Below are 72089 nucleotides of genomic sequence, written 5' to 3'. Positions count from 1 at the left end.
TTCGTCGACGAGGAGTGGATTTTGTCGACGAAATGTGTGAAGGACTCGTCGACGAAGGACAGGCTCGTCAACAAAATCCCCTGCTTATAAATATGAAAATCCGAATTTTTTTAACTTATTAAGGTAGCCATCTCTTTTCTCTCTCTCTCTCCCCTTCGGTTTTCTCTTTTTCTTTCTTCGATTTTGGGTCAAATCTTCGCCGGATCGACAATCCGAAGTCACCACGACGCTCCTAGCGGAGTTCTCTTCAAATTTGCTAAAACGGATCGTAGAAGAAAGTTAGTTGGAAATCATCCCAAAGTTGAGGTAAGGCTTTTTAGGCCATATTTGGTCTTGCGCTAGTTATAAGAAATATTGTGCGCATGAAAATACTGAAGTTTAATACTGGGGGTTTTCAGTTTCAGGGTATTAGTCAGGGAATCCCTCAGATGTTAGACTTGAATATTCTTGGGTAAAAACTCTCTACTCAATATTTGGGTTTTTGACAATTGGGGAAAGTATTATATGCTTAGAAATATTGAACTTTAATACTGAGAATTTTCATTTTCAGGGTGTTGAGTTGGGAGCCCTGCGGGTACAGGGAAGATTTTCTTAAGGGCTTTGCAAGAATCAAGTAGGGGGATAAACTAAACTAGTTTTGTTTTTAGAAAATGTATGTGTGTATATATATATATATATATATATATATATATATATATATATTTAGCATCTGATTTGTGGAAAATGTATATATATTTATATATATGTTTTACATTTTCAAAATACTGTGAAAATGATCGTATGATTGAATATGTGAAAATCCGTTTGTGTGGCATGAGTATAAAACTGTTGTGAAATACTGTTTTCTGGAAATGTGGATAAGGTGGATTTTTATGATGGAAAACCGGCGTACGGGCTGTGCTATGTGGATGAGATTTGCCAGCGTACGGGCTGTGCTATGTGATTTTCCAGCGTACAGGCCGAACTATGGTAAAATGTGTAATATCGGCGTACGGGCCGATGATTTTCATGATACACGTATATATGCAAAATGATATGGTTGATATGAAAATAAATGATATGAGATATCCATGTATCACGATTTTAGTATACGTTATATGATATTAGAACCTGGTTGACTTGTTCTAGGTTAGCACTTGCACGGTACCGTTGCTATGTGTTCATGGTCCTCGTGATCATGATATCTGTGTTAACGCCGCTGTATGGAGTGGTGTGAGATTGGATGGTCTATGTGGTTTATAAGAAGTGTGTTGATCGTCCCTGGTGTACGGACCAGGTCTGGCAGACCCATCGGACCTACAGACTTCTATTTGATTTGACAGTGGTCGGCCAACCATTGTCAGGTCCCGCCTTCAGGCCACACAACCCAGTCATGTGGGGGTAATACATGGCAACAGCCAGCTAACCTACCAGGATTGTTTTATGTTATTATTATTATGATATGAGATGAGAAATGTTTATGAAAATGCAGTATGTTCTGTCATATTTTGATATACATATGTTTTTCCCAAATTTGGTAAACAGTACTGGATATGATATGTATGATATATGTAGAACACGGTATACTCATGTTGCCACACACTAGTATTAGTTTATTTTCCTTACTGAGAGGTGTCTCACCCCTAAACTTTATAAATTTTTCAGGAGTCCCTGATAGGAGAGCGGGAAAAGCCCCGCTAACATAGTGTGGTTTATCTGCCCTTTTTGAAGGGTAAGTTTTGGCAAGGATAGCATGGTTTTGTGGGAATTGTCCCTAGATTTCATTTTTGGGATGTATATATGGAAGTACAGTGATTGTAGTAACTCTGATACATTGTGATGTATGATATGATGGTATGAATATGATTGTACATTTTCTGCTGCGTAGGCTTCTGTTGTATGTTCTGATGTATCCCTGGTACCCATGGGTCCAAGTGGATTGTGACCTGCTGAGTTGGAATATGAGATGTGTAGTATTGATTTTATGAAGATATTATTAATAAAAAAAATGTGGAAAAATAAGCAGGTCGCCACAGAACTATTGTTAATCGATGTTTTAATTATTGAAACTCTCATTCACATTCTTCACTCCACACAAATTTTCTTTCCTTTCCTTGTCAACTCAACTAGTGGCACAGATATTCTTGAAAAATTCTGCACAAACCTGTGATAACACCCGGCCAAACTCAGGAAGTTATGAATTTAAGCCACATTTTTAGGGTTTCCCAACTCAATACAACATCATCATTAGAAGAAATTAATAGATAATCATTCTTTGATTATGACATGACCCAAAAATTTTGCACTAGTTGTCCAGAACTCACATCTCTTGTTTAGCATATAACTAATGCTCCCATAATGTTTGTAAAGTTAATCACCAATGTTATTGTAGATACCACCTGTAACGCCTCAGAAAATAATATGCATGGAAGTGCAAGAAAATGAATTAAATTAAATTAAATTAATTAATTAAATTAAATAACTAATTTAATTAAAGTAATATGGTGGTTATATATATGTATAAATATATATAAGGATAAATGATATATATATATATAAGTATATAATATAATAGTATTTTAATGTTAAAAGTTTATATAATAGTATAATAGAAATCTTCTCGAAGAAGCTTTAAACAATCCAAATTGAATTGGATTTCTCTCCAGCTCTCTGTGCCTCTATTTTTCTCTCACTCTTTATCTCTCTCCTCCGTCACCTCTTCCTCTCTCCTCGATTTCATTGGCCAAATGGGTGTCGATTGAAAAACGAAAAATATTGTTGGGTTTCATTCTCCGTCGCCGACATTCCTAACAAAGTGGATTTTTCGTAAGAGGGCTGTAGGTACCACTTCTGAGGTAAGGTAAACCCACTCTCTCTCCTTAATTTCTTTCAAAGCTTCAGCCTAACTGACGATCTGAAACCACCACGCGGTTCTATGAGTGTTTCTCTACAAGCCTAGCAGAGCGAATTTTTGAATTGGGTTTTCCAAACACCAATCCAAGGCTAGGGTAAGATTTAGGGAATCAAGCAACTCATTATTTTTGGGAGTTTAATTGTTTATTTGAAGTTTATGAACCTAAGAAATGTTAAAATAGTATTTTATTTAAGGTTGATTTGATTGAACTAGGGTTATTGAATCAGGATTTGGGTGAGCATTGCAGGCATCGTTTCGGGGTCCATGCAGATGTAATTCTAGAAACCAGGTAAGGGGAATAGATTAAGCCAGTAGTTTTTATGAATTTACGGATTTAAATGGAAATTATAAGTGTATATGTTGCTCTAACCAAGGCTTATGACTCTTGATTCTAATGATAACAAAGTAAGGTTATCTAATGTTCTTCAAAGTTGTGATATTTCAGATATTGAAACAAAAGCACACGTCATGAACACAAGTGATCAATTTTGAAAGCTCAAGAGACCAACATGGAAAGATTCGAAGATCACAAGAACATTGAAAGCTCATATCAACTCAAGTGATCAATATTGAAAATTCAGGAACTCAAAGCAACAATTTGATGAAGTTTTTCAAAAAGAGTTCAAGAAATGAAAAGAGTCTAATAGGACATGTTTGTAAGTACTTCAAGTATTTTCAAATTATAAAATTTCATTTTGAAGCTTATTAATAATGAAGAGACATAAAGACCTTAATTTTAAAACTTGGAACATATTTTTCAAAGAAAACAAATTAACATTCCAAGAATAGATAAGAAAAGAGAGAGAGAGAGAGAGAGAGAGAGAGAGAGAGAGAGAGAGAGAGAGAGAGAGAGAGAGAGAGAGAGAGAGAGTAACAATATTTTAAAAGTCAGATTTTTTACCTGAAAGGCACCTGACTGCACATGGTCAGTAGACCGTCGCTTTAAAGGCTTTTAAAATACACAGATAGAAGGTCATCAGGTTACTGCCTGGACCTTGACAGGTGCCTGACGAGGTTTTTTAAGAAGCATGTTCAGGTTTTATCAGGCTGCTATCACCCTTCTGCCCGTTTATTAAAACTGAGAAATTCAGTGACAGACACCCGACCACAAGGTGATAGGCGACTGTCACCCTACTGCCTGTATAATTTATTAGTGTAATACATTTACAGGTGTCTAACTAGAAGCTCTCAGGCTACTGCCACGTGGCAAATTTTAAAATTCATAATGGACATATTTTTGAAAAATCAATTACTTGGGGCTCAAACTTGTTCAAACCTTGGACACTACTCCAAGTAAACCTGGGGATCAAGTTAAATACTTTTCTAACTCTATAAATACACCCAAGATCAATTAATTCAATTACCAAGAATCAATTACAACATTCATACTCTCTCAAATTGTTCTCAAACTCTCAAGGGCTCTCTCTGTGATGACCCAAAAATATATATATATGATTAAAGTACAATAATAATAAAATAATAAAAATAGTCATTAAGTTAATATCAATACAGAAGTGTTTTTCTGTAGGATCCTTGATTCCATATTTGATGCCTAAGAAAGACCTTGTCTTAGCGAGTGCTCAGAGACCATTGCGGCTCAGTCGCTCCCTGGAGGTCGGCCTGGTCAAAATGGAATTTCATAGGATAAACAGGATAGACACTATTTGTACACGTAAATAAGTATATATACATAAAATAGTGTTTTGACAGACATAATTTGTCAAAATACATAATAAGATAATAATAATATAGGTATCATATGTGGGGCCCACAATACTATGTGGGGTCCACATGAGTCCCGGAGCCACAAGACACTGTTTATATACGTAAATAAGTACATAAAATAATGTTTTAACTGATATAATTTGTAGAGATATATGATAAAATAATAATAATATAGGTATCCTATGCGGGGCCCACAAGACTGTGTGGGGCCCACATGAGTCCCGAAACCGTATGAAGGTTTTCACAAGTCTCAAAACTATGCAGGATGCATAAAATCGTATAAGAGTTATTGGAATTACGTACGATCCATTTGGGTCTCGAAATTGTGTGGGGCCCACAAGACTACATGGGGCCCACAAGACCATGTGGGGCCCACATGAGTTTTTAAAATTTAAATTTAATTCTTGTTCAAAAATAAAATAAAATAAAATAAAATAAATACTAAATATAGTTTAAAATTAATAACAATGATAATAATAATGATTAAGAAAAATAATAAAATAATAAAATAATTAGTTAGGTAATGGATTAATTAATAAGGTAAGTAATTAATTAAAAATTTATTTAGTGAGAATGGTGGCAAGCACTCCCAAATGGCCTCCACTCAAGTTTAAAATTAATAACAATGATAATAATAATGATAATAATGATTAAGAAAAATAATAAAATAATAAAATAATTAGTTAGGTAATGGATTAATTAATTAGGAAAGTAATTAATTAAAAATTTATTTAGTGGGAATGGTGGCAAGCACTCCCAAATAGCCTCCACTCAACCCATACCTTGCCCATTCTTTAATTTTTAAAATTATAATTTCACCTATCTCCCCACACTTTTATAAATTCTATTTCTTCCCCAAAATTTTCCTATAAATAGGGAGCTCTCAACCTTCATTTTTCACAACAATTTTCCAAGGAAGAGAAGGATTAGTGAGTGAAAGAATTTGTGGTGGAGAGAGAATTTTTGAATAAATTCTTAATCACCCACTTTTTCCGATCTCATTTCTTAAAGATAATTATTGTGTTCGTAGCACACGGTAAAAGAAGAAGGTAAGTAAATTTGATTATGTTAGTATTTTTATTCAAAATTTATACCCGAGTTTATTTGTAAGTAAATTTGATTATGTTAGTATTTTTATTCAAAATTTATACCCGAGTTTATTTGTAAGTAAATTTTGATTATGTTAGTTTCTTTTTATTTTAAATTCATACCCGAGTTTATTTTGTACGTAAATTTTAATTATGTCAATTAGTTCCACAAAATTTTCATGAGTTTATTTTCACGCATATTTAATTATACCAGTTCTATCTTTAATATACTTGCATCTATTTTTGGGTTAAGAAATGTTCCAATCCCCTCGGGTAAATTTTCAGCATTTCTTTCTATTCAAAAATAAAATTATATATATTTTTAACACAAAAATTGTGTGGCATGAGTTTATTTCTACGTTACATTTTTTTTATGTAAGTATGAGTAAAGATGAGATTTTCACGATATTATTTTTAAATTGCATAAATTATAATAAGATGATTTTAAAACCCCTTATGGCAACGAAAGTTCAAAGTTACAGATGCTCGGTACCGCAGCTTAAAGTTTATACGGATCAGAGTGCACCCACACTGTTTACAGAGTGGTTATTTATGTTAGTGGATTTCTCCTGAGTGCACACCTGGTTTAAGTCCAGGACTTAATAAGGAAAATCTCACTTAAAGTTTACGTACGTTGATTTAGTTTGGTCGGCCAGCCAACTAAGTCCAGTCTTCGGACCGCACAACCCAGTCATGGGGGTAAACATGACTTATGGCAAAAAGGCCTAAGGGTGGTTTTTATAATATATGTTTATACATATTTAATTACGTATACAAGTTACTGATGATTTGAAGGAAAAGTATAAGTTTACGTGAAAAGGATCATTCTGGTGCTTAAATGACGATCTAATGAAAACGTATAAGGAAAAGTATATGTATGTTTATCATTAAATGTTTTTACAGTTTTAAAGTTAAAAGTTTAATTTAGCAGTTATAATATATGATTATAAAAATTTACTGTTGAAATTGATGACAAAAGTTTTGTGCAGAAATTTTTAAATTTATATTTATTCTAAAAGCAGTCTTGAAGTTATATTATTAAATATTGTTTTACGAAATTCTTTAAAAGCTCATTTTAGCCACACACTAATAATAATCTTATTTACTTACTGAGCGTCGTCTCACCCCAATCATATTTTATTTCAGATAACTCTGAAGGACATGTCGGAAATCAGGCTTAGCAAGCATGCGGGTGGGGATTAGAAAAATAAAGATTTATTAGAAATATAGTATGATTTCAGATATTTACGTTTGTGTAATTTTCTTCTTTTGAAATAAGTGATTGTAACATGAATAATTAGCGCTCTGGTTTGAATAAAAATTGAGTTTATTTTGCTTCCGCTGTAAATCAGAAGTAAAAAGTTAATATCCTAGGCCCCTCGGGGTCGGGGTGTTACACTCTCACTCTAAACTTGCACGAAAAATACTGAGGCTTTGCTGACTCTCAAATCTTTAGTATTGTGATACAATTCTAAATTCTTTCATCCATTGAAAGGATCATATGGTGATATACAGCGGAATATATATATATATTCCATTAACATTAGTATTATTATTATTATTATTATTAGATCAAATAAATGTTGGGCATGTTTAGCCGATTGATGATTTGACATTGGTTAGTTATTTGAAGGAAATTAGTAAATTTTTATATTGCTTTCATTAAAAATATATATATATATATATATTTTTTTTTATATAGAAAATTTTAAGTTGTATTAACTTTTATAAAGTTATACAAAATTAAAAATTTCATCAAAATTTGTACTCCTAAATTAAACTTGGATACTTGATGGAAATTGAATATATAATGGGAAAAAAAAAAAAATAGATATACATATTTAACTTGCACATGCTAAGGGATTATATATATATTGAATTTAAATATAATAAGTAATATTTAAATGATATTTAATTCCTTATATACTAATACAAAATAAAAATTAAAGATTTTGTCAAAATATATATTCCTAAATTAAGCTTGAATGTTTTGTTGATAACTGAATATGTAATGTAAAAATACATATTCATATCCAACTTATACATGCAAAGAAATTTTGGGTAAATTCAGATTTCATAATAAACCGTTTGTTCATATCTATTTGTATGTGTAGCACTTCTAAATTCAGTAGGGTCTAATAGGTTATTTCTTATAAATTTAGTGAAAATAACAACAGTAAAAATAATTAAATCTCAGATATTATTATTATATTTATATAAAAAAAAATTTTAAATTATTAATTGCATTTGATAATTAATTATGAATTATCAATATGGGTACGTCTTTCTACAAACATAAATAATATATTTAAATTAATTAACGTGTCTTCAATAATACTACTATTTTTCTCAGAGAATTTATAATTATTACTTATCCTTGGGAGCCTTCACGTAAATCTCATTTCCTCCAATGCTACTATCTTTAGGATCAATTCTTAAATAATAATCAAATGTTATTTTAAAATCATAAATCTATTATTAACGTATAATAATATAACAAACTACAATAAATATTCTAAACTACCCAATCCTACCCAAATCATATTTTATACCTATGCTCTGATAAAATTTATATATTAGATTATACAGAACCTATATCCTATGCTCTGGTAAAATTATTTCTTTAAAGTCTACAGAACCTATAACCTATTTCTCTGATACCAAATGTAACACCCCGACCCCGAGGGGCCTGGGATATTAACTTTTTACTTCTGATTTACAGCGGAAGCAAAATAAACTCAATTTTTATTCAAACCAGAGCGCTAATTATTCATGTTACAATCACTTATTTCAAAAGAAGAAAATTACACAAACGTAAATATCTGAAATCATACTATATTTCTAATAAATCTTTATTTTTCTAATCCCCACCCGCATGCTTGCTAAGCCTGATTTCCGACATGTCCTTCAGAGTTATCTGAAATAAAATATGATTGGGGTGAGACGACGCTCAGTAAGTAAATAAGATTATTATTAGTGTGTGGCTAAAATGAGCTTTTAAAGAATTTCGTAAAACAATATTTAATAATATAACTTCAAGACTGCTTTTAGAATAAATATAAATTTAAAAATTTCTGCACAAAACTTTTGTCATCAATTTCAACAGTAAATTTTTATAATCATATATTATAACTGCTAAATTAAACTTTTAACTTTAAAACTGTAAAAACATTTAATGATAAACATACATATACTTTTCCTTATACGTTTTCATTAGATCGTCATTTAAGCACCAGAATGATCCTTTTCACGTAAACTTATACTTTTCCTTCAAATCATCAGTAACTTGTATACGTAATTAAATATGTATAAACATATATTATAAAAACCACCCTTAGGCCTTTTTGCCATAAGTCATGTTTACCCCCATGACTGGGTTGTGCGGTCCGAAGACTGGACTTAGTTGGCTGGCCGACCAAACTAAATCAACGTACGTAAACTTTAAGTGAGATTTTCCTTATTAAGTCCTGGACTTAAACCAGGTATGCACTCAGGAGAAATCCACTAACATAAATAACCACTCTGTAAACAGTGTGGGTGCACTCTGATCCGTATAAACTTTAAGCTGCGGTACCGAGCATCTGTAACTTTGAACTTTCGTTGCCATAAGGGGTTTTAAAATCATCTTATTATAATTTATGCAATTTAAAAATAATATCGTGAAAATCTCATCTTTACTCATACTTACATAAAAAAAATGTAACGTAGAAATAAACTCATGCCACACAATTTTTGTGTTAAAAATATATATAATTTTATTTTTGAATAGAAAGAAATGCTGAAAATTTACCCGAGGGGATTGGAACATTTCTTAACCCAAAAATAGATGCAAGTATATTAAAGATAGAACTGGTATAATTAAATATGCGTGAAAATAAACTCATGAAAATTTTGTGGAACTAATTGACATAATTAAAATTTACGTACAAAATAAACTCGGGTATGAATTTAAAATAAAAAGAAACTAACATAATCAAATTTACTTACAAATAAACTCGGGTATAAATTTTGAATAAAAATACTAACATAATCAAATTTACTTACCTTCTTCTTTTACCGTGTGCTACGAACACAATAATTATCTTTAAGAAATGAGATCGGAAAAAGTGGGTGATTAAGAATTTATTCAAAAATTCTCTCTCCACCACAAATTCTTTCACTCACTAATCCTTCTCTTCCTTGGAAAATTGTTGTGAAAAATGAAGGTTGAGAGCTCCCTATTTATAGGAAAATTTTGGGGAAGAAATAGAATTTATAAAAGTGTGGGGAGATAGGTGAAATTATAATTTTAAAAATTAAAGAATGGGCAAGGTATGGGTTGAGTGGAGGCTATTTGGGAGTGCTTGCCACCATTCCCACTAAATAAATTTTTAATTAATTACTTTCCTAATTAATTAATCCATTACCTAACTAATTATTTTATTATTTTATTATTTTTCTTAATCATTATTATCATTATTATTATCATTGTTATTAATTTTAAACTTGAGTGGAGGCCATTTGGGAGTGCTTGCCACCATTCTCACTAAATAAATTTTTAATTAATTACTTACCTTATTAATTAATCCATTACCTAACTAATTATTTTATTATTTTATTATTTTTCTTAATCATTATTATTATCATTGTTATTAATTTTAAACTATATTTAGTATTTATTTTATTTTATTTTATTTTATTTTTGAACAAGAATTAAATTTAAATTTTAAAAACTCATGTGGGCCCCACATGGTCTTATGGGCCCCATGTAGTCTTGTGGGCCCCACACAATTTCGAGACCCAAATGGATCGTACGTAATTCCAATAACTCTTATACGATTTTATGCATCCTGCATAGTTTTGAGACTTGTGAAAACCTTCATACGGTTTCGGGACTCATGTGGGCCCCACACAGTCTTGTGGGCCCCGCATAGGATACCTATATTATTATTATTTTATCATATATCTCTACAAATTATATCAGTTAAAACATTATTTTATGTACTTATTTACGTATATAAACAGTGTCTTGTGGCTCCGGGACTCATGTGGACCCCACATAGTATTGTGGGCCCCACATATGATACCTATATTATTATTATCTTATTATGTATTTCGACAAATTATGTCTGTCAAAACACTATTTTATGTATATATACTTATTTACGTGTACAAATAGTGTCTATCCTGTTTATCCTATGAAATTCCATTTTGACCAGGCCGACCTCCAGGGAGCGACTGAGCCGCAATGGTCTCTGAGCACTCGCTAAGACAAGGTCTTTCTTAGGCATCAAATATGGAATCAAGGATCCTACAGAAAAACACTTCTGTATTGATATTAACTTAATGACTATTTTTATTATTTTATTATTATTGTACTTTAATCATATATATATATTTTTGGGTCATCACAGATTTACTATGAACGGGATTGTGTGTGAATTTGTAACCTATGTGGTTAAGAAGTTTGTGTAGTAGCCTGTGTGGATGTGAGTCCTGTGTGGACAGTATTCTCGTGTGGATGTGAGTCCTATGTGGACAGTATTCTCGTGTGGATGTGAGTCCTATGTGGACATTGATTTCTCTGTGAATATGGGACCCTATGTCGATGTGAATGAAGAATTTATATATCTTGCGTGGATTGGTTGTGATATGAGTATACATGTGGATCTCTGTGAAATGACTAGCATTGGATGTGTGTAGATTTAATTACATAAGTATTTATAGTAAAGTAAAATTCTCAACCGAGGGCTTGCTGAGAAAGGTGAGTGCCTTAGTAATTTTCTATTGGTACCAGAGCAAAGAGAATCAACTTGTGTGGGTGAGTAAGCTTCCTTATTCTCAGAGACTTTGCCTTGGTACATAACCTGATGGCTTACTGAGTAAGGTGAGTGCTCTAGCATTAGAGTTAGAGCAAAGGAAATCTACTTGTATGGGTGGGTAGTCTTCCCTGTTCTGGGGAATTATCAGTAAAAATAATTATAAATGTGTATATGTTATCAGATGTCAGTGATGTAATAGATGATGTGGATTCTTTGCTGCTATTGATATTGAATAACAGATGATTATATTTTTGTATGTACTGAACTTTTTGCCACACACTGTTATAACTTTTTATTCCTTACTAAGAGGTGTCTCGGCCCGACAATGTATTACTCTTTTTAGGTCCTTTAGGTGATCGAGCTTAGAAAGCTCTGGGATAGGTTTAGTTTTGTGAGTGGTTAGAAGAATGGATATATGTACAATTTTATGTTTAATTTCTTTCCTGGATATGTAATATTGAGAATTTGGTTATATCTCTTTATGGGTTGAATATATGTATATAATACTCTGATATTTTATTTGAGGTAGTTTAATTAGTTATGCTACGTGAATGGTATTAGAGACATGTGATTGGTCTCATAACACCCTGGGCCCCACTTGACGGGTTCAGGGGCGTTACAACATCACACTCCGGGCCCTACTTGGCAGGTTCAGGGCGTAACACCACCTGTAATGACATGAATATTTCATATAGTGGAAGACCTTAATAATAATTACCAGAGTACTAAATTATCTCAATATAACAATATCATTTCCAATATCACAATTAATACCCCTAAAATTCTAAATACATCAAAAACATAATTAAATAAAGATCTATTCTAAATAAAACTTTCTATCCCACTCACCCTTCACTACGCTACTCTGATCACCGTTGTACTCCATATGGCATTTGAAAAATATTGGATAATCATGGGGTGAGACACCTCTCAGTAAGAAGGAATAAGTTATTATTAATGTGTGGTAATATAAGTTTTAGTGTTCTAAATATACATTCATTATTCAATTAAATTTAACTGACAAAACATGTAACTTGAACTCAAACCTATATATATATATATATATATATATATATATATGAAAATAGATATTTCCTTTTTAAAACACGTCGTATCGAACACATAATTCTTTGCAATAATTAAATCATCATACATATACATATACATAAGGAATTTTCCTCTAAAGGGATGCTCATACATCATCATGTAATAACCCCACATGATCGAGTTGTGTGGCCCGAAAGCGGCACTTAGCCATGACTGGCCTACCACCAAGTTAATTCAAACTGTACACTTCTATAGTATGATTGGCCTCCCACAGCCTGGTCTAGACCTAAGGGCGGTCAACATCTCTCCGCATGCCCAATCGACTTCTAATACCAACACCCTCCCAGAGTAGTGTGGTTGCATTGCCTGTCATTGTCATAGCTACGCTATCGTGCTCCAAACATCAATGAAACGGTCCATCAAGGCTCTACTACCATATAGTATAATTCATATAATATAGTCGTATAAATCTAACATGTTCTCAATTTATTCTGTATAAAATCATATCATAGCATATCTCAGCACACAACCATATGTACATCATATCTCAGCACACAACTATATATATATATATATATATATATCATATCTCGGCACACAACCATATGTACATCATACCTCGACACATAGCCATATATATATATGTATCATATCTCGGCACATAGCCATATATCATAATTCCATAATTTTTATACAACTTTTCTAAAAATCAGTATACACGCATGCCACACAATTTGAGTATTAAATCATAGTTTAATAACTGCCTGGAAGAATATACATACATTTCACAAAAACTAAAATGAATCATCTTCCTTTAGGGTTTAATCAACTCATAATAACCAAATATTATAATTTAATCGGTTAAATTTTAGAAAATATTTGACATAATTTATTCCCCTTACCTGTTTACTGAAAATGTGCCTGCAAGGATCCTAAACTGACGTCTGCAGCGTTCGGAGCACAAAATCCCATAATCATATATTTAGTTTAATCAATTAAATCCTGAAATAATTACTATCCTAACATCCCTAAGCTTACACGTTCTCGTTAATTGGTTAAATTCTAAAACGACAAACATAATTCATTTTTCTTACCTTAACTTTAGAGTGGTGTCCAAGATCCCCAAACCACGAATCAACTCCGATTAAAATGATGCGGATTGAAGTTAGGACCCCGTGATGGTGTCCGATCATCGATTTGGCTAAAAATTTGAGAGAAATTGAAGAGAGAGAGAGAGAGAGAGAGAGAGAGAGAGAGAGAGAGAGAGAGAGAGAGACGAAGGGTGCAGGGAGAGAGAGGCGAGAGAACTAGTGGGGCCGCTTCTTGAAGAAGCTTCAGGATGTGTATATATATATATATATATATATATATAATATTATATCTTATATAATTATATTATATTATATTAATATATTATCATATTATATGATTTAATTAATAATTAATAAATTAATTAATTAATTAATTAATTTTAATTTTAATTAAATTTTTTTAACATTTCCATGCATATAATTTTTGGGGTCATTACAGGCGGTGCGACCCCAACTGGGAAAAAAACCACCAACACCTTGCCAACTGTGGCCTTGGATTTGGTAAGAACGCTATCGGTGGTCGCAATGGTAGGATCTATGTGGTGACTGTTGTCGTGACGTCTCAAAGCCGCCAAACACTAGCACAGGTGCGACTGCGAACTGGGAAAAAATGAGGTGAATTTTGAAAAAGTATTTTCGTGGAAATCATGGTGTATGAAGTTACCACTAACCTTTTGAAGTGTGGTTAAGACACTTTATTACTACCCAACTAAGGGTAGAATCGGTCTGCTTTGCTAGAGTCAGGCTCAGGAGTTGGTTACGCAAGGGGAAGGTATTAGCACCCCCTACGCGCCTGTTCTTACGAAAGGTACCTAATTAATAAAAAATTATTCCAAAATAAATTTAATAAGCCTTTGAAAATTACTCCCTTTCAAGATTAAAAGAAAATGCACAAAAAATAAAATAATATATAAGTATTCCCTCATAACTGGGGCATACCGTACTCCGAAGAGCTCATGCTTCCCTTTTAAATCATAGGGATGAAAAATCAAGAAAATAGTTTACAAAAAATACACTCATGGGGTTTTGAAATTTTTATAGAATTTTCTAAGTGAAAAGTAATATTTCGGGAGGTTTTTGGAATTTGTTCGAGATGAAAATGATATTTTGGGCCTAAAAAATATTTTTGTGATTTTTATTAAGTGTGAAAACATTTTTTTGTGATTTTTTTCAATATTTTTCGTGAACTTCAAAATAACACAACTAAAATTAAGACAAAAACCATGGAAGTCAAAGTTTGAAAATATTTTTAAGATTTTTAAAAAAAATTTGTGATTTTTTCAGACATTTGTTTGTGGATTTTTGTGAACTTCTCAAACATTGAAATGATACTAAACAAATAAAATGAAGAAAACCGGTGCCAATTGGTTCGGGAGGGGTGAACCGGTCAAACATTAACCGGTCCGGGGGAAAACCAGTTTAAGGTCTTGGTCGAGACCATGTCAACACGCGGTGCCTATGGGGCGCACGAGTTAGCATGTGTTTTAGTGTGTGCATGAGATGTATGTAAATGTGTGTTTAGGTGCGTGTTGCATGCACGCTTAGAGTTTGTACGTGCATGGGTGTGTACATGTGTGCATAGGTGCGTACATGCATGAGTGGATACGTGCATGTGAGCGGGTTCGTGCATGAGTGGGTGTGTGTTGTGCATGGGTGTATGTGTGTGCGCATGGGTATGTTGTGGTGTGTAGGTGGGTGTGTGGGTTAGTGTGTGTGTGTGGAGTACCCATTGATCACTACAAAAAGTGATCAATAAATAGTGTGTAATAGTGTAATACTGTGTGCAGATGGGTGTGCAGGTTGTGCAGTGATGTGTTGTGGTGTGTATTTTAGTGTGTGTGCAAGTGTGTGTGGTAGTAGGTGTGGGAGTGGTGCACGAAACAATGTGTGTGTGTATTTTAGTGTGTGTGGCAGTAGGTGTTAGGATGTGTGGGAGTGGTGCGGGAAATAGTGTGTGTGTATGTGTGTATTTTAGTGCGTAAAATAGGGTGCGTGAGAGGGTGTTTGAGTGCATGGAGGGATAGTTGTGCACTTCCTTCATCATCTTTTCCAATTTGTCGATTTTTTTTTAACTTTTCCTCCAACTCATGGGACTCATAGATGCCCATGCCATTTACATCTTCTACCTTTTTTGTTAGATCTGAAACCTTAACAACAATTTTTGGTGGGGCTACAATCTTCCCATAAGATACAATTTCTATTTGATTAGCCTCAGGAGTATGTTCTCCATGATCCCTTTTTTGATGCAGGATCATAGTAAACATGACTTTTACTCTTTTCTCAAAAGCTAGAAATTTCCTCAGTGGTACACTGAGGTTGTCTATCGGTGTGGCATGAATTGAGGTGGCTGGTTACCCATAACTGGTTTTGACTTTGAGTTATGAGATGTGGCCATGTTCAAGGTTGGAAAAGCCTCCCAAGAGTTCCCATAAACGATGCCAATTGTTGCTGCCAAAAATTGAACAATTTTTGTGAATTGTCCTTCAACCGCGATCACCTGAAAAGAACCAAACGTAAATAGCTTGAAGGACCCAGGGTGTACTCCGGGGGAACACTCCGATGCTTAATTTAGGCATTGTGGGAGGCTTCAAATTGCAACAATGACAGAAAAAAAGAATAAGAATGAGATGCTTTCCTTCTCTCGGAGTACTCTTTTATAATGGTGGAGGTTGACCCTCTTTCAATTTGGCATTGATGGATGCATTATTGTGTTTATAGGGGTTATGAAAAATTTAAGAGCATTTATGTAAGGTTTTTAATTGTAGTTTTATAATCATTTTCCCTTATGAATGATCATATTTACTTTAATATGTCGGTTATGCATAAGTGTTAATGGTGATTTCATATCCGTTTCCCCTTATGAATGAGTATATTAATTTTGGGTATATCAGTTAACCGCAATGATTGTGTGACATCAAATGCTAAATAAATTAAAATTTTTATGTCTGTAAAATAGATATTGTCCCTACTCTGAAAAGTTGAGCTTAAACTTTAAAAATTTTGTTTTTTTCAAAGTAAAGTAAATTGAGAAACAACAAATTAGATATATAAATTTAGGATTTACTTGGGCCTTTTCCACCAAAAGGCCTAAATAAAAGTGTTAAAATATTACTTATCAATTTAAATTGATCTAATTAGAATGTAAAATGTGATGTGCATGTTAAGACCCTGTGAGCAATCAGAAAAATTGAGACACCAGAAATTTAGGTGGTTCGGTCAAGATCAACCTACATCCACGAAGCACACCACAATTCACTTAAATCGTGGGGAAAGAAAATACAATTCTCTTAGGCCTCTCTTCTCTTTTCCTCACACTCTCTTCTACCTCTTTGTTTTTCTCTGTACATACTATCTCTCAACATCTCCTCTATTTATAGGTAGCTGATAATCAATCACAATAAATCACAATATATCAAAACAAAGAAATTACATTCATCTAAAATAAATGGCCGCGGTTTACAACTTGCGAACGCGTCTCTAGCTTGCAGCTCACGCGTCTCCAACTCAGCTCATGTGTCTCCTGGCTCCAGCACAACAATCTCCCACTTGGAGACAGAGACGCTTCCTCAACCAATATCAGTATATGAATAAATGATGTGCTTAAAATATGTCTTCAGACATAAAGACCAACTGAAGTTGAACACATCTTCAGTTTCTCTATAGTCACCACCTTAGTTAACATATCTGCCAGATTTCTACTACCTTGGATTTTTTCAAGTGTAAATACGTTGTCCTCTATCAGAGATCTAACGAAGTGATAACACAATCCAATATGTTTAGTTTTGGAATGAAATGTGGAGTTCTTTGCCAAATGTATTGTACTCTGACTATCACTGTACAAAACATTCTTTTCTTGCTTTAATCCAAGCTCCGTTAACAAACCTTGAAGCCAAACCATCTCTTTACTGGCTTCTGTCACTGCTACATACTCAACTTCTGTAGTGGATAGAACAACAATCTTCTATATTTGTGACATCTAACTAACAGTTGTTGTGCCAACAGTGAATATATACTTGGTGGTGCTTCTGTGATGATCAATTTCACCTGCAAAATCAGTATCTACAAACCTTTGAATTTTCAAATCACTTTTGCCGAAACATAGGCACTTATCAACAGTTTCACGTAGATATCTCAAAATCCACTTCACTGCTTCCCAGTGTGTCTTCCGTGGATTTGACATATACCTGTTGACAGCTCCTACTGCTTGGCCAATATTTGGTCTGGTACCAACCATAACATACATTAGACTTACAACGACTGAGGCGTATGGTACCTTAGCCATGAAATCTTTTTCTTCATCTGTTTGGGGAGACTAATCCTTAGAGAGACGGAAGTGACCTGCCAATGGTGTATTTACAACTTTGGCACTGCTCATGTTGAACCTCTTTAAAACACTACTGATGTACTTTGACTGAGATAACCACAACGTTCCTCGTTGCTTATGTAACGACCTACTACTTATTTAGCATTATTTTTTTTTATCTGTAAACTATAATATCATCTGTCTAAAATACTGCTAATAACATTCCAGGCCCAAAGGAGCACTGGGGAAGACTTTGTACGTTATACAAAACTAGGCAGCGGTAAACAAAAACTGGGAACTTCTATATACAATACAATACTAGAAAACTATAGAACTCTGGAATATATTTACAATACAAAATACCCAGTGACGTCACTATAATTTGAAAATTATCCCAAAACACTGTTATCTCAAAAATACCTACCCTTCTCACAAGGACATCTCAAGTCAACCTCTACCTGTGAGCTGGATCTCTTGAAAAATGATAAGTCACTAGGATGAGACAACGCTTAATAAGTGGAAATATGCTATTACTAGTGTGTGGTGGCTGAGTTACATATTTAAAATTCTAAAATAATACTAAAATCTAGGAAAACTAATAAACTGTACAGAATATATCTATCTATCATGTAATCTTTAAAATATGACTGTGTATCTGAGTTTTCTATCTAAAGGTACTGTTCGTATAATAATATAAATTGCTACTGTGTGATATATCTGTACATAGGAACTTCTGCTATACCCTGGGATCTGTATATCATGATATAACCCCTCATGATAGGGTCGTGCGGCCCGTAAGCTGGACTTACACTAGTTGGCCTACCAGGCAAGTCAATCTATATCTGTACATCTGCCAAACTAGCCCATTGCAATCTCTCCAGGCAATCTCCAAACTCTAACATCGTCTAACCGGCCACCTCAACCCAGCTCGCTGGGGAGAATGCAATCTCTCCTAGCTTGGCTAGACGGAATCCACATACTATCTGAGTTATATGGTTGCACTCTATTATGTACTAGCAACGGTACCGTGCTCTGCTGTATATTTATCTGTCAGTAATTTCCACAGGGTTCTATAACTGTGTAGTACTGTATACATATATAAATATATAATAATTTACTGCTTTTAACATGATCTCAAAATGAACCATAACACAATAATTCTGAACTGTATTATTTGGGATGTCTAACTGAAATATATATATATATATATATATATTATCTGTCTATAATATCTATGTTTTTTTTTTCTGTACTATCTATAATATCTGTATAAAATCTCTATATATAATATCCGTATACTTTGTATATAATATTTGTATGCTCTGTATATCTGCTGTAGCATCTTGATGCTATCACTGTATAATAATCTGTTCGAATAAATTGTCTGAGTGTTATGGTTTAGAAATCATGTTTTTCTTTGAAAATACTGTAAGTCTCATTCATTGCTAATAATATGAAATATCTAAATATCTGTTTATATGTAATACTGTAAAATCTATATATAGGGTACTGTAATAAACTCATGCATTTGAATAAACATAGTCTTATGCTCAATTTCTATAATTTTGCTATAAAAATAATATTCATAATTCTCTGAAAAATAATCTGGTATACATGCTTGTAAATACACTTTCATAATCTTCTGTATACATAATAAAAATTGCTAGTATAACATATTTCCCTTACCTTAAATATGAAAGCCCCTATAAAATTCTGGCTCTATACCCGCAGGATTCCTAACTCAACATCCTAGAAACAATACCCCCTAGAACAAAACATCAGTATTTCCTTACCTACAACATTTCTTACAACTACAAGGAATGCATAATCTGGGATTTGGGATGAATTTCAAATCAACTTTTCCCATGATCTCCTCTGGCAGACTTGCAGAGAACTTCGTCAGGAGCGTCGTGGTGGCCTCAGATCTTCAATCCGGGGAAAATGGAGCTAGGATCGAAGAGCGAAAGGAAGGGGGTCGTAGGAGAGAGAGAGGAGGGTTCTGAGCTGAATATTTTGGTTAAAAATATGAGTTTCAGCTATTTATAAGACTGGATTCGTCGACGAGACACGTCACCTTGTTGACGAGTTCTTAAGTAATTTTGTCGACAAACCCTACCTCCTCGTCGACGAAATTCAGACTGCCTAAAAACCCTCTCTCGGTATCTTCTCTTCGATGAGGTGTGGCTTTGTCGACGAGGCCTACTTATGCACTGGTCAACGAACTCCTTGTGTTCGTCGACGAGGCCCCGTGTAAAAATTTTTGAGTCATTATATTCAAAGTGCAATGTCGTCGACGAACGCCTGCTACCTCCTTCTGTTTCTGTTTCTATTTTCCTCTCTCTTTATTATTTAAATACCATTATTCTTCGGGTTATTACAACTTATCTCTAGAGTTCTGCATCCCAAGAATCTACTTTGCAGGACCAAGTCTTTCATATCAAATTCCTCTGACAATTGCTGCTTCAATTTTTTGATCTCTTCTATATCTGATCTTGCGACTAGCATATCAACAACATATAACAGTAGGATAATATAGCTAGTATGATACCTTTTGAAGTAGCAACAGTGGTCGGCATTGCACTTCCGAAAATTGTTCCTCTGTATACAACTGTCAAATTTCTTGTACCACTGCCTGGGAGCTTATTTAAGACCATACAAACTCTTCTTTAATTTGCATACATGATTCTCTTTACCTTTAACTAAGAAACCTTTTGGCTGTTGCATATAAATTTCCTCATCAAAATCACTGTGAAGAAATGTTGTCTTCACGTCCAACTGCTCAAGATGTAAACCCTCTAAGGCAACAATACTCAAAACAGATATGATGGTTATTAGCTTCACAACCGGTGCAAAAATATCAATGTAGTCAATTCTTTCTTTCTGTTCGAAACCTTTGACTACTAATCGAGCTTTATACCTTTTGGATCCATCATGCTCTTCTTTGATCCTATACACCCATTTGTTGTGAAAAGCTTTCTTACCATTGGGCAACTTAGCTAGTTCCCATGTTTTGTTGGAGTTAAGAGACTTCATCTCGTCTTTCATTGCAAGCTCCCACTTGCTCGAATCTCTTGCCTGACATGCTTCAACATAGCATTCAGGTTCTCCTCCATCTGTAAGAAGTAAATGATTCACATACCTCCTATTTGGTACATGCTGTCGAGAAGATCTCCTAAACTTTGGTACTGGAGTAGGAGGTGGTGGTGCAACAATCAGCTCCACAGGTTCCTCTGCTTGAGGATTTTCGGTATTCTGTTGAGGATTCTCGATGTTCCGCTGACGTATCCTTACACCTTTTAGAACATCATTCACATCTACAAAGGTTGTTTTAGACTCTGTAGATTCTGTTTTGTGTCTATCTTTGAACATCACCTTTTCATCAAAAATCACATCTTTGCTTCTGATCACCTTTTTGTTTTCATCATCCCAAATGCGATACCCATATTCATCTCCACCATGACCGATGAAGGTGCATTTCTGGGATTTCGGATCTAGCTTATTCCTGACATGATCATTGATATGTACATATGCAACACAACCAAAAACTTTCAAATGTGAAAGTCTTACCTCTTTATTGTTCCATACTTCTTCTAGTAGACTATAGTCCAATGGTACTAATGGACTCCTGTTAATCAAATAAGCTGCTGTGTTGACTGCTTCTGCCCAAAACATCTTTGGCAAGTCTAACTGCATATGCATACTTCTGGCTTTTTCTATCAACATTCTGTTCATATGCTCGGTTACACCATTGTGTTGAGGCGTACCTGGCACAGTTCATTTCATTCTGATACTATGCTCATAGTAGAATTTCTTGAACTCGGTGTCATCATACTCACCACCGTTATCTGTTCTTAGCTTCTTGATTTTCAAACCAGTTTTGTTTTCTACCATTACTTTCCAAATTTTAAAAGTATAAAAAACATCAAATTTATATTTCAGGAAGTAAACCCGTACCTTCCGTGAATGATCGTCAATAAATGTTACGAAGTAACGCTTCCCACCTATGGATGAAATGGTCGTTGGTCTCCATACATCTGAATGGACTAGCTCAAGTATTTCCTTCTTTGGGGTACTGATGTTTGTCTAGAAACTGTCCTTCTTCTGTTTCCTAAATATGTAATCCTCACATATGTCAATCTTCACCCATTGTAAATCACTCAACTTACCTTTTGAGTGCATCACCCTGAGTCTCTTCTCACTCGGGTGTCCTAGTCATTGATGCCATATGTTGCTATCATCATTTCTTGTAGTAACTGTAATAGACATGCATGCATTATGAGTTACATAAAGAGTACCATTTTTCTTACCTTGTGCAATCGTCAGTGCACCCTTCGAAATCTTCCATTCATCACTAATAAAAGTTGTGTTATATCCTTCATTTGCTAGTTAACCAACTGAGATCAAGTTCTTCCTTAGGTCTAGAATATACCTGACATCTCTCAGCTTCCATACTGACCCGTTCATCTTGATCTTCACTATCCCTTTGCCGGCAATGTCACAAGGTTGATCATTGCCAAGATATATTTTACCAAAATTACCTGATGTATACTCCTTTAGGCAATCTTTACTACAAGTGACATGGAATGAAGCTCCATAGTCTAACACCCAAAACTCCTTTTTGCTCTTCTTTCTTCAGACTTTTGCACTGGTTCTTGTAATGACCAATTTTTCCACAGTTCCAGCACTCAATAATTTTTGTGCTCCGAGAACCTGTGTTCTAAGAACCTCTGGAAATTTTGGATTTAGGCCGCCTGGGCCTAGATCTGCGACGGTTGTTTGATCGTCCATGCCTGTTTCCTCTGCCTCGACTTTCCATGTTTAAGGCTGAACTTGAAGTGGAACCATGGTTTGACTAGATTACAAGCTTTGATTTCCGTGCGGAGCTACTGATTGCAGTGATAACACCATTCCAAATTTTAGGCAACTGACTGAGAATAAGTAGGGCACAAATCTCACTATCAAATGTAATCTCGACTGAGACGAGTTGATCCGACAACTCGTTGAAATTATTCAAATGTTTACTAAAAATTTCACCTGCAGACATGGTCATAGTAAAAAATATTTTCATAAGATGTACCTTATTAGCGGCTGACGGCTGTTCGTACATATTAGAAAATGCATCCATCAAAGACTTGGTGGATGATATATCTTTGATATTAAATGCCACAGACTTTAACAACGTCATTCCGATGGCTCCAAGAGCTTTTCGATCAAGCAACTCCCACTCGTCCTCGTTCATAGATGTTGGCTTACCCTTCAATGGTAAGTACAAGTCCTTCCCAAATAAGTAATCTTCAATATTCATTTTCGAGAAACTGAAATTGTTGCCGTTGAACATCACGATCTTTGAGCTTTTTTCATTTAATATCTCGATTCGCTGATTTAGATATGAAATTAGTTCAAATGGATAGTACAGTTGGATCCAAAATGGTCAAAAACCTTAGAAATGGTTCAAGTCGTTCGAAAAATGGACCCAAAATAACTCCGAAAAACCCAATCAAATATTAGGTCAAACCTAATCAAATTTGGTCAATGGTTGTTGACGTGGTAGGTGTGGGGTCCACTGTTGACATGGCATCGTGGGGCCCACCTGCTGGCAGAGTCAGTGGGTCCCACTACTAACGTGGCAGATGACGTGGTAGCTGACACGATGCTGACAATACGCCGCTGACGTGGACTGGTCGGGTTAGATCGGATACGAATTCGGTCGGGTGCGGTTCGGGTCTGGAGCGGGGATCAGGTTGGTCCGAGTCTGGAGCGGGTCGCCGGGTCGGGTCAAGGTGGCCGGGTGAGGAAAACGCGTGGCCGGCAGGTCATCGGTGTGCGATGGCGCGTGAGGACACGAACCACTCCGAGAAAGTGCGTGTTGGCGTGGTCACGAACCACTCTGAACTCCTTTCGAGCTTTGGCTTGCACCGTTGGCTTTGTCTCGGCGAGGTGAACGTGATAGTGGCCTCAAATTTCAATTTTGAGCCACTGAACAGAGCTCTGATTTCGGTGAAAAACTCTAATCTGACCTTTCTACTCTAAATCAGTCTCTAATACCACTTGTTAGGACCCTGTGAGCAATCAGAAAAATTGAGACACCAGAAATTTACGTGGTTTGGTCAAATTCGACCTACGTCTTTGGAGCACACCACAATTCACTTAAACTGTTGGGAAAGAAAATACAATTCTCTCAGGCCTCTCTTATCTCTTCCTCACACTCTCTTCTACTTCTATGCTTTTCTCTGTACATACTATCTCTCAACAGTTTCTCTATTTATAGGTAACTGATAATTAATCACAATAAAGCACAATAAATCAAAACTCAGGAATTACATTCATCTAAAATAAATGGCTGCTGTTTACAGCTTGCGAACGCGTCTCCAACTTGCAGCTCACGCCTATCCAGCTCAGCTCACGTGTCTCGTGGTTCTAGCACAACTGTGCGGGTATAAATAGATGAACATAAAAAATATAAACTTTTATCATTTAAAAAATTCATGCTATAAATTATAGCCTTTTCAAAAAATATAAATTATTTTAAAGTTACATTTGAGAGTATGAATTTCAAATTTTAAATTTAGATTTGTGTAATTTTTTTTAAAAGATTAATATAATTATATATTTTATTTTATTCAAGTATAATATAATCTTATGTTTAGAGAGACATGAGATTTGGAGTTGCATTGAATTGGAATAAAATGAAATACAAAATTATCTTAAAATTTATTAAAATTTACCTAAATTCAATTCAAAGTCTGAATTCATACTCCCTAAATATAATTTGAAGGTTTTGTTCAATTTTTAAAATGATTTACGCCTAGGAAAGGCCAAACACGCAGGGGATAATCGGGTAAATGGATCAAAATCGGATCCGAGTACCTTGTTCCGGGTCTTATTAGGGCTTTGGAAGCACAGCGCCCCAGTTCGAAGACAGCTATTTACTTCTCAAAGCTTCTACGCACCTCTGTTTCATCATCACTCTATCCCTCTCTCTACTTTCCCTTCTGTCTCCGCCGTCGAATTCTTCGATCAGGTAGTTGCTGCGTGGAAAGCGAGGAAGGAAGAAGAAAGAAAGTGGAAGAAAATGGCGTTAGCGTTCGACGAGTTCGGACGACCTTTCATAATAATAAAGGAGCAGGAGCAGAAGAGCAGGTTGAGGGGTTTGGATGCTCAGAAAGCCAACATTTCCGCCGGAAAAGCCGTTGCTCGCATCCTCCGGACTTCCCTCGGTCCCAAGGGAATGGACAAGATGCTTCAAAGCCCCGACGGCGATGTCACTATCAGTTAGTTTACCATTCTCTTACTCCACGAATGTCTCGAACTTGGGCTTGTTTAGGGCTTTGATTCTTTATTTTCTTGTTGATCTATGGCTTGTGAATTGGCAATGAAGTTTTGGTGTAGATTTATTAGGGTTATTAGAGGAGGCTGTAATGATCCCAAATGTGATTTCGTTCGTTGCTTGGAAAACAGTGAAGTAGTTAAACCAGTTTATCTAGAAAATGGCATAACGAGGCTTTAAAATGTTGTAGTTGTAGCCATTGTATTCTTGAAGGTATGGGCAAGTATCTCGCATATGGATTAGTTGTTCTTTGAGATTCTTATCCGAGGTTCAAAACCGATTCATTTCTCCTAGCATCTTGCTGGTTTGTGGCGTCTTTTAGAGCTGAACAAGTCAGTTCTTATGCAAATTATTGTGATTAACCTTTCACAAACAGTACTCTTTGGCTTCTCTTTCATGGCTTGGAAAATTAAAAAAAAAATGATTTTTCCGCTACTCCATGGTTAAAAAAATTATTCCTTTTAGGATCTTTTAGCTTCTGGGTTAACTAACTTTTTACAAATGTATTGTTATCAGCAAATGATGGGGCAACAATTTTGGAGCAGATGGATGTTGACAATCAGATAGCGAAGCTAATGGTTGAACTATCTCGGAGTCAGGACTATGAAATTGGTGATGGCACAACAGGAGTAGTTGTTATGGCCGGTGCGCTTCTAGAGCAGGCTGAACGTTTATTAGAACGTGGTATTCATCCCATTCGGATTGCAGAGGGCTTTGAAATGGCTTCAAGGATAGCAGTTGAACATTTAGAGCACATAGCTCAGAAGTTTGATTTTGGAGTTACAAATATAGAGCCTTTGGTTCAAACTTGCATGACTACTTTATCCTCAAAGATGTAAGTCACCCCTTTGTAGTCCTCCAACATGCTTTCACATGGTCATTGGCATAAAAATATTTTGTGTTCTTGCCATATTTCTCTAGGAGAGTAGAATGGTATTTCATTAACATTCCACAGCATGCTAATTATCTCCTGTTTATAATGAGAATTTGTCCACAATTTGTTTCTTGCTTGATTTATTTATTTATTTGTTTGTTTCCTGTCTTATTCATTGCCATTCATTCATAGATTCGTTTTGTTTAAAGTTGAAGTTTAATGATAGCTTAGTGACAAATTCTTTATCTTTCCTTTCCATTTTCTAGAACATTTCCTGTCTCTTTTACTAGAAAAAAATTTGTCATTGGCTGCCCTCCCTGTCTTAGACATGGGTTTGTGGACTGTTTGCCCACGGTAAGTGGACATTGAGGTAGTTCTATGCTGTAGGAGTTAGTTTTCTTTATTAATTGAAGCCTAAATTTTGATGCAGAAATTGAGATCAAACAAAGAATTAGAATGCATTGATGGCTGTATGAGTTTAGGGAATGCGATGATGGGTGAAAGCTGCATTAGTTAGGGAGAGAACTCTAATTTTTTACTTTTTAGTTGATCCACACTAGTTTCTTTTCACCATAGAAATAACTCTTAGACTCAAGAGTTGGGTGAACACTGTTCACGAGCTCTTTTTGACATGGGTGAACCTGCCAATTTTATTTTGATATCCAATAGCTTTTTCTAGATTGCAATGCAGAAATTAAGATCAAACGAAGAATTATAATGCAGTGATGGCTATGTGAGCTTAGGGAGTATGATGTTGGGCGATGGCTGCATTTAATTAGGTAGAGAACCCTAACTTTTACTTTTTAGTTAATCCAAACTTATTTCTTTCCGGAAGAGAAATAGCTCCTAGAGTCAGAGTTGGGTGAACACTGTTCATGAGCTCTTTTTTGACTTTGGTGAACTGCCAATTTTATTTTGATATCCAATAGCTTTTTCTGGGATGCAAAAGTTATTGACGTGAATGGGCGGTGGATACTTTGGAAATTGGTGTATTAGGAATGGTAATGGCAATTGTAATTTTATTTTATTTTGAATTGTATGTTTTTTTTTTTGCTTGAAATTACCCATGATTAAATACATTTGCCATGATGATAATACAGCTACTTTTAGATGATTATGTAATTTACATGACTAATGACATTGTTATAGACTCATGACGACATCAGAGCAACTTTTGAAGTGATTGTACTGTTAGATGTTTTAGGTAGATGTGAATGTAAAACAGCCATTGTACTTTACATTGCAGTGTGAATCGATGCAAGCGCAGTTTGGCAGAAATTGCTGTTAAAGCTGTTCTGGCTGTTGCTGATTTAGAGAGGAAGGATGTTAACTTAGATATGATTAAAGTTGAAGGCAAAGTTGGGGGGAAGCTGGAAGATACTGAACTTATATATGGGATAATTGTTGACAAGGATATGAGCCATCCACAGATGCCAAAGCAAATTGAAGATGCAAAAATTGCTATATTGACTTGCCCTTTTGAGCCACCAAAGCCAAAGACTAAGCATAAGGTTGATATTGATACAGTTGAAAAGTTCCAGACCTTGCGTGAACAAGAGCAGCAGTACTTTGATGACATGGTTAAAAAATGCAAGGTGGGGTTAGCTGATCGCATGTATTTAATATTATATATATTTTCATATTTATGAATTTGACTCAGATAAGGGTAGCCTAGGTGCAATGGTAAAGTTGTCACCGCATGCCTTGGAGGTCATGGGTTTGAAGTGTGGAAATAGCCTCTTGCAAAAAATCAAGGTAAGGCTGCGTACTATAGACCCACTGTGGTCCGTCCCTTCTCTGAATGCCACATATGCGGGACCTTTGTGCACTAGGCTGCCCTTCTTTTATGAATTTGTCTCAGATCTGTTTCCTTTTGATTGTATGGGTAATTTTCTTCTGTGATCATTAAGCTGGGATGTAGATGTATATCTTATATACTCCTGATTCTGACTTGAGTTACAGGATGTTGGTGCCACCTTGGTCATCTGTCAATGGGGGTTTGATGATGAAGCAAATCATTTGTTAATGCATAGAAATTTGCCTGCTGTCCGTTGGGTTGGTGGTGTAGAGTTGGAGTTGATAGCAATAGCCACAGGTTTGAATGAATTCAGATTTCTATACTTATATTACTTATTACAGTTGCTATCTTTTTTACTCTGTTTTTATTCACACTACAACCTTGTTGTATCTTTGTAGGGGGGAGAATTGTGCCAAGGTTCCAAGAATTGACTCCAGAAAAGTTAGGAAAGGTATGTCTTCTACATTTATTTTCTCTTTCTTCTGTAGACAATAATATATCAAGGAAGATGTATTTTCCTTCTCTATCTAGTGAATGTAGCTGGTGACATAGTATTAATTGACAAATCGGAGTAAATGGCAGAACTCATGGAGAAATGACTTGAATAAGGTTGTAGTATAAGTTGGTTATAGATAGAAAACACGGTATGCATTGTTTATGAAATTTTGGCAGAAACAGGAATTGTAAAGATTGACAGTGGACCTTGACAAGAGCTGTCTTTGTGCTTAGAATACTGATGCTTTGCATTGTTGCTCTGTGTTGAGAAAAATCTGTCAAACAACAAAGAATGAAGAAAAAATTCATGTTTGTGCTGTAAGGCTGGTCACAAATTATGATGTAGCAAGGTTTTTGTGGTGGCTGTACAGTTGTAATCCTGCATGAGCAGTGGCCAATTAGTTTTGAAGGAAGGTAATTATGAGGGAGCTATAAGTTATCACTAAAGTCCTCTTTATTTTTGCACCATCATTCCTTGTAAATTTTCAATTACGCCCCAATTACACAAGTGTAAATGATTGAAATTAATGATAGCGTAAAGAAAATAGCGGTATCAAAATTGGATATGACGTAAAGGCGGTGTTGTTTAGAGGAAAATGATTTATGGGTTGATTTTTTGGAAAAGTGGGAATGTTTGCGAATCAGTTGTGTGAATGGAGTTGTTAGTTCTTACTGAAGAGAAGTTATTTGGTAGGTTGAATCTTGTATCGTAAAGTGTGCTTGTGTAACATGTCTTGAGTAAGCAAAATGAGTGATGGATGCATGGGGTTACTGTAGAGTTGAGTTTAGCTGGAATAAGGATGCTGGGATGGATACGTATATATTGAGAAGAAAATTCAAGATAGAAATAAATGCATCAAGGACCCATATTGTAAATGATAGTACTGACTGAGGACGAATGGGTTAGGATGAGACCATGGTTCGAAATCGCGGTCGCGGGTAACGTCGCGAAACGGTCGCGGGTCGTGGGAGACGCGGGTGTTACGTAACAGGAAGCGGGCGTAACAGTCGTAAATTTTTTTCATGCATGCACAACCATGCCAAAATTTAAAAATAAGCATGAAATCCATTAATACATGATTTTTAATGAATTTTGAAGGCTTTCATTCAACCTACAAATGCTTTTTAATAGGCATTATGATTTTTATATTAATTTTAGTGCGCTGTTTACAAAAAAAAGCATATTTTTTTTATAGTTTACATTACTTTAATGAGTAAAAGGATGTAGAAATGTAAGAATCAATTAATTAAAGTCATAAAGTTACTAAAAATGAATCAATACTCAATAAACTTAATACTTAATATACACATTACACATACATGAATTTAAAAAGTAATTAATATCAAATATCAATAAATAGTTGAAAATACATGAATACAATATTACAAATTTATAACATAACACATGTCACCACCAAAAAGAATGACGTGGAGGGTCTTCATAATTTGCATCTGTATCTTGAGATTGGGATGGGAAATTATCTCCCCATCCTTGTGGAAATACATAGTTGAATGAACCCAAGTTTGCGTCATTTTGTTGTTGCTCTTGAAAATGTACTGGTGATGAAAATTCTCCTGAATAATGTCTATAAGTTGGGGCAGGGGCTGGCTCTGGGTAGTGTGTAGAAGAAGACTCACTAGATCCTGAGATTCCTGATCCACTGGGATAAAAATGTGAGTCACGAGATGCATAATGTGGATATGCTGGATGAGATCCATATGATTGTGATGATGAACCATCTAAACCAAACTACGAACCACACCATATGAATCTTTAGTAGAATCGCTAGGGTCACCACGAGCATTCCTTCTCCTGGGTTGTGAAGATTGGTTCCCTGGAGGAATACCCAAGTCATAATTTTCAGGTATGTCATGTAGTCCATAAGGATCAGAAGGATATATATCCCTTCCAAATGATGTCCCTGTATCATATCCATAATTATATTCTACACCGCCGCCTCCACCACCACCACTTCCACCCCCCCCAACCCCAGCTCTAGCACCACTATTACCATCATCATCACTTGGTGGGCTCAAACCAAGATTGTCATCACTTTGTGTACGTTCAGGGCTTGAACTTGAATCATCATGCGCGTTTATTGGTGGTTGATCATCTCCTTCTGTAGTACCACCAACCTCTTCATTTAACCAATTTGAATTGTCCTGACCGTCGAGTAGTGGTGTCTCTCTCTCCTCTAACCATTGACTTAAAGGATCATCTTCTTCGAAAATGTAGTCCAAATTGATAGGATTGAAACCCTCTTCAATTTCTCGTTGGCTTTTTCTCATTGTACGTCTTAACTTTAACCTCATGTTGTAATGTACGAAAACAAGTTTTTGTAGTCTCATGTACTTTAATCTATTTCTTGTTTTCCTATGGATGAGGCTAAAGGTGCTCCAATTACGCTCACAGTTCGAAGCTGATGTGGTCTGGCTAAGAACTCTAATTGCTATTCTTTGGAGCTTAGGAGCACACAAGCCATAATGAATCCACCATTCAGCTGCATAAATAATTAAAAAGAGTTTTATGTTAGTATAGCGTATTTCAAAAGTCAAATTTGAACACAAAGAGAGAAAATAGAGTAATTCTCCATTATTTAGCTATATAGCCATATTTACTAGGATTTGTTTGTTTCATTGTCCTTTGAGCCAACGGGGTTCCAAAAGTCTTCTGCCTATCTCGATATAGCAACAACTAAAAAAGGATGATTGTGAAATATAATTAATTAATTAAATGTATTAATAATTATTCTTAAAAGTATTACAGAATACTAGAACAATTCATTATTCAATTTAATGGAACCAATACTTACTTGATTAATAGCCCGAATTTGAGTATCTATATCGGGTACCAACTTGGTTATCACTTTTTTAACTCCATCCATGACTTCTCTAGCAACTTTAGGGGAGGGTGGGGCACCATAAAGAAATTGTGGGTTCAAAAAATACCCTACAATTAAATTTAGAAACATATTAATCAATAGTTTTCTAATGCAACTATGCATAATTTAAAAGTTAAAATAATAAGAAATTGTATTTGATTTACACTTACCAGCAGCGTGCAAATCTTGGTGCAACTGAAAACTCCACCGGTTGTCAATAATTTTCCAATAGTCTTTGTAAAACCGGCGATCTTTTTGAATGGCCAACTTTGCCCTATCAATTGTCTCGTATATGAAGCCCATGGTTGGTTTTTCATCACCATCAACCAATTTAAGAACTTTCACCAAGGGTTCTTGCACTTTAATTATATTAGAGGCGTTTTGCCAAAACTCTTTGCCTAAGATAATTTTCTTTTAATCATATGCTGGGTCTGATTTTGCCATTCCAAACCTTGAGTTTTTCCAAGCATCAGATGTAAACATTTCCCTTAGTGCTTGTTTATGCCTGACAATAGTCTCCAAAGCAATGAAATTTGTGGCAAATCGAGTGATGGCAGGGCGAAGTAACTCTCTATTATTTGTGAATTTCTTCATGAAATTCACTGTTCATGTGTGGTTGTAAATAAATGAGGTTATTGTTCTTGCATCTTCTAACACCTTCTTCACGTTACTTTTCTTACCAATATCTTCAAGAATAAGGTTTATGCAATGAGCTGCACATGCTGTCCAGTAGAGATTGGGCCTCTTCTGCATTAATAATTTTCCTCATGCCTTCATTGCAGCTTCATTATCAGTCACTATTTGGATAACATTCTCCTCTCCAATTTCTTCAACCACCTCGTCCATTAATCTGAAATGAAATTATAGATTCAATAATTACTACTATTTAATTAAAAACATGCAAGTCCATAATACTATTTGCATATACAATTAAAATTAGAAAATTACTTGAAATAATGTTCAGCTGTTCTGCTTGGCACATTAGAGGCATCAATTGATTTGTGAAACACGGTGCCTCTTGCAATAAACTAAAAAGTTTATAATGTGTTTTTTAGTTGGTCTTGACCAACCATCACACATAAGTGTTACACCTCTCTCCTTTCAAATTCCAGCAAAAAAGCTATATAATTTTTCATTTCTTGATACTCTTGCTCCAAATAAATTTCAGATATCTCATAGGGTGATGGACCCTTCACCCCCTTTCCAACCTTTGCAGCAATATCAAGCATAGGCTGGAATCCGATTATAAATTAGGAATTTTCCAACTGCTTTTCCTAATTTACTTCTTAAACCTTTCAGTAACTCTGTGTTGATTTTTGGTTGTTTCGCACTCTTGCTTCTTTCTAAAATAGGATCCATTGCCTTTAGTCTAGCTTCAGGGGCATCAGGATTGATCCATTGTCGTCCACTACCTCCAGCTTCTCGATCACTATAAGATCGAGCTCCTGCTCTATTGAAACCATTGGTAGCACCACTGCAGAGCCACCTCCCTCTTCATAAATATTACCCCTTCCAGTTGTTCTTGCTCGAAATCTTTGTCTCTCTTCCCATTGTTGTTGTGATCGCATGCTTTCTTGTCGAGCAAATCTCATACTTTCTTCTTCCAAATCTTCTTCATCGCTCAAATTCTCAAAATCTCCTCTAATTTGGGCTTCTGCTTCTTCTTGCCTTTTTTTTTTATCTCTTTTCTTCTCAGCATACTGTTGTAGATGTTTCATCATTTGTTCACTTACTTGTGTGGTCACATTTGAGCATCCAGCTACTTGACCCTTTTTATGTGCCAAGTGTTGTTTCAAGCGTGTAATGCCCCCTTTGATTATCTTCTCACTTAACTTACACATAATAACATGTCTATTACCGTCCACCGCAGTACCAAAATGCCATCCAATATCCTTACTAGGTAAGTTTTTATTTCCTCTATCACGTGACATATTGATAGACTTAATTTGATGATCTCTACACAAAATATAAAGAAAATACAAAGTTACAACCTTCCTACAATGGCAGGAATAATATAATTAGTAATTTAGTAAATATTAAATAATAAGTACTAAATAGTCCTAATTTTAAATACTTATTACGTAAAAATAAAGTATAATATTTGATTAAAAATAATAAGTAATGTTTATTATTTTTATATTTAAATAAACAAAATTATAAAATATTAGATATTTTATTACAAAAAAAATATATTCCTTTATCTTTAAAAAGATATTTTCATTATTTTTTATAGCTTGATTTTATTTTCATTTATAACTATAAGAAATTAACATTGTAATTTTAAAAGTGAAAAATATTTTTGCTCTACTTTCATATACATCACAGCATCACAAATAGAGATCCATATATTACAAATTGACTATTTAATATTTTAAGCATTTTCTCAGTATATGGATTAAAATTAAAATTTTCTACAAATTCCAATAGTAATTAGTAAAAATCAGATTTATTAATGTATTAACTATTAGGTTAATTTTTTTTTTATTAAGTTATCAATTTTTATTTTATTTGATAACTAAAAACAAAAAATAGATGTAAACATTTATTTTACCTAATTTTAAATTTAAGGTCAAAATGATGTTTTAAAACTTAAAAAATATTAATAAACAGGGTCACCCTACTCAAGAAATGGCAAGTATACACATGTAACATAAAATGGGTGACAGATGTTATTTAATTTTTTTTTCTTTTATAATATGAATATTATTTAATATTTTTTCAATAGATGGGAGTGAATATGATATCTTCTTTATCAAAATGACCACTTTGTCCTGCTGACATAAATAGTATGTTATCCAATTGGTGCCATGAATTAATTTTATTTCTATAAGTTTGGCAAATCCTAAGACTAAATATTATAATAATTGTGCAGAGTATTCCTTGGAATTCTTTAAGAATGGTGAAAAATAGAGCTCAATTAAGCCTAGATAATATAAAATGCCATCACATGGATGTCTTGTGTACATACATTATTTTAATGCTTTGTTTAGATGGTGAATGCAGTAGTGGATAATAGGATATTCAAATATTATTATAAAAAAGGCTTCAATTATTATTGGTAAATATTAATTATTTACTAACCTTAAAAAATATTAATTATATACTATTAATAATTGCTTGCTATGTCATGGAATTAATTTTCATAATTATCTTTCAAAAAATATAATACAATTAAAATATTTATAAATTAAGGAAATTTTATTTTACATAATTATTAATGATTTCTAATTTTTTACTCTATTAAATTACTTTTTTTTTTAAATTCAATTTAACAAACCTATTTTACAACAAAATATAATTTAAAAAAAAAAATAGAATGAAAAGTGCTGTGGGTGCAACAAAATATAATTTAAAAAAAAAAAACATAATGAAAAGTTCTGTGGGTGTTGAGTGTTAGTGTTAGAGTGTCTCATACGCTGGGGCCTGGGAGTCGAGTCAGACCGAGAGAGGGGAGGGATTCGAGGGAACTCGGAGGAGCCTCGAAGGAGCGAAGGCTGCGAAGCACGAAGCAGCGATGACTCCAAGCTCCGAAGCTGAAATCGAGAGGCTGGCTGGTGGCGACTGCGACGACTAGCGGAGGAAGGTGCCGACTGCGACGACTGGCGGAGCTGCTGCAGACCTGTCGCCGTCGCCGGTGACTCGCCAAGTTGCTGGAACTGCAAGTCTGCAATTCCTGAGTCCTGGAAGGCTGCGAAGTGCAAAGATGAGTAGATCTGCTCGGTAGCCTCGGTGTGCTCACTCTCAGGCTTCAAAGCCTTCTTTTTGCTTCGCCCAACAAATTTTCAAGGTCAGTTTGTAACTTTCCATTTTACCCTTTGAATGGCAGATGGGTGTGGGGACTGGGGAGAGGGGGAAAGCAGCGCTGCTGCCTGCTGCTTGCAGCAGAAAGCCTTCAGCGAATCTGCGACCTGTCGGCCATGTAACGGACGTTACGACGTGTAACGTTGGGGTATCGGCCGTTACGTGCCGTTACGCCTACGTAACGGCCGTTATGGCTATGAATTTTTTCCGAACCGCATTATCGGCCCGTATTGGTTTCGGGGCTTCAGATTTCCGTTATGTGTAGCGTAACGGCCGTTATTTAAAACCATGGGATGAGTAACATCTTGAATATCTGCACACATCTCTGTGTATATACAAGCCCATGTGCATGTTGAAATGTACGCAAATAAGCTAGGAAAGGGAGTCGATATCAAACAGTAAGTTTTTGAGAATCCTATACAATGTAGTGCACATTTATAACAGGTTCTACCTTGTGATTATTGTGAAGTCAAGTTTTGTATAATTGAACATAGTTGGGATGGACATCTCTTGAGAAGACATCTTGAACATTTGCACACTTCTCATTTGATATGCACATACACATTTGCTGGATACATGAATTTTTATTATATGCACATTTTCGTTGAAGTTATTTGTGCTTTTCGTATGTTTCCACATTTAGTACCAGTTCACAAAGTTTACTTCCAATTCTCAGATTATCTCTTACAAGGATGGATTCCCAAGCTGCTTTGCAAGTGAATGAAACAAATTTTTTGGGAGCTTTAGCTCACTGGCACAGCCTTCCAGGCATAAGTAGCTGCCCCCCTTCCTCTTGGTTGGTTGTGGGAAAGTTTTGACTGAGAACAAAGTTTCACCACCCCCCATTTGATGGTATCTTCCAAATGATTGTTGATTTTAGTTTTGCGTGAGGCCCTAGGAAGGTCTCTGCTTCCAACACAGAGTCTTGGACTTCTCTTCTAGAAGACAGGTCTCAAGCCGCTACCAGTCTCCCCAATAGGGACCACATTAGCCACCAAATCATCCTCCTTGATTCTATTCCCATGCCTACTAACAAACACAATAAATTTGAAAAACCCATTTTCACCATTTATGATACAGTACTTTTCCAGAGCTGGAAACTATGGGAAATCCTAACCTCAACAGAGAACTAGCCCCCATTTGCAAGCCTAAACTACTTCACAATAACTGAGTTCCATGAAACCTCCTCTCCTTAAGCCAATAGGGCCTGATTGCAAACTGCCTCAAAACGCTGGCCTCTCCATCTCTGATTGAGGAATGCTCAAAATTCCATTCAATTGAATGGAAATGGAATTTTGTTTCCTCATTTCAACTTTCCCAATGTTGGAAGTTGATAAGCTATATAATATTTTCTTGATTAAGGTTAGCTTGTCTTCTTCTGATAGATAATGCCTCTTCCACCCCTGCAAGCCTAATCTTTCAACAACATGGCTTTGGCCTTATGTGAAGCTTTAGAATCAAGTTGCTTCAGGTTCCTTGCTTCTCAAACTGGGATAATTTTCCTTTTTCTAAACATTTTTGAAAGATTTTCCATACATCGACCACAAACCAAGCCTTAAGTACCATTAGGTCTGGTTAGCTACATGAATCTTTTTCCCCCAATTTAAGCAATCTTGGGCAATTTCTTCTGGCTATTAAAAAAATCCTCTCATTCCTACTTACTCTAGGTCTGCCCTACCCCTTCTATTGCCACTAAGGGTCACTAGCTAACTCCTCGTTGGTGCTTTATTTGGCCGACATTGCACATGCTCAAATCATCTAAGCCATCTCTCCCTCATCTTATCTTCTAGAAATTCTATGTCTAACCTATTATGAATATGTTCATTCCTTAATTTATCTTTTTACGATATACCACTCATCAACCTTAGCATTCTCATTTCAACAACCTTTACCTTTTGGATATGTTGTTTCTTAGTTGCCCAACATTTTGATCCATATAGCATAGTAGGGTCTCATAGCCATCCTATAAAATTTTCCTTTTAATTTTAAGGGTATTCTACTACACACGCCGAAGCACTTCTTATTTTACCCTCCTTGTTTAACTCTATGCATAGCATCTTCTTCAATTTCTCCTTTAACTTGCATAATAGATCCATGAGTTCAAAAATTACTAGTGCTATTAATTTCTTAACTATCGAGTTCAATATTTCTCCAATATTCCTCCTATCATTGAAATTACATTTTATATATACTGTTTTATTTTTACTTATTTTAAAACCTCTACATTCTAAAGCTTTTCTCTATAATTCTAACTTAGATTCTACTCATCCCATAGTTTCATTAATCAAGACAATATCATTTGCAATCAACCCACTGGATCTTCATTTTGGATACTCCTAGTAGGTTTGTCCGTCACTAGTGCAAAAAGATAAGTGCTGTAAGAAGATCCTTGATGTATACCTATTATGATTGGAAATTCCCTAGATTCTCCACCTATGGTCCTAAGGCTAGTCATTATTCTATTGTACATATCCTTAATGACATTAGTGTACCTTCTCCATACTCCCCGCCATATAACTTCCTTAGATGCATTATCATAAGCTTTTTATAAGTCAATGAAGACCATATTTAAGTACCTTTTCTTTTCCCTAAACTTTACCATTAGTATTCTTAAAAGATATCTAACTTTTGTGATTGATCTCCTAGGATAAAACTAAATTGATTTTTTAGAGTTTCGTTTCTAACCTTCTTCTTTATTCAATTACATTTTCGCTATAGTTTCATTGTAGGACTCATAAGGATCCCACAATAGTTATTACAATTTTGAATATCTCCTTTGTTTTCGTATATAGGTATTAAAGTGTTATTCCTCCATTCATTTGACATTTTCTTAGCTTTTATAATTGTGTTAAATCAAGTGGTTAAACATGTTATCATCTAAGCATTTCCTAAATTTGATTTGGATGTTATCCATTCCCGTAGCTTTTCCATTTTTCACTTTTTTTAATGCAAATTTAACTTCATTAGCTCTAATATGCAAATTTTATATCTAAGTTTAAGCCTTCTACGTAGTTTTCATTAAATATCTAATTGACGTAACTTCTTTGTCTTCTTTTATGTTTTCTTCTTTAACTGAGACACTATCATCCTCATTTTTTATACACTCTATATTACCTAAGTTCTTGTTCTTTATTTTTTTTAGCTCTAGCAAGTTTAAATATGTTGCTTTCCATTTTTTTTTTTTGTATCTAATCTTTTGTATAAATTACTATATGCTCTATATTTAAATTTACTAATGACTCTTTTTGCATCTTTTCTTGCCTCTTTATACTTTTAGAAGTTTTCCTTGCCATGTTTATACCAATTTTTTTGTCTTTACAAATTTTTGGACACCTTGATCCCATCACCACCTTCCTTTACTAGTTGAGAACTTTGCTCTAGATTCATCCAAAATCTCTTTTGTTATCTTTTTAATAGAGCCAATGTTTTAAATCGCGGTTGCGGGTAAAGTTGCATCACGATCGTGGGTATCGTGGGATGCGGGAGAAGCAGATGTTATGTAACATGAAGCGGTCGTAGCGGCCATGATTTTTTTCCATGCAAGCACAACCATGCCAAAATTGAAGAATAAGCATGGAATTTTTTAAAACATTATTTTTAATGAATTTTGATAACTTTTATTCGATGAACAAATTCTTTTTAATATGCAACATGATTTTTAAATTAATTTTAGTGCACTGTTTACAGGAAAAGTCATTTTTTTAATACCTTCCACTACTTTAATGATTAAAAAATTTAGAAACGTAACTGAAAATAGAAACTAATTAATTAGAGACATAAAATGAGTTAATATACAATTATACATGCACATGAAATTCATTAGCATCAGTCAGTGAAATAGTTACTTCTAATAGTTCCATATAATTTTATCATTTTCTAGAAATTTAATTTTAAATTTTTCCTATTCAAAATAGCAATAAGTCAATAATTAAGCAAGCATAAATGTTTGGGACATTAGGGGTTAGGCAATTTAGGCCCATTAAGCAATTTAAGACTAAACAGATAGCTGTTTCATTGTATTTAATACTTAGTAGTTAATACTTGGCAGTTACATATTCTTTTGTATCTTCTAACAATTTTAATTTTTAAATTCTCTAAATATCAATAGCTAAGTATAGCAATTTAGGCCATAATTTTAATTTTTAAATTCTAATATTCAAAATATCAGTAACGAAGCATCACAATCTAGGCCATTAGGGATTAGGCAATGTAGGCCCATAAAGCAAATTAATTAGTTAAGCTATTGCGTAGCAAATGAGCAATTAAAAGTATAAGTAACTAAGTACTAAGTAGGAAGTTGAAGTAGTTAAGTTATAAACATTGCATAAGCTTAAGCTGTAAGTAGCAAATTAATTAATTAAGCACTTATGCTATAAGCATTGTTTAAGCTTAAGTCATAAGTAGCAAATTAATTAGTTAAGCTAATAAGCTGCGTAACTTGCTTTAGCAAAAAAAAAGGGGGTTGGAATAAATTGAACATGCTGGCAATAGGCAAGACCACGAACAGGAAGTCGAGAACTCACGAACACAGAGCGTCTCCCATTCCTGAACCCTCTTCAAAGCTCAAACCCTCTTTGGATCTACTCAAACCCCAAGTTTCTAGCTTGATTTCTTACTCAAATCTACCCAAATCACTTCCAAACATCCACAAATTTCTTCCCAAATGGATGAAATTTCAAACAAAAGGAAGGGGATGCAGTAGATCACCTTCATATGGCGATTTCAAGCACAAATTTCTGTTTTGGCAGTCATAGATCACTGTATCTAAGGTGGACGACCTTGGGGAGAGGGAGAATTGCGGCAAAACTCGGAAAAATCAGGAATAAATGAGGTATTTTTCAGTGTATAGGGATCTTGGCAGGGAATGGTGGTGTAACTGGCCGTAACGGAAGCATTACACCGGTTATGGCCGTGATTTATTTTCCTCACCACTATAGCGGTCTGTATCGATATTGGGGCCTTGAATTTCGTTATGTGACGGCCGTTATGCTTACGGCTGTTATTTAAAACCATGAGTAGAGCTAGCTATCCTACTCGAAAGAGTGTTTGCATTGACACTATCCCCTTTTGTCCAATCACCTTCCTTGATCATTTTATTTTTAAATTTTATTATATATTCTTCCTTTAGGTACCACTACCTAGTTCTTTTGCATTGTTTTATTTTACACAGTCTCTTATGTTTTTTTAATAAATATATCTAGCACTAGAACTCTATGTTGTGTGGTTAAACTTTTACTTGGGATAATTTTTTACAATCCATGCATGCTAAACTATTTATCATCCTAGTTAAGAAAAAATCAGTTTGATTTTATTTTGTCTTATGTTTGAAGGTTATTAAGTGTTCTTCCCTTATCTTAAAGCTTTTATTCATTGTAATAAGATCAAATGACTTGGCAATGTTTAGGATCATCTCTGGTCTCGTTTTTTTATCTCCATATCCATGTCCTTCATGTATCCTCTCATAACCTTTATTGTCCTTTATAATGTATCCATTTTCATACGCTCCTATGAATATTTTCTCAGTATTTAACTCTTCCCCCAAAAAAAAAAAAAATGTTTTTAAGGATTTCTGCTAAGCCTATTTGAGGAGCATTAGCACTAATTTCATTTATTATCTATTGACCCAAGACCATCTTAATTTTTATGATATTATACCCTACTTCTTTAACATCTGCAACACTATCTTTTAGGTCTGTCTACCATGACTCCTACCCCATTCTTACCAAAGTTTTAAAATCCTGATTTTTTAGTTTCTTTAGCTTTCTTTCCTGCACACTAGTCCTTATACTCATTTGCCTCTAGGACCACATCCAAAATCTGTCTACATGGCAAAAGGTATATTGTGTTTGAGAAACCAGCTCACCAATTGTATCCTTTGTTTTGAGAAAAAACTACTAGCTTTTAATTTATAAACATGCCCTCTCAAGCTTACGGTCTGAAATCCCTGGTTTCGAATGAACACTGTGAAAGTGGTTTTAATGCATTATAGATTCTCGTAAATGATCCCTCCCAGTGGAGGTGGTCATTGAATGTTTTTAATGTGTTCCATGAGTGTTTGAAAGAACTCCATTGACATCTCATCAGGTTTTCAAGTGCTTTACCCCCTAACAAGTGTTGAGGGCAGCTTCCACTCCCTTTCAATCAAAGCCCTGTCCTTCTCACCAAATTCGAGCACATCAAGTGGCCAGGAGTTTGTTGTGTTGGTGCATAACTGCTTGTAGAAGCTAACAACCCCATCAGAAGTCTCCTAAATAGTTTATCACTTTAGATTTGGATATAAGCTTCTTGTTCTTTGTCCATGAGTGATCTTGTAGTAGAACCAGGTTATTATTAGGTTTGTAAATGGGATGTACTTAGAGCAGGAGGATATAACCGAACCTGGCCCCTCAAAGGACTCAACCCACCTGCCCAAATTCGCCTTGGAGCATAGTTGGTATACCCCATACCTGTCGCACAAGATCCTTCTGAAACTGTTGGGCCAAGAGTTAAAAAAAATTATTAAAAGTTGGCGAAGCCTTTATGCTTTTAAAAGCTTGAATATGCTTATATTGTGATGCAGGGGCAGCATCAAGATTCTGCGCCATGGGATAATTTAGAAAAAATTAGAAGAGAGGAAGGAAAGGGAAAGGGAGGAGAGAGGAGATACCAGGGGGGAACTCACGTTCAATTCCAATTCAAATTCATCAATAACTGCCTACATCATGGCTTTCACACACTATTTATAAGAAATCCTCTAAACACTTGAAATTACACACATACCCCCAAAATTACATTGCATTACAAACATACCCCTAGAATGCACAATGACTACAAACAAGCCCTCAACATAAATAATCCTAATACAAGCAAACTGCACACATACTTAAACAACTAACTAACTAAGCACATTTGGGTTTTATACCCAATAAATCATTCACCTTATTCTTTGACATAGGCCTCCTAATTGGGTCGAAATGATCCATCCAAATAGCTGCTTTTCGTACTACATCAATTCCCTCCTTCTGAAAAGAACTCGCTCCATCGAGTTCGGGAAAGCATGTAGGAGTCCATCACCATGAATAGAATCATCTTGTTTTGTAAGAAAGGAACCAACAGTACATTTCAACTTGGTGAATGGAGGAATTCGTGATGACCTCAACTTATACTCCTTGTTGTCAATAGAGAGGGAATAAGAATTCTCACATCCATCATGCTTCACCTTCCTGTCAAATAACTGAGGTTGACTCAAGGATATGACAAATTTTGAGAGGAAGGATGTCACATTGCACCGTCTCCATAGTGGAATCATTCTTGAAAGTAAGTAGCGATCATGGACCTTCAAGTTGGTATTATTCACCTAAGCAATTTTGTATGGTTCAGGATGAGGCTCAACTTCCAAATTTAACTTCTTCACAGCTTCTTCAGAAACTACATTTGTGCAACTACCAGGATCAATAATCAAAGGACACAGCTGTCTTTTGGCATATCACTTGAGTTTGAAAGATGCTAGTCCACCTCCAATCCCTTATCTCTTTAATCTTGTGGGAAGAGAGCAGATGTCAAAGCACTAAACAGGTTCTCTATTGCCATCATCGTCTAAGTCACTTGGAATTTCTATTTCAATTTCAACTACTTGAGTATCATCATCATTTTCTTCTTCTTTTTCTGCAACAACCATGAATTGGTTAGGACATTGTGCAACACGATGTCCAAAACCTTGACATTTAAAGAATTCAAGTGATAGTTGGCTCTTAGAAGTTGTTCCGGAATGCTCAGGAGTCTTTCTAGAGGTATTAGTCTGAACACCTTTACCTAATTGCTCAACTCTACTGTCTTCTTTCGTACAACTCCACTAGTACTCTTCTCAAGCCGAAGAGCTGATGTAGTTCTAGGAGGATTACGTTACATGTCCCTCCTCAATCTGAGCAGCAATCTGTGTTGCATCGCCGACTGTAATGAGACGGCATGCAGTAAGTTTGGAGGCAATAGCTGGCTTCAAACCTTCTCTGTACAAAGCTATCATAATGTCCTCTTTCCATTTTATATCGGCACGAGAATCCAAATGATAGAATCTACTAATGTACTCAATCATTGTCTTTTCTTCTTGCTTCAAATCAAAGAGCTGGAGATGAACATGCTGCTGATAATTGGGAGGCACAAATTGCTTCTATATGGCTCACTTCATCTCATCCCACGTTGTACCCTCACCAAATCTCCTCCTTTTAAAGATCTCCCTTTGTTTACTCCACCAAATTTGAGCAGTTCCCTTCATATTCAATTCAGAAAAGTACTACTTTTTAGCTTCATTCATGTCATACCATCGGAAATAATACACTAAAGAATACATACGAGCCCACAAACACAGACCCACACATATTTGCATATTAATTTGTTTATATTCGGGGCTGATTTGGAGTGGATTCTATGTTAAGCGTAGCAGCACTTAGGGTTGGGAAATACAATCCCCACTTATATCCTCGAATCAGGCTTGAATCACAAAATCAATTGCAAACCTTCGTCTCTTTAGGGAACTACACTTCTGCCCTATATCAGGGCGAAACAACCAGTATATACTCTTTTTGAGAGTCATAAACCTCTTGGTTTTCTGCCCCTACAGGTTTCTTTCTTCTAGCTTTCTCTTCCACTGAGAGATTACCTCTTTCAACCTTCACTCTTGCTCTTTAATATCATTGAAAATACTTCCCAAAAAATCCATCTCTCTTTAAATCTCCATGCAAGTTCACTTTCTTAGCATTACAGCAGTTGGTCGATCTTCCACATTGTAATAATTCCACCCTTAAATATCTCTTCTAGAGCTTCTTTGGTCATCTTTTGTCAAATCAGGAAAGACATTTCCTCTTGGATGTACCTCCACTATCCACCAGAATAAGGCAGTGATATGAAGCCGTGCTGGTCAATCAAATCTGGAGTGAATTAGGGAACATCTCATCCCACTTAACTGAGAGCAGAAACCTGTCAATTCTTGAAGGGATCACATTTTTCCAGTTATTTGATCAAGTGAAAGAGTTAGATAAAATAAATGAAAACAAATGGTACATACTACATACTACACATAGCTAAACAGTGGTATTCAAAATCTTGTCCCACACATCAGCGGTAATTGCACTTACCTTTTACTTCACTGTTGTCTTAAAACTTCTGTCTATCTCTGTTTCCCATAGGGCTGTGAACACCTGAAAAATGCCACTTGACTGACATTTCTTTGAACAGGGGAGAGAGAGAGAGAGAGAGAGAGTGACTGTGTCAGTACCTCCGATTTGTTGAAACACCTCCTCTTGGATAATGAACCCAAACCGTTGCCTGAACATTGACATGTGGCTACCTCCTGCAATTGGCTGCTGTCTGCCTAATCCATTTTCCTTATATATTGGATTAATAAAATGCAAGTTTATGCAGTTACTTGCGCATTCAAAGAATATTTTGTTCCGTCCTTGTTTATGCTATCTAGGGACTGCTGACGTATTTCATAATGTTTCCTACAAGAGAATTTGCGATATTCTTGCTGGAAAATCTTTTTGCTTGTTAAATGCCTGCAACTTACCCATTATTATTTCATGTTCTACTTGTGGACTGATGTTTTTAAGTAAATCTTCTTACTTTGTATTGGCTAATTCTAATTTTTGTTTATATCTTTTTTTCTTAGGCTGGTTTAGTTCGTGAAAAGTCCTTTGGCACAACAAAGGATCGAATGTTGTATATTGAACACTGTGCAAATTCAAGAGCTGTAACCATATTTATTCGTGGTGGTAGGGATATGATTTTTGTGCTTTTCTTTTGTCTTGATTATTTTGTTTCACCCAATATTGGTTGATAATACCTGAGTTCTTAGCATGAGAGAGGCTATTCCTTTCTGTGTTGTGTGCTTGATCTATCTCTGTGGAGTTTCTGTATTCTTGCTTTATAATTTGTGCTTTATTTTTAGCACATTCTAACTTTATGTTTATTGGATGGTGGTTCACATTCAAAATTTTTTGTAACTATTATAAGTAGAATCTCCCAACTTGTGATTCGATTCAGATGATTATTATTAATTCTACACCAAATCTATTCAAATCTTACTAGCAAATCTTAAAACAACTGAATCGTTGCCAAATCTATTGATTCACCTTGTGAATCTATGAATTGATATTTGATCCGAGTGATTCTGGGCCTATCATGTCATGATAAACTTGACTAATTAAAAATCCTTAAAACTACTATTTTTTTTTTTTTGCTTTTCTTTTTTACACAATTACCTTAAATTCCTCGTCTTCACCAGTTTTGTGCTAAAAAAAGAAGTGAATATAGTACTTGTTGCCTTCACAAAACCATTCATCATTCTAGGAGGACTATAATGTTCTTTCATTGAGAACAAGGGGCAAAACACTCATCGTCTAAGGTGGTAATTCATTATGTTGTGTTGTCAAGATTCAAATGTTGGTTTTCTTAGTTTGTTCGATTATTATCTTTTTTAAGGTTAATTAATTTTCTTCTTTTTAGTTAGAGAAGAATATGCATGAAATATTTTTTTTAGTTGTTGGTAAACACCAAAATTTCAGTGTTCTAATTTTTTTTCTTTATTCCTTCCCTTCAAATAGCATAACGTTCATTTTTTATATTAATATTTCTGAACTCATTACTTTTTCATTTGTTAAGGGAAAGCATTCACATGAAATATGATTTTTTATGGTCAAAATATGATGTATTTTACTATTTTTTTGTTGTTCATATTCCAATATATGCATGTAAAATTGATTTTGGAAATTTATACCAAATCTTATGATTTGATTCAATTCAATTTCTGATTCTCTCTTTCCTAATATTTGAATTTCGATTCCCAATTCGAATCTCAATTTGACAATTATGTTTGTAACATTAATTGTACATGCAATTTGTCTCAAACTTTGACATGGTTTAGTTCCTGATGACATGTTTTACAGTGTGATAATTTGCTGAACTTTTAGGCATGTTTATGAATTTAGCATGCTGTGGATTCTGCTGTCAGAATGGCATGGTAATTAGTATAGCATGTTTTATTGGTAAACCCTTACTTCTTTTGTGTGAAAAATTGTAATGGGTTTACAGAACCTTGCAGCATTGGCAACAATTAGGATGTCCATTTTGAGAGCATGTGCACATGCCTCATTCTGCTCTTTAGTAAACTTTAAGGATCCTTTTGGATCAAAGATTTCGTTTGAGGAAAGGGAAGGAAAGGAAAATACAAATGAAATCCATTTTCCATTCTATTTTCTCTCTATCAAATACTATTAAAAATGAATCTTTGTTCCAGTATGATAAAAAAAAAAAAAAAAAAAAAAAAAAAAAAAGATGCCCGGTGCACAAAGCTCCTGCGTATGTGGGGGTCCGGGGAAGGGGCGGGCCACAATGGGTCTATAGTACGCAGCCTTACCTTGCATTTTTGCAAGAGGCTGTTTCCACGCCTTGAACCTGTGACCTCTAGGTCCCTCGGCAACAATCTTACCGCTGCGCCTAAGCTCCCCTTCTCCTATATGATAAAAAATTAAGAAAAATCAAATGTTAGTGTGTGTAGAATCAAAATTTGTCCATTGATTTGTTCCATATTTTATTTTCTTTGATAATGGAACATGAGAAAGTGGATTCTTTCACAGTTTCCTTTCCTTTTTCTAATGTTTCCCCAAGTTCCAAATGGGCCTTAAAAGGAGATCTTCTAATATTGAATTGCTGGAAGAGTGACATGCTTCGGTTCTTTTGTATGTGAAGGGTGCTGTTTGCTTGTTCTTGATACTTTTTCTGCTTGGTTTCTGCTCCCATTGATTATTGTATCTTCCTCCCCTGTTCCTTAAAAAAAAAAAAAACAAAAGAAAGAAAAAGAGGAAAAGAGAAAGAAGAAATAAAAACAAAAAAGAAAGAACCCGAAAGAACACTTAGTTATTTTTAAAAAAATTAATGATTAAGCATTATCACCCGGAAAGTCACTTCCATTTCTATTTTATTCTCCTACAGCAGAAGTAAAAATCAAATATGATTGGCCTTGAAGGCATTCAGATGATCTTATCTAAGGTTATTGTGTTTTTGATAAATAGGTAACAAAATGATGGTTGAGGAGACAAAACGCAGCATACATGATGCTTTGTGTGTCGCTAGGAATATCATCCGTAACAATTCCATTGTTTATGGTGGTGGCTCAGCTGAGATTTCTTGCTCAATAGCTGTTGAGGCAGCTGCTGATAGATATCCTGGTGTTGAGCAGGTTTGAATTTTTTTTCCCTTAATCCTTTTATTCTGTTCTATGCAATCTCTGCTAATCCCTTTTTCTCCTTGGTGTGCAGTATGCTATCAGGGCATTTGGTGATGCTTTGGATTCTATCCCAATGGCACTTGCAGAGAACAGTGGCCTCCAACCCATTGAAACATTATCGGCAGTGAAATCTCAGCAAGTTAAGGTGAGTGGGACAAAGTATCTGCACCTTTCTCTCTCTCTCTCTCTCTCTCTCATGGGCAGGCATCCACACACATGTAGCTTAAGTGCTTAACACAGACATTTAGGGTAACTGCTTTATCAATATTATAATATAAAAGTAGAATGACCATGCATTTTTTTGCCACGTGTTCTATTTGCTTTATTTTCCCCTTTTCCTCAAAATATCTTTGTGATACGTGTCAAAATTTTTTCCTGTGTGTTAATAATTTTAAATGTCATTTAACATTTAACCTACCATTTCCTTGCTCCAAGGGCATGGAGTCAAGCACGTATCCCGTTTTCCTCTATTAGATTTAAGGGCTATTAAATCCTTCTTCACTACCTCATTCCAAGTAATTTTAGGTCTACTTCTACCCTTTTTCATGTCATAAACCATAACTAATTCACTCCTCATAGGTGCTCTACTAGGCCTGCGTTTTAAATGCCAAAACCATCTATGTCGCCCTTCTGTTATCTTGTTTTCAACTGGTGCTATGCCTAAATTTTTGCATATATGTTCATTTCTTACTTTATCTTTTAATGTTAAACCACTCATCCACCACATACGCAACTCGACAACTTTCATTCTTTGTATATGTTGTTTCTTAGTTGCCCAACATTCTAAACCATAAAGCATAGCTGACTCTTTCCTTTTAATTTTAAGGGTATTCTACAATCACGCAACACACCTGACGCGCTCCATTTTATCCAACCTGTCTTAATTTTATGTACTACATTTTCTTCAATTTCCCCTTCACCTTGCGTAATAGATCCAAGATATCTAAATCTATCAGTACTGCTAGTCTCTTGTTTATCCAATTTAATCTTCTCTCTGTTGCTACTCCTTGTATTACTGAAATTACATTTTTTATATTCAGTCTTATTCCTTCTTATCCTAAACCCTTTAGACTCTAATACGACTCTCCAAAGTTCTAGCTTAGATTCCACTCCGCCCTTACTATCATCAATCAACACAGAAAGTGGAAATGATACTGAACACACCCTTAGATTTCCCATGATTCATTATTCTTTCTTTACCTACGGCAAATTATTTTCTTTTCTACTGTCTGGTAATTTGTGCTGTTTAGACCTGGAAATTCCTTCCCCCCCTTTTTCTGCTTTGTTTTCTCTGTTAAGTGCAAAATTACCACCTCTCTATTGCTGTTATGAAAGTCAGTTGATGAAGTTATAAATTTTTTTTGTAATTCCTTTTATGATAATTATATTTCCACATGTATATACAAACATATCCCCGCATTTTGCATCTTCCTCTGCTTTGATTAGATCTCAACTGCAATTTGTTGAAAATCACAAGTGCAGCATTGCTATTCTCCCAAAAGCTTCTTCCCCTCTTCATTCCCTATTCCCTTATGTTTTATCTCATTAGTTTAATTTTTAATTATATGTTCAGTAAAATCACTAAAACTTGCTTATCGACAAGCCCGTGTATAGCACCGAAGACAATGTAGTTAATAATAAAACTTTTATGTCAAATTTACAGGAGAACAATCCCTACTGCGGGGTAGACTGCAATGATGTTGGCACGAATGACATGCGTGAGCAAAATGTGTTTGAGACTTTGATTGGGAAGCAGCAGCAGATCTTGCTGGCCACACAAGTTGTCAAGATGATCCTAAAAATTGACGATGTCATTTCCCCAATTGATTATTGATGTTATCATATATATATTTGGAGCATGAGTCAGATTTAGGCCTCCACCAGACAATTGTTCTCCGTGTTGTCTTGGTTTTGCCCACTGCTATTTTTCTCGAGGAACTTAAATAGACCCATATTTCCTGGGGATTAAGATGTGTTGCTTACAGATTTGAGCTGGACTTGTCGGGGTTTGTAGCATGGTTTCTGAAAGCATTCAGTAGATTTTTGATTTTTCTGTCGCTTTTTGAAAATTTATCAAATGCTCACTCCCGTCGTAGTTGAGGTGCAGATACCGTCTCAAGATGTTTCTCCACATAGCAATTATTGTAATAGAGTTTGCCTCTTCTAGGGTATGTATCCTGTATCCTAGGTAAATGTTACGCGCGGGAGATGTTTTGTGCACTGCACCTGGTTGTAGAGAACATGCATGAATGCAGGATCTATGTTAGTGGTTGACCAAAGAAAGTGGAGGTCTCAAACAGCGAGAAGATTTTATTTGTGTTTGGGAGTAGGATGTCAATCTTGAATTTTAACGAAGAAATTAAGTTTAGGAAGTATTGTATACTTTTCGAATTGACACAAATTTTCAAATTGCAAACTCCCAAACAAGTAGTTAAAAGATGAATGAAAGCTTCTCGAAATAAGTTGAGGAATGAATGCTAGTACAAGAAGAGATGATGGAAGGATGGTTAAGTGTTTCAAGAAAATGAGAGTGGCGGTAAGAATTATTTGGATGCTTGTAACATGGATTCAGTGATCTCATGTGGTTGTTAAAAGGCTTACAAGGAAAGGGTAGGGGTAGGCAGATATTTCGTGGACCGAAGTAAGAATTACAGCTTGAGTTTCAATGGATATAATTCTAGAAAATGGTGAAAAGGAAAAATAAAATCATAGTCAATAACTTGGTGTAGGTTTAGGGACCACTGGGCACTTATGGCAGTGTGTTTGTCAGTTGGAAAATTTTAAAAAATATATATAATTATGAAAGTAATTAAAATTAATGCTCATGCCAAGCAACAGTATTTGCCTTTGCACTTCGGCAAATTGTTTCTTTCATTTGTTAGATAAAAGATATGCATGTTTTATAATTATCAAAGTAAATAAAAAATTTTAATTAATTAGTAACACATAATCATGGTTAATATCAATTAAAAGTCTCAATTAAGATGCATGTTATAAAAAACTCTTAACTAATATATAATATCTCAATTAGAAAATATGAATATTATATGTTTAATTGATGTCAATTATTTTAAATTTTGTAACATTTTTTTATTAATAATATTGATAATCCCTTTTATTCACCTCTCAGTTTGACCATCATACTAAATTGTGCTTAAGCTCTTTTCTACGTATTTTTATTATTATTAAGTCATGCTATTGATCATAGGCTCATGTGACACGCATGAATTGGAAGATAGCTACGAGGAGTAGGACTTCCATCCAATCTCTATTCCCAATATGTGTCATCTCTAAATTTGTCCTTCCTTTCTCTTTTCTGGGTTTGAGTCTAATGTGTCAATTTGATGCATGTGCACAAATGTGGTGGCTGCTAAGAAAAGTGGAAACATCTAAAATCTTTATGCAGTGAATGGTCGGAAGCAATTTGCAAAGATCTTATTGCAACACATGCAATACTTCGTTTATAATTGTATAGGCATGTGCATAATAATTTTCTTGTGACATATGACAGATGTATGGTTTATATTTTCTCATAGTTGTTATGCATAAATCTAAACCATACATATAATAAATATTCCAATATTTCAAATATTTCAAACATTTCAAATAGTATTGCATTTAATTGTGTACCACAATTGTAAAACATTAATACATGTAATGAATATTTCAAATATTTGGTGCCATAACGCAGGATGTGCTTTCACTTCCCTGTCTTTAAAATGTTTGGGAAATTTTGATACCTTATAGAAGAAGTGCCCTCCATAATGTAGTTAGTGAAATAGAAAAACATGAATGATAATGGAATAGAAATTGTGAATCCACAGAAGACAAGTAATTACCATGTTGAGTTTTTAGGAAATTGTGATAATGATGAATGTTATAGCAACATAAAGAGAGCTAGCATTTTTATTCTAGGGAGAATTAAATTTTGACTATGGACATCAAAAGATGAATTGGACAGTCTTGAGTATGTAGGTTTAATTATAATCTGCTTGTTTCTTCTTGTTACTTGTCAACAAAGATGTTATATACTCTTCTCATGATCTCTGACAATTGCTCTCTTCATTTTTTCAATAAAAATTGTAACATTTATTTAGTTATTCATTCATATCCTATTTTAAGAGAATTTAATGTAAAGTTTAAGACCTTTATGGTGTAAGTGTCAATAAACAAGCGTATTTTTATAATAAATCAAATGCATTTTTATAGTATGTTTATTCACGCCGTAGAAATAGAAACAAAGAACAAAAAACAAAAAATCAAAAACAACAAGGATACCAAACATACCCTTAACTATTTTATATGACTATAAAAAAAGCTACTCATACCCGCAACAACACATGGTTAGTACACATGCCCTTGCAAATATAGAAAAAAAAAAAAATTAAATTTTGAAATAATTAACGACATATATTCATCATTATTAGGATAAATAAAACTACATAAGATGATATCCCAACTAGATATCAACGTTATTTTTTCGATTGGTTACAAGCCCATGATGAGTCAACTAGCTTGACCACAGACCTCCCATCGCACTACCCTTTCCTATATCTTCTAGAACTTGAGTTGGAGGCCCTCAAAATTGAAGTCCCCGGCAAGCTCACATCACTTGGATTTTATTTGCTTAGGAGATGGATACAAAAGGCGTTTCAGAATACTTTTGCCTATCACCTACTTGTTTAATCAATCCTTATTTATAATCTGTGTGTATGGAGGGAGCCTAAATTAGTTAAAGATAATCAGCAGCGTGAGCCAGTCCTGCAATTGAGTGGACCTACGTGCTGAGTTATGGAGCCAACTAGCGAGACTGGTCTTGCTCCCACGTTCGTTGTGACGTTGAAGATTGCGGATGCTTGATTGCCGGAATTTCTGAAGTCTGCGCCATTCACCAGCTTATCTCCTTTTGACTTCCAATTCCACTTCCTCCACTCACTCTCAGCTGCATTTTGACGGGCGGTAACCTAAAAATTAAAAATTCAGCAATAATATAATTAGTATAGTTTTTGAAATGTTTCCAAGACATTCCGGTGGTTGAAATCTGAAGTTTTCATATATTTTGTGAATAATCACAGATGGATTATTTCTCCTTCTCTAACCTATGCTCACGAAAGTAAAATAATTGGTAGAAAAATAATAATATATAATAGTATAGCTAATAAAAAAGTGAGAACAATGAAGGATCGATTGATTAAGGATATGATCACCTCCTTGTGGAATCTGTTGTTGGGAGCTAAAAACAAGTTTCCCTCGCTGTAAATGGTTGGTGCAGCACTCCCTCCAATTGCATACTGTCCCCATTGCTTGTAGTCATTGTTCAATATATGAAAATACCCATGCCTACACCTACATTTGCACTCATCATTTATATATAAAGTTACTCAAAATGTGATTTTAAAAAAAAAAAATTTGTTCTTTCTTAATATATACATATGTACCTTGGGATTCTTTGGCCAAGACCTTCCCCGAATCGGTTGAAAGCCACAGTCACTTGCATCTTCTTGTCCTCTGTATAGGCGTCGCTGGCACCAAAAAGCATGGCCTTGTCATGGCGGGTCATATGGTTGTTTGATATGGTAATCGCTGTTGATCCTCGAATCACGTCGATTAGGCCGTCATAGCAGTTGGAGAAGAAACAGTGGTCAATCCACACGTTGCTTCCGGTGAATATGGAAATGGCATCGCCGTCACTCACACCCCTCCAACCGTAATGGGCAGGGGAATCCCTCACCATGGTGTTCCCTCCCTGCTTACAGTCGTGGATGCTTATGCCATGGATGATGATGTTCTTCACGTTTTGAATGGTGATGCATGGTCCACCGGCAATGTGAACATTCGCTCCTCGACCATCGATAGTTTTATGGGAATTCATTATTAATTCCGCCTTTAGCTTGATGGTCATGTCACGTGCGAAGACGATCCAGAGGGGCTCCACTTGGATAACGGCATGGCGGAGAGTGCCGGGTTTGAGGTTGACGGGATGGGGGTCGGAGGAGTCGGTGACCACATAGATCCTGCCGTTGCGGCCACCGATGGCATTCCTGCCAAACCCAACGGCACAATCAGCGAGGCGCTTGCGATTCTTGTTCCAATTAGGATCACACCGCCAACAGTCGTCGATGGGATTTCCAGTGCTGCAAGAAGCAGCGGCCAAGTTGCTCCAATAAGCATTGTTTGACCCATTCGTTCTCCTACATTGATATGCGGCTTCGTTAATTAAGAATAGTTCTAGTTGGTAAAAGAAAGTTGCATTCTAATATTTATATTTGTATGATCTTAATAAAAAGAAGCATAACATGATTAAAGAGTTAATAACTGTATGCTAGTGATCAATCTATGATATCCGTGACGAATAACATAATAACATGTTATTGTCTAGCTAGTATGTTATCCTTGTGTTTGGGGACACCTTGAATTTGTATTTGTGTTTGCCGCGACGTTCTCGAACGCAAACTTGGGACGACTCAAAAAAATGATAATGAAATGAAGTGTGTAGTCTTTTAAAAATGTGATTTTTGTAAAAAATAATGTGTGATGAAGTCATTACTAATCTTTTGAAATGTGGTTGGAGCACTTGATTACTACCCAATTAAGGGTAGAATCGGTTTGCGCTACCAGAGTTGGGTTCGGGAGTTCGGTTATGTGAGAAGAAGGTATTAGCACCCTCTGCACGCCCGTTCTTTACGAACGGTACCTAATTAATCGATAATCATTTCAAAATAAATCTAATAAGCCTTATCATTTTACTTCCTAAAAAGTGTGAAGAAAATGTACAAAATAAGATACTATATAGATATTCCCTCAGAACCGAGGCATACCATACTCCGAAGAACTCAATGCCTCCCTTTTAAATCATAGGGATTGGAAAATCAAGAAAATAGTTAGGAAAATACGCTCCTGAGTTTTTGAAATTTTTTATAGAATTTTCTAAGTGAAAAATAATATCCCGGGAGTTTTGGAATTTACTTGGGGATGAAAAACGAGTTTTCCAATTCAAAAATATTTTTTTTGTATTTTTTTTATTTTCCTGAATTTTATAACAATCTTCCTTAGATTTTTCCCCAAAAATTTTGAAATAACAAAAAGGTAATTAAGCAAAAAACAACGAAAATCAAGTCAAGAGCATTTTTAGAATTTTTCTTGAATTTTTTGTATTTTTCCTGATTTTGAGGATTTTTTTATGAATTTTTGTGAATTATTTTGTGAGTTTTATGAATTATTTGAAATCCAAAATCAAAATAAAAAAGTTAAAAAGAGTAGAATCGGGTGAAAACCGGTTCAGGGGGAAGATCGGTCAAACTTTGACCAGTCCAAGGGAGACCGGTTTAAGGTTCGGGTCAGGACCAAACCACGTGTCAGCGCTGGGTTGGATGAAGGCATGCAGACTGGATTGCTCACGCGGCTCGATCCCAAGCATTCAAGGGGAAAGATGATCCAGCGGTTGAGGGGCGGCCTGCGGCAAGCATTAATGGTGATGGTCTGGGGCAGTCATGTGTCATAAGGCGTGTAGGAAGGGGTGGAACTCAAGGTGTCCTCGAACCCGGGGGCATCCTGGCCGTTGATGAGGATTAGAGATCTGACGGTGATGGGGGGTGCGTCAGGAGTGTCAACGTGGCGAAATCTGGAATGTTCCCTGAAGCGCACCATGGACGGATGAGATCTATTATTGTAAAGAATGGTGGATGCTTCGCCATGTGTTGAAATCTAATGGCTCCGAAACCCTAAAATACTTAAGCCTGAATTTTTCTCTTTGCTCTCATTTCCAACCCTGTTTTCTCGCAACTTTCTCTCTATGCTCTTCTTCCTCTCTGGCTCTTCGCAACACTAAACCCTAGCACCTTAGAAACCCTAATTCTTCTGCAGGCTTTCCTCACCCAAAGTTCCCTCTCTATCTTTCTTCTCCCTCTTCTGAGTTTCGAAGCTTTTCAGATGGTTTTCTTCGGAAACCTAAACCTCCTTCAAACTCCCTCAGAGATCTAAAATTTTTATTGTGTTTTTGAAATCATGAAACTGAACGATTTCCTCTCTTCCCACATTCGAATCACCTCTTTTTCTTTCACAGATTTGTAAAACCCCATCCTCACCATACCTCGTCTGTTAGCGGGCTACCGAACACACTAGTGTGTTCAAAACCTGATAAGGCTTGTATTGATGATGATGGGCAACCGATCGGTCGAAGGCGTTTGAGGAGTCACACGAGGAAATCCAAGAATTTTGAAGAAAAGCTGAGTACCTCTGTTCTCCCTTTATTTGATTTTTGTTAGTTTTTCTTCTTTTGAAATCTGGTATGTGTGTGATTCGAATGTGGTATGTGTGATATTGTTGGGATGATCTGAGTAGTGTTGATATTAGGTTCTGGTTTTGGGGATTAGGGTTTCAGGTTGGTTGGGGTGAGGTCAAAGATGAGCTAACTCGTCTTGACTCAATGGGTGGACACTGGGTTGACTCACATGGGTATGTTGGGTGGACTAGGTTTGGCCTGAGCGGGCTTGGTCACATGTGTGACCTAGAATGTGGGGGCTAGTTTAAGTTTCAAAATGGTCTTAAGTTAGAACAAGTTGGGCCTGGGGGTTTTCTAAAACAAAGCGGGTTTGGGTTTTAACTCCCACCGAGCTTTATATTTTTTTAAACAATGGGAGTGGGCCTCAGTTTAGAACACAAGTGGGCTTAAGGGTTTTCTAAAGCAAAGTGGGTTTGGGTTTTAACTCCAATCGGGCCTGGGTTTTTTTAAACAATGGGATTGGGCCTTAGTTTAGAACATAAGTGGGCTTGGTTGTGTTTAAAATTGAACCGGGTCTCATTTTAAAACCTGAGTGGGCTGATTTTTTCTTTTTTAAAAGTGGGAGCTGGGCTTTGGGTTTAAAATAGACTATGGGTTCGGGTTCAAAGCATCTGGACTCAGGTCTGAACCAATGAATGGTTCAGGGAATTAAAACCCGAGTTCAGGTTGGGTCACAACCTCGGGTTCGGGTTTGACATTCTGGTTTAGGGATTCTGTTCAGGGTTCAAGGGATCTGAATTCAAGCACAAGTTTAGCACATTGGGTCTGATCATTGCTGAGTCAAGGTTCGGGTTCACATGAGAACTTGGAACCAGAGGAGCACACACGCACGTGCACCTACCCCCACAACTACTATAAAAATTGAAAATGACCAGGATGAGATTTTTAGATTGTACTTGTCCCTTTTCTCCTCCTGTCTTCCCTCCTTCTCCTTTTGATGTCTTGCTGTGTTTGCTCTGAGGTCTGGTCTGATTCTTAAGATATGGTTCTCAGGTTCTCTGCTCTCTGTAATTCAGCACCTCTGCTCCCACGCCTCTGAACCTCAGTGATTCAGAGCTTTCTCTTTGCTTTCCACACTGTATAGTGTGGAGTTTCTTTCTGCACTCAACTTTAGCAGAACCAATCTATGCTTTCTTTTCTCTCAATTCTGGCAGGGTGTTTCTGTGCCTGTTTCTCTCAATTTTTGCAGAGTACTTTAGCACTCTCTGTGTGTTTGAGACTCCTTATTTATAGGAAGTCTGAGGAGTTCAATTGGTGCCAAAATACACCCCACTAACCAATTTCCCCAACTTATTCCCTGCACTGGCAGGGAATATTTCATTCCCATGTGATTTCATTTTATTTTCTTTTATTTTTTTGAATTTATGTTGCTAATTACCTGTTTTTTGTTGCCCTTTTGTGCGCAGGTGATCGGGGTAATCCTAGTTGGCAACAAGGCATTGGAGGGCATGGCATCTACTTTTTTTTTTTTTTTCACTTTTATTTTTGTAATTCCAACCCGTATGTACCGATGGGTTGCCATGTACTGCAACCATAGTTTGTACACCTCCTTTTACTGATATTTTTGTATTTTTGTATTTTCATTTTCCTTTTTGCAACTTGCATGTACCTCCGTGCAGTTTTCCCCTGCAACTATAACTTGTACAACTTTTTCTTTTTGTAAGTACTTTTCTCCCCTGCATGTTCAAACACTCACGTGTGCATGTGTACACACGTGTTCTCTCTCCTAATGCATTTCTTGATTATGACTCTAGTGTTGACCAATTTTGACCAAATAAGCACAGTTAATAGAATATGACCTTAATCTCTAAACAAAACTGGTTTTAAAAATCAAGACCCAATTTAAAGATGAAAACTCATTTTGAATGATGACAAATTCCTATAGAAAAGGATTAAGTTTTACTAAAATCGAAAAACTTAGTTTAAATGACTTAGTGAAGCTCGACTAAACCTTATTGTTTTTGTATACATATTTTTTATTTTGACAGAAATTAAAGAAACCAACTCCTAGTTCTAAGAGTACTTGATTATGGGAACTAGTACTGAAGAAAGAAAATTAACAACATTTTAGGAAAATCTAGTCTAATAGGTAGCATATACGAGCCTCAATGAAAGAAAATTGGTTTTGAAATCAACTAAGTTAGAGACACTCAGCTTAAAATGACTCAAATTTTGGGCTCCTAAGACTCAAACCCTAATACCTAAGGGGAGTTGGTTTTGGAACTACGGGGTCCTAGATAATAAAAGAGATTAATTTTGCAACTAAAATAATTAATTAAAATCAACAAAGACCCTTCCTAACAGTTTTCTTAAAAACCTAAGACTTGGACTAAACATTTACAAGACTAAACTCTAAACCCCACATTTTTGACATTTTAGAGGCTTGATTATCTGAAATTAAAAGGACTCGATTGAGGAATTAGGGTCTTAATTTTAAAACTCAGGGTCATTTAGAGTTCAAAGTCAACTCTCATTTCACCGGCCTTCTTTGGGGTGGCTTGGTTAAAATTAGGGTGTCTACAATGTTGATGCCCTGAATTTAATTTGTATCTGTGTTGATTTGGATGAAATATAATACAAAATTATATTAAATTTTATTTAGATATACACAAATTCATATTCAATGTTCAATATTCATGCTCCCAAACGCAGATCGAGAATATATTTTTTTGGGAGTGTATTGGCACATGTGCCGCTCGATCTCACAATTGCTCAATAAGTGAGGGCCTATTTTTTTTCCTTTTAGATCTTTCATTGATTTTAAAATTAACGTAACCACATGTGTATGATAAAATTTTAGTAAAAGTTATAAAAAACTTTACCTAATTCTTAGCTAGCGAAAAAAAAGGCCTTTTCTTTTAATTAATTAATTAAAAATTTTATTGGTATTATATTCTTATTGATAAGAAATGTAGCACAAAAAAATAGTTGTTAATTATATAAAGTCCATCTATGATATGAGTGCAATACTAGATATTTCTCATGATTTGACACTCTACCATTATATTGTAAAATTTTTCAATTAATAAAGAAATATTTTTTTATTCACAACCCTTTATTTTATATACTTTTCAAAGGTCTGAGACACACTCCTTTAACTTTTTGATAAGGTTTGGCAAAGTGATATGCATCAATATAATTATTTAGAAAACTAGGAAGTAGAAAATAAAATCATATTTTATACATTGCAACAAAAGCTAAAATTTAAGATAGTGTTATATACATAAATGTTAATACAAAGAAATATATATTCATAAACATACATACACTCATCGATTCATGCATACACATTGATATACATATGGAGAGAGAGAGAGAGAGAGAGAGAGAGAGAGAGAGAGAGACTTACTCTTGTGCTACAAGTTCAGTATCTTGATAAATTGGATCAGTATCTTGATAAATTGGATGAGAAGTAACGAGTGTTAATGGAACAACTAAAAGAGTCATGAGGCACATAGAAAAGAGAGGAATTGCCATTTTGTGTGAGAGAGATAGAGATAGAGAGAGTAGTCGTGAATAATAAATGGGAAGGGAAGGAAGAAGGAATCATATATAAAGGGGTTTAGGGAGGATGACTTATGGAAGTAATTAAGTAGAATAAGGTAAGTCATTAAATGAAAAACATGCAATTGTTACTAATTAATTTAATTATTAACTACTAAACATTAAACTAAAAAATATAAATTATAAATTAACTATTGGTGGTTACCGAAATTATTAATAGTAATTCAATTATTATTAGTGACTATAAATATATCAATCAATCAATCAATTTTGAGATTTTTTAAAATATTAATTGTCAAAATGGATTTAAAAAAAAGGCAAAAAATGTCTTAAATTGGTAGAAAATGGGTAGAGAGAAGGGAAAAGGAAGGTTTAATCTGTTGCAATTCTATGTACAATATTCCGAGATAGAGTTTTGATTATTAAGGCAAAATGACCATCAACGGCTGAAAAGTTTAATTATGCTATCTCAAAAACAATTCGATTCTCATTACTCATTTTTTTGAGCTTTCTAGTAGATAATATTTTAGAAACTATCTTATCTCATTTAGTTAATTTTTTTTTCTACTTTGGCCACTCATGTTAGCACCGGAGGAGTCCATGTGTGAACTTGATACATATGGGTGAATACGAACTTGACTCAAAAGCTTAAGCCTATTGGGTCTTAGACCCAACCACATATAAGCACCCATCATCTACTCAATTTTTTTAATGTGGGACAAATTCATAAGTGAAATTCTCAACAATCTCCCTCTCACTTGTGAGTTTCAACTGCTTCCCCTTGAACCGTCTCCCTTATGGGAGTAAGTCTAATTCCCCAACAGTTGCTCGAATAGACCTTACCACTGACGCTTTATGTGCCTTAGATTGCATTTCACGTGCCTCCAAACCAATTCTACCTTCCACGTCTTGACCCTATTCGGATCCATCCCTAACCTAAATGATCCTTATAGGCCGCGGTCGCACACTTTATCCTCCAACTATTAGCACGCCAGGAGAATCTCCATTCACCCCCTCCTCAATTAGTATAAAAAGAAAAAGAAAAAATAAAAGAAATAAATGTTTGACGGGAGACAAGTGCAAATATAAAAAGTTTCAGGAAAATCTATGTAGTTTACCCATTAATAATGTTGACATCATGCAATATGGTAATTGTTGAAGATTTATTTTTGAATTTACAAACTTAAATAAAAAGAATCAAAAGAATATATAAATAATGAAAAAGTGGAATGCTTCTTATTTTCCTTTCCTTTTTTCAATATTTTCTAAGTTCCAAACGAACTGTAATTAAGTAGAAAATTTAATTATGATATATAATTTATCCTCTCCCTACTTGACTAGGAAGGTTAATTAATTACATTACTTTTCTAATTAAATTATTGCCCAAGAAACTAATCTCCTAATTTTAATTAATTGTCCCCTTCAACCTCAATTAAATATTAGGAAATTTTATTCATTGTAATACTTTTTCTACTATGTTCCACCATATCCTCAAAAGATATAGCTATTTAATTTGACTAATATAAGATATTGTTAGATTGGACCATCCTCCCGTATACATAAAGTTATTTTCTAGTTTTTTTTTTAAAATTAATTTCTAGATTTTTAATTTCTTATATAATTTTTGAAAATTTGAAAAACATATTATATATATATATATATATATATATTTTAATTATGTCGAATTCTAGAAATGAATAATTAAAATTGATTTGTGCAATTAAATTCTTTTATTATTCTTTAATACAATTATTGGGAACTGAAAAATTAACTGAAAATTTTATAATCTTTGCAAACTAAATAAGAAATAGAAATTATTTTTCTACAACTAAACAAGCCCTCAAATTACCCACAATTTACGAATGACTAACAATTATTATATAAGTATCACGTTTAAAACTACAACCATTAACCAACTCGATGAGATCAATGGTCAATTGGACCGATCCAATAATATTTGCCATAATAAATATATATATATATATATATATATATATTATGGATAATATATTACAAAGATGCTACCCATAATCCTTAGTCACTTATTAATTAATCATAATAATGGAAAATACACACTAGTAACAATTTAAATAAAATTTTTATACTTTTTTTTCAAAGGTATCTTATAAACTTATCATTATACATCATACAAAATGTTAAAAGACATATGGAAGAATGTAATTCAATTAAAAAAATATCTAAAACCATGATTAATTTATTTAGATTTGAGTAGAACTACTTATTATTTGTATTAGCTATAAGTGGAGGATTCAAGCCTTCATTTTTTGCATTTTATTAGTTGTAATATTATCATATTCCACTATTAAGAAGGGCTTTCATTTTGAGTTCATAATGTACGGCCTAAAAATTTATTTCAGTATCCATTGAAGATTCAAAATGACATTCTTACCATCTAATATTGGCCAAGTCAATGGTTATTATATTCTTTTTTTTTTTTTTATAGATTTCTTATTTTATTATTAATATTTTACATTCTCGATCGATCAGATGGGCATGCTGAGTTTAAAGTACTCACGGAGAACTAATAATATATAATGATAAATTTATGTGGTTATAATTTAGAAATAAATATTGTAATTCGATAAGTTTATAGAAACATTAACTAATATTAAATTTTGTAAGATAGTCAACCTAAATCAATCAAAAATTTAAAATTTGATAAATTTACTACTCAAGAGCATACTACTTGTGTCCATCACATCAAGAAATTATCATTTTTGAGGACAATAAGGAATTGAAAAGGTAATAAAAAAAGTTCTAAACAATAATTAGTTAATTAAGTCAACTTATACCTACAAATTTAAAGTATTGTAATTTTAAAATAACTTGCAAATTGATTGCCATTTTTGAAACAAAATGATTGAAGAAGAAAATAAAAATCGCCTAAACAAAATGAAGGAATTAAAGGAGTGATTCTAAACTTTTAAAACGTGTTCATGCCACTCTGATATCCCTGGTTCCTAGAGTAAAAAATTCCACAAAATCCTTTGAGATCAGGCCTATCTATATCACACTGCAATTTATTGTATAAACTCATTTCCAAGATTTTGCCAAATAGACTTCAAAGTTGCTTGCCTTGTTTCCTCAATAACAAGTAGGCCCCTTCTTTAAAAGGAAGATCTATTCTGGTATCATCCTTCTTGCTCAGGATCTTATTTTGACTGCGTTCACTAAAGAATTTATATTTTGACTCATCATTTAATAAAATTAATAGGCTACTCAAATCCCAACCATGGTCATGCAAGCAATTGGCACACCTGCAATTTTAAGGGTTCAGAAAGGATATTTTGCTGTAAAATATTAGAGCCTTCCATTGGAAACACAAAGGGTGAATAAATTGTTAGGATGGAGGAGTCCATTGGTGGATTTGATATACTTGGGTGAATACTAACTTGACCCAAAAGGTTAAACCTATTGGGTCTGGGGTCCAATTATGTATATATGCACCCACCATCTACTCAAATTTTTCAATGTAGGACAAACTCACAGGTGAAATTCTCAACAATCTCTCCCTCACTTGTGAGTTCCAACCGCTTCCTCTTGAATGGAAACTGTCTCCCTTATGAGAGTAAGCCCAATTTCCCAAAAGTTGCTCAAGTGGTCCTTACCACTGACACCTTAGGTGTGTTGGATTGCATTCCCTGTGCTTTCGAACCAATCCTACTTCTCACATCTTGACCCTAATCGGATCCATCCCCAGCTTGGATAATCCTTATTGGCCTCGGCCATACACTTGGTCCTCCAACTATTAGCATGTCAGGAGAATTAGTTTCACGTTTTGACTTTTTACGATGTCGCTCACCCAGAGTTACGAACCATCGACTTTGATACCACTTATTAAGACTGGAGGAGCTTATGGGTGGACTTGATACACATGGATGAACACCAATTTGACCCAAAAGGTTAAGCCTATTGAGTCTTGAGTCCAACCATGAATATTAGCACCTATCATCCATTTAAATTTTTTAATGTGGGACAAACTAACAAGTAAAATTCTCAACGATGACGGTTTGTAACTCTAGCCGAGTGATATTGTAAAAAGTCGAGATGTGAAGGTAATTCTCATGATGTGCTAACAGTTGGAGAACCAAGTGTGTGGCCGAGGCCAATAAGGATCATCTAAGTTGGGGATGGATTCGAATAGGGTCAAGGTATGATTAGTTTGGAGACATGTGAAATGCAATCTGATGCAAGTAAGGCGCCAGTGATAAGACCCACTTAAGCAACTGCTGATGAATTGAGCTTACTCCCATAAAGGAGATGGATTCTATTCAATGGGGAGCAATTGAAACACAAGTGAGGGGGAGATTTTTGAGAATTCCACTTGTGAGCTTGTCCCACATTGAAAAATTTGAGTGGATGATGGGTGCTTATATACATGGTTGGGCCTAAGACTTAATAGGCTTAAGTTTTTAGGTCAAATTGGTGTTCACTCATGTGTATCAAGCCCACCCATGGGCTCCTCTTGTGTTAACATAAATTGGACTACTTGGTCGGTCTTGAGAAAATCTATGCCAAAATAAACAAATGGACTTGCTACTTTCTCTCAAATACAGGAAGGGTGCAGCTCAACAAATCAATTTTATTAAGTATCTTGGCTTATTGTGACTGTTTATTTACCATAATCTATTATTAGTGAGCTAAATTAACCAGAGACTAAAGACTTTCCATTGGAAAAAAAAATGACTGGAAAACTACTGGATGATATTAAATGGTCCAATATCTACAAGCCTTATTCAGACTAAATAATGGCTCTGCACTTAAAAGCTGAAAAAACAAACCTATTTTGAATATCAAGCCTCAACTTATATTTCTATCGTAGACACTCTATTTTGCGCGACCATTATATAACAAAATTTAAGTATTTTTGATCTTTTTTCATTTTAAAATTTTCTTGATCGAATAAGCATAATTGGGTTGATTTTCTTGTTTGACTATGTGATTTAAGTGTTTTGAATTGTTGTAAAAATAGGGAAGGCACTATCTAAGATCTTGGCCTAGCAGTTGTTCTCTTTGCGGGTGTTTCCACCACTTGCTGTCAAAGTGGTGGATTCAAGCCTTCCTTCTTTGCATTTTATTAGTTATAATATTTGTTGAAAATATAAACTTGACAAAGGTAGGAGGGTCAAATTTGGATGCAACTATCTCCACCAACCGCAACCATTTATGTCGAAATTGTTGAGCTGTGACAACTACCTCCACCAACCCATTCCATCCTTTGCTATATATATAGGAGTTGTGTGTGTGTAATGTTATGTGGTGTAGAGAGGGATAATAACTAGTGAGAAGAGAAAATTGTATTTGAGAGTTCTTTGTATTTTCTTCTAGATTATTATTGAAATTCAATAGAGTGTTTTGTGTGCAATTGTGCAATTCCTCACCGAGTTCAATCACAACCAATGATTGAGTGAATCCTCTCCGCCCATCAATATTACCATATTCCACTATTAAGAAGGGCTTTCATTTTGACTTCATAACGTACAATCTAAAAATTTATTTCAGTGTCCATTAAATATTCAAAATTACATTCTTACCATCCAAATATTGGCCAAGTCTTTATTTTTTTAGATATTTCTTATTTTGTAATTAATATTTTACATTCTTGATTGATCACATGAGCATGAGTATGAAGAATATGGGAGTAAAAAAAGAAAGTCATTGATCACTTAGTATAGCTTAACAAGGGTAGATGGTACCTAGACCTGGCAAAATGGATAAAAATCCGTTAATCCGAACCGTATCTGATTCGTTTTAACCGACTCATAATCATCCGTTTGTTAAATGAGTCGAATATGAGTTTTTATTTTCATATTCGCCCCCTTAGCGGGTCGGGTCGGGTTTATCCGGCGGATATCCGCCAACCCGCTTAATAAATATTAACCCAAACCCATAAAAGCCTGTTGCCCGCTATAGCCAACCCACTGCCCAAAGCCCAAAGGCCCAAGTGCCCACACAGCCCGCACGCAGCATGCTCCTCTCGAGTCTCGGCCCCTCCCACTCCCAGAGTCCTAGCTCTCAGCCCAGGCTAGCCCTAATGCCAGCTCCATTCGATTTCAGCCACTCGCATTCCCATTCGAAAAGAGCCCTAGCCGGCTAGCCCACCCTCGTCATCATCATTTGAGAATTGAGATTTTGAGCCTCAGCTTGAGCCGATAGAGACTCAGAGAAGGAGAACTAGTTGGCGGCCGCACGAGAGACAACAAAGAGACCCTTCTTCTTCGACAGTTCGACCCTTCGAAGCCCTCTGCCCTCCGAGTGTCCGATGACTCCGACCTTTCTTCTTCAACACTTTGAACCAGCAGGACCTTTATTCAAAACCAGCAGGTCACGATTGCGGGTGTTCTTCATCTCCTCTATCCGAGGGGGCTTCAGATCTCAGAAGGTAGTCCTGACTCCAAGCTCCACTCTTTATGCCTTTCACCATTTTGTTTGTGTCTTCACATGCCGACAACACTAATAGTCTGATATATATATATATAACAATTCCACAAACCAGTTCAGTCCCATCAGTTTGGTTCCGAAACTGGTTTGGCTTAGTTTAGTTCAAAATCTTGCCACCGAAAAAATTTGGTTTGGCTTTTGGTTATGGTCAGCAAGTTTCAGTATCAATTGAAAACCAAAATATTTTATTACTGTTTTTCTAAAAAAAAACTTTTTAACATCTATTTATATTATTCAATTCATAGTGAATACCCTTTTTTAAGTGGTCAAGAAGTACAGAAGAATAATTCAAAACTTGGAGAAGTTTTCAGGAAGTTGAGTTGGTTCAATGGTTTCCTTGCAAAGTTGGAGAAAATTAGGAGATGTCGTGAGGTGAGGTGGTTCTTAGGATTTCTAAGCCAAACCAAATTGGTTCAGTTTTCAGTTTCAAGAGTGATTCAGTTCGGTTCCTCCTCCCACAAAAATGAAAAATTTTAGTTTCTTAATTTTTTGCGGTGTTCAAACCCAACATAGTACCAAAACAAGGCCATAGAAAATTATGCACAAAACAGGTAGCCAGCCATATAAGGTAAAGGAGGACTGATTTTTGTGAGAGAGGGAGAGAGGAAGAGAGAGAATTATACATTTCAAACAGCAATATAAAGCTGATTTCTGAACAATCTTTGATTTAAAATTTTGTATATATATGTATATATATATGTATATGTATTATGTATATCAGTGTATGGTGGAATAAAGTGGAGTTGCTATGGAAATTAAAATTTTGTAGAAGACCTAACCAGTTAATTGAGCATCATAGAATACAAACAAATTTCCTACCACAAAATTCAAGACTTTCAATTTTCAAAACTTCACTGGGGAAATTTCTTCAAAATATTCTTTCTTTTATGAGGAAAAATTGTACTATCATATTTATACAAGTATTTTTGACTTTTTAAACAATTAACAAGGCAGTAATTATTTTAAATTTGGCAAAACAAACTAATGTTCAAGTTAGTGGAGTCTAGTGAAAATATGAATTTTTAGCTCTAAGCCAATACTTCTAGCAATTACATTATTTGTCATGTTAAATACTTTGACATCTCTGCATTGCTATTGCTGTAGGCCTTTGTCATTTTAAATACTTTGACATGATGAAATCTCTGCATTGCTGTTGCTGTAGTAACCAAAAAAGTTAATGCACAAACTAATCGCAAGTTATCGTATACAATTTAAATTATTGTGACAAAAAATAAATTATTAATAAAATTATATTTGAGAATGGCGGATTATCCGCCCATCCGCCATGAATTATCCAACCCGAAACCGCCTAACCCGCCACTTAAAAGAGTTGAATATAGATTATGATTTTTTCACTCGATAATCCGCCATATCCGCCACGAATAAACCTACCCGATCCACTTTGCCAGGTCTAATGGTACCCTTGTTGTTAAGGAAACAAAGCCCTTTCACTCCTTAAAAAGAATATGGGAAATTAACCCCCAGGGTGTGGTTCAGGTGGTAGTGCGGGTTGCAGGAGTGCCTCTCACGAAGTCAGATGTTCAAACCCTCCCGAGTTCGTTTCTGCCTCTGGATTCCTGAAATTTACTTCCCTTTGAAGTTGTGGGGTCGGCTTCAAGGGGCGTGGGATTAGTCACGTGGATTATAAAACGGACACGTGGAAACGCGGTGCGTAATCCAAAAAAAAAAAAAGAATATGGGAAATTATCATCAAATATAATAAAAAGATTTTGTAGTTTTATATATATATTTGCGGGGCTCTAAAGAGCAGCATTTACTTCCAAGGGCTACAGTATTCAATAAATAAAAGTTCCTAAATTGGGGTACCCTTGTTAAGGAAACAAAGCCCTTCATTCTTTAATGTGTTTCAAGGACATTTATGTACCTCCCAAACACATACAATAAATAAAATGATATATATGGGTTCATAAATTACCAGAAATTGGTGATCATGGTTTTAAAATTGGTGTTGACAGGAAATTTTTGTTTTTAAGTACAAGCATATTGATATAGTAATTGGCCTAGTTTAGATTAATTGGGAGACATTTGATGAAATAAAATATGAAATATTAAGTTGTTAGTTTAAATATGATTATAGGAATTAATTTTGAATTTCAAATTGATTTTTTAATAAAGTAAATAGCTAATTATGTTAGTTCTTTGGTATTAAATATTTAAATATTTGATTTTTTTCTTTTTAAAACCATTTGAAATGTTTAGTGCATAACTAAGTCTAAAAAGTAAAAAAAAAAAAAAAAAAATATTTAATATATATTGGAATATATATGGTTTGGGGCAGGAGAAAAGATACTGACCTACTTTGAGATTTCAAAAAACTCATAAAATCTCTTTTGAAATTTCAAAAATGTCACTCTCTTGAGATTTACCAAAAATATATATTTCTCCATAAAAGACTATCTTTTTTTGCAAAATACAGGGTAAAGTATGTGTCTTTTTGAAAAATTTCACCAAAGTTTTTGGAATTAATTTCTGAAACTTTGCTCTTCGGCAAATTGTTTCTTTTATTTTTTAGAAATAAGATCTGCCTATTTTATTATTATCAAAGTAAATAAAAATTATTAATTAATTAGTAACACATAATCGTGGTTAATATCAATTAAAAGTCTCAATTAAGATACATGTTATAAAAAAACTCTTAATTAATATATAATATCTCAATTAGAAAATATGAATAGTATATGTTTAATTGATGTTAATTATTTTAAATTTTGTTTCATTTTTTTTATTAATAATATTGATAATTCCTTTTATTCACCCTCTCAATTTGACCATCGGTTTGAGGTGGTAGCTTGTTCCGCTCAGTGCACATTTAGTTGAACAAGTGTGTCTAGAATTTACTTATAAATTTGGTGTCTTTGTTGCTCATTAACCAAAACTGGATGCTTATGAGGAATAGACAAATCATGTAGTGCATAAAGAAGCCATTGAATTTCACAAGTTGTGGAGGCAAGTGCCCTGTATTCAGCTTCAGCAGAGGACCTGCTGATAGTTGCTTGCTTTTTGCTCTTCTAGGAAATCAAGGAATCACCCAAGAAGACAGCAAAACCAGTGACACTTTGTCGAGTATCAATACAGCCTGCCCAATCACTATCGGAGAAAGCTTTAAGCTGCAGTTCTGAAGAAGCTGGAAAGAATAATCCTTGACCAGGAGTAGCTTTTAGATACCTGAGAACTCGAATGACAGCTTGGAAATGACTCACAACAGGTTTGGCCAAAAACTGACTCAGAATTTGGAATGAAAATGCAAGATTAGGTCTAGTTAAAGTTAAATACAACAATTTCCCAACCAGTCTTCTATAGGCTGAAGGATCCTCACATAAAGCAGAATCAGAAGCAGTGAGTTTCAAGTTTGAATCCATAGGAAAAGCTGTAGGCTTTGCACCAAGAACTCCAGCTTGTTCAAGCATATCGAGAATAAATTTTCTTTGGTGAAGACATATACCAGTTTTAGATCTTGCAATCTCCAAGCCAAGAAAATATTTAAGTTCTCCCAAATCTTTAATGGTAAACTTGTCATGTAAAAAGGACTTAAGTAGCTGTATTTCAAGTAAACTATCACTAGCCAGAAGAATATCATCTACATAGACTAGTAAAGCTATGAAGGATGATGTAGATTTCTTGATAAATAAAGAACAATCAGAGCTACCATGAGTAAAACCATAATCAAGTAGTGTTGTGGATAGTTTAGCAAACCATTGCCTAGAACTTCAAACCATATAAACTCTTTAAAAGTTTACAAACTTTATTTTCTCCCTTGACAACCAAACCAGGGGGCAAATCCATATAAACTTCTTCATGCAAATCACCATTTAAGAAAGCATTATTAACATCTAACTGATGAAGATGCCAATGCTTAACAACAGCTATAGCAAGTAGTAGCTGAATGGAAGTTATCTCTGCTACAGGAGAAAAAATGTCAAAAAAATCCAATCCTTCTTGTTGACCTTTAGCTACCAATCTAGCTTTGTGCCTCTCAATAGATCCATTTGCTTTATACTTGATTCGAAAAACCCACTTACAACCAATGGTCTGTTTATCTTTAGGAAGAGTAACAAGTTCCCAAGTTTTATTTAATTCTAAGGCATTTATTTCATTTTGCATTGCAGCTTGCCATTCAGGATTTTGAGCAGCTAATTTGTAAGTTTTGGGTTCTTTGGAGGTTGAAAGAGATACTAAAAAGGCTTTATGAAAAGAAGACAATCGATTATTAGAAAGAAAATCAGATATGGGATATAAAATACCTTTATTAGGAGAGTAATTAGCAATAGCAGATGAGGGAGTTGCAATTGGAACCTGTGAAGCAGTACCACAATAAAAATCCTGCAAGTAACTTGGTTTTTGTTTAATTCTTGAAGACTTTCTAAGTTGTGGTAGAATAATATTTGGGATATGATCATTGGTCAAAGAAGATTGATGGTGTGAAAGATGCTGATCAGTTTGATGATGTGAAGAATGCTGATCTGAGATGAGGTGTTGAGGTGATGATAGATGTTGATTAGAAGAAATACCAGAAGAATTAGAATAGAATTCTAAAGTAGAAGGTGTAGGAGGAAATAAAAAAAATATGAGTGTCAGGATTAGATGGAAAAGCCTTGAAAGGAAAAATATTTTCAGAAAAGACTACATTTCTTGAAATGAAAATCTTATTAGTATTAAGATCCATTAATTTGTAGCCTTTGATATCAGAGGGATAACCCAAGAAAAGACATTTGGTAGCTCGTGGATCAAATTTATGTCTATGAGTTGTAAGTGTTGATGCAAAAGAAAGACAACCAAACACTTTGAGGTGAGAAAGATTAGGTGGTTTATCAAATAACATCTCAAATGTTGTTTTGTTGTTGAGAAGAGGAGTAGGAATTCTGTTTATGATATGAGCTGCTGTTAATATACAGTCACTCCAAAAAATTAAAGGCATGTTTGCTTGAAACATTAAAGCCTTGGCAGTGTTTAATAAATGTTGATGCTTTCTTTCCACAACTCTATTTTGTTGAGGAGTTTCAACATAAGTTCTTTGATGTATAATGCCATTATCACTATAAAATTGAGTCAAAATAAATTTAGGACCATTATCTGATCGTATTGTTTTGATAGGAACACTGAATTGGGTCATTATCATTTTGCAAAAAAATTTAAGGATAGAAGAAACTTCAGATTTCATCTTGAGCATGTAAACCCAAGTACAACGTGTATAGTCATCAACTATAGTAAGAAAATATTTGAAACCAGAATAAGAAACAACATTGAAAAGACCCCATATATCACAATGAATCAAATCAAACTTTTTATTTGAACAAGTTTGAGATATAGGAAATGAAAGCTTTCTTTGTTTTGCTAAATGACATACATCACAAACATTTGTAGATTGAAAAGATATGGATGAGTCCAACTGTTTAAGAAAGGGTAATCTTGAATTAGAAACATGGCCAAGTCTGTAATGCCAAGTATCTAACTGCGTTTGAGTAATGGCTGAAGCCAAGTAGGAAGAATGAAACATGGTTTGGTTATGAGAAGTAGCCTTTGAAGTAGCTTGAGATAAGTGGTACAGTCTATGTTTTTCAAACGCAATCCCAATCATCTTCTTTGTCGATTGGTCCTGTAAAAGACAATGGGAGTCAAAGAAGGAAGCACAAATATTAGATTGCTTTGTTAGTTTAGAAATAGACAGTAAATTGAATGAAAAACTGGGAACACATAAAACATCATGTAAAGAAAGTGTGTTTGAAAGACAAATTTTGCCAATGTGTGAAGCTGGAACAGAATTCCCATTTGGCAAATTTATGGAAACATTGATTTGTTTAGGAGGAGAAGAATATAATAGTGGTGAACATGTCATGTGGTCTGTTGCACCTGTATCCAGAATCCATGAGGATACATTTTGCAAAGATGAAGAGGCAGAGTAACAAAATTTTGAGGGATTACCAGAAAATTGAGAAGCAGCAATGTTGACAGCAGGTGAAGGTGTTTGGGTGAATGTTGAAGATGAAGTAGAATTTGCAAGTGCCAACAATTTATTGAATTCCTTAGAAGTAAAAGAAAACTTTTGATCTTCGTTACTATGTTGAGTAGAGATCTCAGATGTTGTTATAGCAGCATGAGCAGTGGGTGGTTTCCTCATTCCTCTTGGTCCAGTCCAACTAGGAGGGTAACCATGAAGCTGAAAACATTTTTCTATTGTATGGCCATTATATCCACAATGAGTGTAGTATAAAGAAGATCTTTTCTGTTTGTCCTTAGAAAAATTCGAAGGAACATATGGCTGAGTATTTTGTTTGGCAATCAAAGCATAAGTATTATTATTGACAACATTGTGTAGTTATCTTTGACTTTCTTCTTGAAGTAGTAAAGAAAATACTTTTGCCATACTCGGTAATGGTGAAACCATAAGTAATTGACTTCGAATTGGAGCATAGGAATCATTCAACCCAATCAAAAACTTT

General features: G+C 34.9%; 2 protein-coding genes across 2 annotated transcripts; one reads left to right on the top strand and one right to left on the bottom strand.

Annotated features, from left to right (window-relative positions):
• The first annotated feature begins 24765 nt into the window (after window positions 1-24765).
• On the top strand, window positions 24766-49437 carry LOC131144657 (T-complex protein 1 subunit epsilon). Its single transcript, XM_058093432.1, has 9 exons — window positions 24766-25219; window positions 25792-26110; window positions 27396-27744; window positions 28112-28244; window positions 28346-28398; window positions 44769-44871; window positions 47170-47336; window positions 47416-47529; window positions 49048-49437. Exons 1-9 carry the CDS (start codon window positions 25021-25023, stop codon window positions 49216-49218), a joined length of 1608 nt encoding a protein of 535 aa, XP_057949415.1. The 5' UTR covers window positions 24766-25020; the 3' UTR covers window positions 49219-49437.
• A 2336-nt stretch (window positions 49438-51773) lies between these two features.
• LOC131144656 (probable pectate lyase 18) lies at window positions 51774-53569 on the bottom strand. The gene is made up of 3 exons (XM_058093431.1): window positions 52823-53569; window positions 52592-52730; window positions 51774-52348 (listed from the first exon to the last, which is right to left on the bottom strand). The coding sequence occupies exons 1-3, from the start codon at window positions 53284-53286 to the stop codon at window positions 52127-52129; spliced, it is 825 nt and encodes a 274-aa protein (XP_057949414.1). The 5' UTR covers window positions 53287-53569; the 3' UTR covers window positions 51774-52126.
• Between the last annotated feature and the right edge of the window lie 18520 nt (window positions 53570-72089).

This window comes from Malania oleifera, chromosome 12, assembly GCF_029873635.1.
Source record: "Malania oleifera isolate guangnan ecotype guangnan chromosome 12, ASM2987363v1, whole genome shotgun sequence".
Classification (NCBI taxonomy): Eukaryota; Viridiplantae; Streptophyta; class Magnoliopsida; order Santalales; family Ximeniaceae; genus Malania; species Malania oleifera.
Note: the sequence above shows the minus strand (reverse complement) of the source record. Positions and strands in the feature narration are given on the sequence as shown.

What these genes read in the sequence shown, in the direction of transcription:
- LOC131144657 (XM_058093432.1), top strand. Translation starts at nt 25,021, where the DNA reads ATGGCGTTAGCGTTCGACGAGTTCGGACGACCTTTCATAATAATAAAG. An exon ending in AACCATATTTATTCGTGGTG is followed by an intron (nt 44,872 to 47,169) that starts GTAGGGATATGA and finishes TTTGATAAATAG; the next exon opens with GTAACAAAATGATGGTTGAG. An exon ending in GATATCCTGGTGTTGAGCAG is followed by an intron (nt 47,337 to 47,415) that starts GTTTGAATTTTT and finishes CTTGGTGTGCAG; the next exon opens with TATGCTATCAGGGCATTTGG.
- LOC131144656 (XM_058093431.1), bottom strand. Translation starts at nt 53,286, where the DNA reads ATGACCATCAAGCTAAAGGCGGAATTAATAATGAATTCCCATAAAACT. An exon ending in CTTGGCCAAAGAATCCCAAG is followed by an intron (nt 52,731 to 52,822) that starts GTACATATGTAT and finishes GTGCAAATGTAG; the next exon opens with GTGTAGGCATGGGTATTTTC. An exon ending in ACAACAGATTCCACAAGGAG is followed by an intron (nt 52,349 to 52,591) that starts GTGATCATATCC and finishes TTTAATTTTTAG; the next exon opens with GTTACCGCCCGTCAAAATGC.